General features: G+C 40.2%; 2 protein-coding genes across 2 annotated transcripts; one reads left to right on the plus strand and one right to left on the minus strand.

Moving 5' to 3' along the window:
- The first annotated feature begins 17,056 nt into the window (after positions 1-17,056).
- On the plus strand, positions 17,057-29,706 carry LOC145813331 (LEAF RUST 10 DISEASE-RESISTANCE LOCUS RECEPTOR-LIKE PROTEIN KINASE-like 2.8). Its single transcript, XM_082908612.1, has 2 exons — positions 17,057-17,852; positions 29,513-29,706. Exons 1-2 carry the CDS (start codon positions 17,057-17,059, stop codon positions 29,704-29,706), a joined length of 990 nt encoding a protein of 329 aa, XP_082764738.1.
- A 17,059-nt stretch (positions 29,707-46,765) lies between these two features.
- Positions 46,766-47,320, minus strand: LOC145813332 (uncharacterized). The gene has a single exon (XM_082908613.1). The coding sequence runs from the start codon at positions 47,318-47,320 to the stop codon at positions 46,766-46,768; it is 555 nt and encodes a 184-aa protein (XP_082764739.1).
- Between the last annotated feature and the right edge of the window lie 24,769 nt (positions 47,321-72,089).

Genomic DNA, 72,089 nt, shown 5'->3' on the forward strand with positions numbered 1-72,089 from the left:
TGAGCTCATCTACAGGCCAATCCAAGGAATGCTGAATGGCCACTTTGTTCGAGAGGGAGAAGATTTCCCATTTTATGGCTTTCCCGAGCCTTGGATGAATTCTACGAAGCAGCGTGTCCCTGGTTTTGAAATCCTCTTTGACCTGCAGCTGCAAGATAGTGATGCTGAGAAAAAGGCTGAACCAAGTACTAAAGCTGAATAGAGCATGGAAAGTGACTGAGTCAGGTGATGAGCTAGAAGCTGATTCCACTGAGTCTGTGGGGTCGGAATCAGATTTCGGTTCTTCTGAGTCTGAGTCTTGTATTCTCGAGGATGATAACCTAGATGCCAAGGTCTTGTCCAGGTCCTCTTTTTCTTTTGCTTTTGAGTCGGTTGTAACCGAAGAGCTAGAACTTATGAATGAAAGCACTGCCAATTCTGAGTATTTCTCTGTGCCGCTTGTTTATTGTATTGACCAAGATTTTCAGAATTTTAATGAAAACAAAGAGAAAGAAATTTCTCTGGTTTTGAAAAACTTCATTAATCAAGAGGACGAGAGGTTTGTAAAACCTTATGCTGATGAAATCATTGCTATTAATGTGGGTACTGAGAAGGATCCGCATATGGTCCAGATCGGGTCCACGTTGTCTTCAGAGGAGCGCGAGCCCTTAGTCGCTTTATTAAAAGATTTCAAAGATGTTTTCGCGTGGTCCTACGAAGACATGCCTAGAATCGATCCTGAGATTGTACAGCATCAGATCCTTCTTGACCCCAAGGCCTGACCCGTCAAGCAGAAGTTGCGAAGAATCCGTCCGGATTAGGCGTTGAAAATCAATGAAGAGGTCACCAAGCAGATCAAAGCAGGTTTCTTGTTGGTATATGAATATCCGACTTGGTTGGCCAATATCGTCCCAGTGCCGAAAAAGGATGGTAGAATCTGGGTGTGTGTGGACTTCCGGGACTTGAATAGAGCTAGTCCGAAGGATGACTTTCCTTTGCCGCATATTGATGAGTTAGTGGATTTCACTGCGAGCCATGCATTGTTATCCTTTATTGACGGATTTTTCGAGTATAACCAGATTCTGATGGCGCTCGAGAACAGAGAGAAAACCGCATTCACTATACCGTAGGGTACCTATTGCTATCGGGTTATGCCGTTTAGACTGAAGAATGCCAGAGCTACTATCAGAGGACTGCAACCACCATTCTATATGATATGATCCACAAAGACGTCGAGGTGTATGTGGACGACATGATTGTCAAGTCCAAAGAAAGAGAGGGCCACTACACCGCCTTGGAGAAATTCTTTCCACGGATTAGAGAATATAGGTTGAGGTTGAACCCGTAGAAATGCACCTTCGGCGTAACAACAGGGAAAATACTGGGCTTTTTTATCACACAGAGGGGCATCGAAGTAGATCCTTTCAAAATCAAGGCCATCCTAAAAATGCCACCACCAAGGATTAAAAAGGAGGTGCGGGGCTTTCTAGGTAAATTGCAATTCATAAGACGGTTTATTTTTAAATTAACCTTGACTTGTGAACCACTTTTTGGTCACCTGAAGAAAGGAAAGAAATTTCGATGGGATGATCGATGTCAATTCGCCTTTGACCAAGTTAAGCAGTACCTTCAGAATCCGCCTGTGTTATTGCCGCCAGAGCCGGAGAAGCCTTTGATTCTGTACCTGTCAGTGACAGACACGACTATGGGATGCATGATTGCTCAGGAATCTGAAGATAGGGTGGAGAAAGCCATCTATTACTTGAGTAAGAAAATGCTAGATTATGAGACCTGCTATACTCCATTGGAGAAAGCTTGCCTAGCCTTGGTATAGGCTACCAGGAAGTTGAGGCACTACTTGTTAGCTCACTCTGTAATCCTAGTTTCGAGATTAGACCCCATCAAATATCTCTTTGAGAAACCAGCTCTTACGGGTAGGCTAGCTCGTTGGTTGCTTCTTCTCTCCAAATTTGATCTCAAATATATCACCCACAAGTCGGTCAAGGGAAGAGCTGTAGCGCAGTTCCTGGCAGATCACCCAGTAGAAGGGGATGAGGTGGTGGAATACATGTTTCCAAATGAAGCCATTCTGCAAGTCGAGGAGGAGACTTGGACAATGTATTTTGACGGAGCATCCAATCAGTATGGTTATGGGATAGGTGTGTTGTTGATAACACCTGACGACTCCCATATACCTTTAGCCTTCAAACTCTGGTTCAAGGTGTCCAATAATGAAGTAGAATATGAAGCGTGTATCCTTGGTTTAGAAGCTGCCCTGGAAATAGAGGCAAAAAGGTTGGATGTTATCGGGGACTCGAACTTAGTTGTTTCTCAAGCAAATGGCGATTGGAAAGTCAAAGAAGAAAAGATAAAGGTTTATCACTAGACCCTGGACGTTTTGGTTCCTAGGTTTGAAAAGTTGACTTTCACGCATCTACTAAAAGAGAACAACAGGTTCGTTGATGCTTTAGCAACTCTATCTTCTATAGTAGACATCCTACTTGGAGTCCGGATGCGTCTGATCATCATTAAGCAGAAATACACGCCAGCCTATGAAACTATCGCTGTAATAGATGAAGCACAAGACAAAAACCCCTGGTACTACGATATTTCAAGCTTATTGGAAAAGGAGATTTATCCACCAGAGGCAAATGCCAAGGACAAAAAGGGAACACGGCGAATAGCCGTCCAATTTATCATTTGCGGAGGTCAACTGTATAAAAGAGGACAATTGGGAATGCACAAGTTGTGTCTCGAAGAAGAGGAATTAAAGCTCCTAATGGAGGCCATCCATAGAGGAGAGTGTGGAGCGCACATGAATGGAGTGATGCTAGTCCGGAAGATTCTCAGGCAACATTACTACTGGTCCACCATGGAGGAGGATTGCATTGATTTGTTAGGCGATGCCACAAATTCCAAATTCATGCCAATCGCATGAACATCCCGCCGTCAAAACTGTACAACATGAATTTGCCATGGCCTTTCTTAGTCTGGGGAATCGACGTCGTCGGCGCAGTCACGCCAAAAGGGTCGAATGGGCATGAATGCATCTTGATGATAATTGATTACTTTACAAAGTGGGTGGAAGTTCAATCCTATGCAGTGTTGAAAGCATCGCACGTGGCCAAGTTCATCAGAAAGTACGGAGTCCCAAACGAGATCATATCAGATAATGGCTCCCACTTCAAGAAATAGGTGATAGACTTGTTGAAAAAAATACAATGTGGCTTTCCATAAGTCATCTACATCCAGGCCACAAACCAATGGAGCTGTTGAAGCCGCCAACAAGAACATCAAGAATATCTTACAGAAGATGGTTGAGACCTACAAGGACTGGCCAGATAAATTGCCATTTGCACTCCGGGGCTACAGAACTTCAATCCGGACGTCTACAGGGGCAACTTCTTTTTCTCTTGTCTATAGGACGGAGGCTATTTTTCCAATTGAAATAGAAGTCCCGTCGCTGCGAGTTATAGCTAAATGTCAGATAGTACAAGCGGACTGGCAACAGAGTAGATTTGAAGAGTTAATATTGTTCGATGAGAGAAGGCTGAAAGTATTATATCACGTTCAGGGCTACTAGCGTAGAATTGCCAGGGCTTTTAATAAGAAAGTTAAGTCCCGAAATCTCAAAAAGGAAGGTACGGTGCTAAAAGACAACCGAGCTCCCTTACATGACCTTAAGGGCAAGTTCAGACCTAACTGGACTGGTTCTTATATCATCAAAGCTATCTGGTTAGGTGGAGCTGTTATTCTCATGGACCTGGATGACCTGGAATTTTCACAGCTGATCAACATAGACAAGTTAAAGAAATATTATCCCTGAGAGGCTCGCTAGGCCAAAAACCCGAAAGGGCGACCTAGGCAAAAGTTAGAGCATGAAAAAATTAGAAATAAAGAAAAATTGAGCTTGCAAGGTTGAAAACCCTAAAGGGTGACTTTGGTAAAAGTTAGAGTGCAAAAGGAGAGAGTTAATACTCGAGTGAACCTGAACCGAACTACATAAGGCCTGATTCCCATCTTTGGGATACGTAGGCAACTTCATCCTGAAGTTCGGCCGTAATCACTTCCAACTCAGCTGTCATGTCCATGTGTCTGATCAGGTCATCTTTGTTTGTTCTTTACCTGGGAGTTTGGTTGTGATCTTTACTCTGAGAAGAACAGATGGTTACAATGCAGAACAGTGTATGCAATCAAGGGGCAGTTATGATCTTTTGATTCGGGGTTGTACATCTTGAGGATTGATTCCATGCGTGTCAGGTGGTGATCCTTTTCAAAAATAGTTTTGAAAATTTCTAATAAAAGTTGATATTGTTCAAATTTTACCCTTTACAACTTAGACCATTTTTGGTCCAAAAGGAAAATTTTTAGTGCTTACAACTTTAATTTCATTGATTTCAACATAAAGTTCTCCAACTCTCTAATACAAATCAAAGTTGTTTTTATTACATCGAAAAAACTTGAAAAGAAAGGTCAAAGCAATAAACTAGGGGCATAGGTAAGTCAGGTGCTCCTGCGTCCCCTGTTCGTGCTTATGAGAGCTTTTGACACCAAAGTGGGCCCTATTTGTGCCTTATCCTCGTGCCAAGCCAAGCATTTTTCATAAAGGGTAGAATTGAAGCTAGGGGCAGGGGCCAGAAGCTCTCTCATTCTCCAAGTAGTGAGGTACCTAACCAAATGTGAACCACAGATGGGAAATAAAATCGGGTACTCTACCCCATCCTCTGGACGGGTCTGATCATGCCCGAACTAATGTTTGAACTGGAAAGGAAAATAGAACACGCAATGCGTGAGGCTAATCAATTGTACGCTAGGTTTTTGAGCCATGCTGTAACTCATCTCAGTCAAATCAAGCCAGGGGCAATGCCAAGCTATGTCAGCAGCTGACCTATTGCACATCCAGTTGCACCACATCCCTCGTTCGGGAAATCCACTAGTCAGTGGTGGAAGAAATAACCTCGAGTTGAGTACTCAGGGCAAGAGTCCACTACCTTCAGCTTATCTATAAGCCATACCTGGGAAGAGATGAAAGAAAATAGAGATTAAAGAATAGAGAGACGTATGTTGAGAGAAAAGTAAGAAAAGGGCTTTGAGAGAAAAATAGAGCATGAGTGCCGAGTGATGTGAGAAACACATATGAGAAATGGTGGGAAACAATACCTGAAGAAGTAGTGGACTCCCTGCAAATCTGGTAGTCTCTTGCCAATGAAAGGCATCCAAGCCCATCAAGGTCTCGGCCAATGCCAAACCAATGCAACACTTGTCTTCTTTCAAACCTTGGGCCACTTCGATCAACCGAATGCTGGACCCGTCGAAACTAGGGGCAAGAAGGAAATGAACAAGCATACATAAGCAGAGGGCATGATGCCGAAAACCTCGCCAGAGAAGGTCGCCTCTGTCACCGATGTCGAAAAATCGATAAATCAAGCTGGGAATGTTTAGCTCTCCGTTGTGGGCCAAAGATCAAGCCTCGTGCAGAGTGAGTCCACACATTCATCCCAAAGCTTGGGCGTGGCCAAAACGAGGCTGAGGCATGATTTCCTTATAGTGCTGGGATTCTATTAGTGCCTGAAATTCTTCAATTGTCGGGCATATTTCTTGTCCCCCACAGCGAAAGACGTATATAATTGGGTAGCAGCATCAGGCTACGGCATGGAGGAATGGAAAACAAAGTGGAGTGCAGCTTAATGAAAAAAGTGCATTTATGTCGAAACCCCAGAAATTTACCTTTTCTGTGCCATCTAACGCAGCTATCCAATCCGAAAGCCTTTCCGCAAAAAAATGGCTCAATTTATGGAAGAAATTGCAGCTGAAATGAAGTTTTGGAGAAGAAATTACGAAGCTGAACCTTTTGTAGAAGATAAGGCTGTGAGTGGAAGCCAGTTGTCAACAATCTGGAGGTTCCTTACATTGGTGGCCGCTAGGCCACCTTCTCTGGCCGACAATCTTTAACTCTGGCCAGTAGTCTTTCTTTTTGGCCTGTTGTTGTAGACCGCCTCGAACTCGCTCCGCGCGTGAAGACGCGAATTGTAGTTCTAGCTACTACAGTTCGGACTCATGTCACGGTTCTGAATCTAATCTCACAAAGTGCAATGTAAGACTGATAAATCACAAAAGAGTCCAAATCCGGCAAATCGTTTTGGAAATCGATTTTAATAAAAAAGTGCCAAACATGGACTGCTTTGCCAGATTTCAAAGTTGCCACCTAAATATTTTGTTTTGGGAAATTTAGGAAATCCTGACTCGTGCCTAAGGCCACGTGTCCATCATCACCAAAGTTGCCTCGGCTCGGGAACTTGGGTACGAGAGGGGAAGGTCATGCAATGAGCACCCTCGCTCACTTGATCAAAGATCGGCCTCTACTAACATGATATGTTGTTTTTGAAAACACATGCATTCTTATTCCGGTTTATTGGCTAACTTACTATGTAATGCGCGCAGCATACAAGTATAGACTCAATCGTAAGAATTGGAACAAAACATCTCATGTTTGTTTTTCAAAAATGGTTTGAAAGTGCTACCCTCGAGTAGGCTAAGACGTGGATTTGCCACCCTTAAGTGGGCTTAGAAAACAACATGATTTTGCCACTCCGCAAAGTGGGCTTAAAACGCACATTTTGATGAATTGTTCCAATTCAAGCAATGAAGCCTTCATCCACAAGCATTCAAGCAGTTATAGCAATTAAGCGAATAGCCTCATGGCAAGCATGCTATCATGGCAGTCACTTACACACATGCAAGGATGCTAAAGCGTAAACACTCACAGTGTACTCCGAGCCAAAACAGAAGCTAGTTAGAAATCATGCATGATCCTAGCTATGTTAAGATGCCTAATGCAACACATGCAAAAATGCAGCTAAAATAGGCTCGGCTATCTAGAATGGCATATGAATGCAACACTTGATAACATGCTTTGAAACACGTATTCAAGAAAGTGTATTGAAATACAATGCAGCTTGAATGATGCGCTGAGCCCGGTGCATGCAAGATGAATGAATGATGCATGCATGCAAAGCATAAGTATGCTAATTGAAATATGTCCTAAAACTAACCATCAAAAGCTGATAAGCAAAAGGGAGAAAGAAATGGGGTTGGAAGACATGCATTACACACATGTACAGTTATTACAGCATTTGCCCTCTCGATGGAGGGTCCGAATGAATAAGCTAAGCTAATCTAAGCTAAGCTACTTATTACAAACTAAAACTAATTAACTAATCCTAGTTAACTAATTATTACAAAACAAATCTATTAATTAAGCACATTAACTAATTAAGTACAAAACTTGTATGAATGAAATAGATAACTTATTCTAAGTTAACAAAAGCAATTAAATGGCCTCAAAGTGAGGGACATGCATGCTCGGTCGGTTTTCTCTCGAAAATCCACTACCGTGCCTCGTAATGCCTCTATTTGCACTCTTTTGGACTTTTGAAACTTGTTCCAACTTCTAAATTGTTTTTGACCCACCTTAGGAACATGTTGAGGGGTGATCGGCCAAAACTGGTGGCCATCGGCCAGAGTTGATGGCTATCGGCCACTTCTGATAGTCGATCGGTAGACTTGGTGGTCGGTCGGCAGCTTTGATAACCGGTCGGCCACTGTTTCCTGCAATTTCTCCTTTTGCTGTAGCAGAGCACAAACAGAGGCATGACAGTGTATTTGCAAGGGAATGTGTATGCAATCACACTCCTTATCATGTCTCAAACTCAAAGGAGTGTAGTGCTTGGCTCTCAAGCCACCAATCACGCATCTCAATGCATAATGGCCAAAGAGTCAAGCTTGCACAATGTTGATGAATGCACAAATAATACATAGGACTCGATGAACCTCCACCTTATCATTCATGATCAAAGGTGTCGGTGACCTAAGGAATGAGGCGCGTTTCATCACTTTGAGTATGAAACGTCCCTCGTTCCTCGTTTTTGGATCAACATCTGATCCAAACATAATGCAATGCAACACACATGCAAACAACATGCTATGCAAACCACATGCTAATCTTGACATGTTAAGGTGGTATGCATAAGACTCTTATCATGCAAACCATGCATGCATGGCATGTTTAGGAGTTAAGGCATCAAGGCAAGTGAAGTGTATCACACATGAAGCATGCACTACAATGCTCGAATGGTCAAACCAGCCCTGGATAGAGGTCATGAATGCCAAAACAGTGGCCAAAACTCAACAAAACTTAGGCACGAAGAGCAAGGAATGCATGCTCAACTCATGGCTCGCAAGCAAGGCATAAAGGCACAACTCTTAAATGTAATTAAAGAGTGATATGCATGAGAATATGGCAATGCTATATGCTCTGAAATCAAGTGTTTAATGATGCCAAATTGCACAAATAACACAAACAAAGCATGTTAGAGGGTCTAGAGCATAAGGCTAGTTAAGAGCATCATAAAAGAGGCATGAAATACATAGCACAACTAACCAAACCAACTCTGGACAGAGCTCAAACATGCCAAGTTAAGGGCCAAGAACATGCTGAAATGGAACCCAAGAGCTTAGACAAGCATGCATGCAAATTGGCTCATGATTAAGGCATAAAGCATAACCCTCAAAAGCATTGAAAGAGTGATACACATGAGGGTATGACATTGAAACATGCTTTGAAATCATATATCAAATGATGCTATATCATGTAAATAGCCCAAGCAATGCATTCTAGTAGACCCAAAACACAAACCTAGTAGAGGGGCTTTACACTATGACTATACAAAGCAAAGCATACATGATCAAGACCACCCAAATCAGACCTAAACCATGTGAAATCATGGCAAAAAGCATGCTGGAGCGTAGTCAAAATAGGCTAGAATGATGGTCCAATGCATAGAGCATGTTAGGCTAGCAAGTAGAATTACACTAGAAGTGTATGAAACATTCAAGAGACAACCAAACCAGCCAAAAATAGAGTTATATCAGGTCCAAAAACTCACAAAAACATGCTCAAACTAAGCCTTAAGAGGATAGAAATACATGCTCACTTGGTAGGCCCTCTATGCATATAAACAAGACATAAAGAGAGGGGACCGCCCCCTCTCATTTTGAGCCTCAAAACCAACTTTCTACCACTGAAATTCCTCTGAGTTTTAGTGGTAGAAAGGCCAAACAAAGGTCACAACAAAGGATAAGAATGGTGGCTCAAAAGGCTTTACAAGCCATAGAGCAAAAGAGGGGAAACATCCCCTAACCAAACAAGACTCAAACCCACATTTCAAAGCCTTAAAAATAGAGTTTTAAAGAGGCTAAAACCAGCCTTAAAGTAGCATGCAAAGGTGGTTAAGCTATTAATCAAAAGAAAGCTTAAAAGGGGTATATGCTTACCCTTGAAGACCCTTGAAGAACAACAGCAAGCTAGCAACCTCTGAGGCAAAACCAAGCCAAAATCACTCAAATGCAACCTCCAAGAACCTCAGCTCAAGAGTGAAGGTGTTTGAGTAGGTGTTTGTGTGCAAAAGTGTGAAGAAATGACACTTTTGGTTCAAATATAGTGCAAATATAAAGAGAGAGGGAGAAATATAGAGAGAGAGGGATATGTTAACCCTAATTCAAATTTTCTGAACCTCTAAAAGGGGAGAGGAGCCTCCCCTTATATAGAATCACAAGCTTCAAGCTTGTTTGACAAGCTAAGAGCTTGTTACAATCCCTCCATACACGTGTATGGAGGATGCATTCTGTGCTCACCAGCTGGCACAACTGGCAACAAAATATCTGCAAAAGCAAAGAAAAGAGCCTCGGCCAAAAGGTATGGCCAACCGGCCATTAAAGGAGCCGACCGGCCACCATTTATGGCCAATGGAAAAAAGGCATGGCCGATGGGTTGTGGGGATGGCCAACAGGCCACCTCCTTCCCTCAGAAACAAAGCTACAAGCTCTTGGTCCACAACCAAGCATAAAACAGACAAGTTGAGAGGTTCCAAGGCAAGGCACACGGCCGAGACCTTCAAGGACTCAAAACAAACACGAGCATGGATGATCATCGAGTGTTCAAATGATGACATCCAAGTCTTGAGGATGGTCAAAAGTGGGGTGTCTACAGTCGTCCACCTGTGTGCTAGGCAGTGCTGGAAGGATTATTTAACGACTTTTTACTGATCAAGCAGACAACATCATCTAGTCAGCACGTTGCATATCATGGACTTTACATCTCATGCTAACTATGATGTTTGTACCTTGCCATTTCCTCTATCTTATTACCTGACCAAACACATGTTTCTATGCAAGATAGAGTTGCAAAACATCGGTCATTTAGGCGTCTCCAGAGTTATCCGACTATGCTCTTATATAAGTAGCTAAACCACCTAGCTAGGCATTTCTCAATCCAATATTAGCTACATGTTCTCTGAATTTTTCTAGAGACAACCCTTTGATCATAGGGTTAGCCACCATCTCTTCTGAGGGTATATAGTTGATTGTAATTTCACCTCTCTCTACTATGTCCTGAATATAGTTGTAACTTACATCAATATGTTTTCCCTTAGAGCTATTCGCTCCACTTTTTATAAACGAGATGGAGGATTGACTGTCACAAAACATATTGACCGGTTTGGTAAGTATACCTCATTGTAAACTATCAACAAAACGTTTTATCTAGACTGCATTACTCACAGCTGTGCTGTAAGCTATGTATTCAGCTTCCATAGTGTATTTTGCAACACAACTTTGTTTCTTACTTAACCAAGAAACTATTGTTCCACCAAACAAGAACACATGACCACTAGTAGATTTTCTATCATCTACATCTCCTGCAAAATCTGCGTCAGTGTATCCTTTTATGTCTAAATCACACAAACCAAAACATAATTTCAAATTTTTAGTGCCTTTTAAATATCTGAATATTCTTTTAACTGCTTGCCAATGTTCCTTACCTGGATTGGATTGAAACCTACTTACCAATCCAACTGCATGACAAATGTCAAGTCTTGTACTTGTCATAGCATACATTAGGCCGCCTACTACCTGAGCACATGGGGCATTTCTCATTTCCTCAACGTTAGACTTAGTTTGAGGACTCTTACTTTTACTAAGACTTTGCCCGTTGTAAATAGGCGTGCTTAAAGAATTACAGGTATCTATATTAAATCTTTTGAGCACTTTGTCTAGATATTTCTCTTGATCTAGATATAATAATTTTGAATTTCTATCTCTTGAAATTCTAATTCCTAGAATATATGTTGCAAGACCCATGTCTTTCATTTCAAATCTAGATACTGCGAAATTTTTGGTTTTTATAATCATATCTGGACAATTTCCTACTAACAATATGTCATCCACGTACAAAGACAATAGTGCTAACTTGTCATCATTTTTCCAAATATAAACACAGTGATCTTATGGATTCATAAGATAGCCTATTTCTAAAATGGCTTGGTGGAATTTCAAGTACCATTGTCTTGAAGATTGTTTAAGTCCATATAGAGATTTCTTCAACTTGTAGACTTTATCCTCATTGCCTTGGTTCTGGAAACCATCAAGTTGCATCATATAAATTTCCTCTTTTAATTCTCCATTGAGAAAAGCTGTTTTAACATCTAGTTGATGCAATTCCAAATCCATCTTGGCTACTACCGCCATTAAAATCCTTATTGAGGCAAATTTGCAACAGGAGAATATGTATATACGAAATCTATTTCAAGTTGTTGAGTGAATCCCTTGGCTACTAACCTGGCCTTGTATTTCTCCAAACTTCCATCTACTTTGAATTTCTTTCTAAGAACCCATTTGCAACCAATGGCTTTTCTTCCATTTGGGAGATCGGTTAATTCCCAAACATCATTTTTCTTGATCGAGTCAAGTTCTTCATTCATTACCTCAAGCCATTGTGTAGCATCACTACTACTCATTTCTTCATTATAAGTAATAGGATCATCTACTAAGTTATTAAGTTCTTTAATTTGAAAATCATAATGATCTTTCAAAAAAATAGATGGACGTCTTGCTCTCTTACTCCCACTTATCTCAGGATTCGAAGCAGGGAAAACATCATCATGTAATTTGTGTTTCCTTCCATTATTATATGGTTCTGGGAAAATATGTGGATCAGGTGACAAAGAAGGAATAGAAGAATCCTGAGATACTTCGGAGAGCAATTCAATTTGTTCAATAGGAGTAACAAGATCAGTGGATTCAAGAAAAATAGCATCTTTACTTTCTATTAATCCACGTTCAGGATGGTAAAAATGATAATCACTCTCATTTTCAACATATCCAATAAACTTGCATTCTCAAGTGTTACTTTCCAATTTATCCCTTAAAGGTTTGGAAGTAAGTACATGTGCTTTACATCCCCAAACTTTGAGATTTTGAACATTAGGTTTAATGCCATGCCAGCATTCGTAAGGAGTTAGAGGTTTGGCTTTTGTTTCGATTCTATTTAATATGTACGGAGCGGTGGACAAGGCTTCCTCCCAAAAGTGAATAGGATGATCAGCATAAGCCATCATAGACCTTATCATTTCCATGAGAGTACAATTTCATCTTTCTGTAACCCCATTTTGTTGTGGTGTGTATGGCATTGTAAACAAATGTTTTATGCCATTGTCCTTGCAGAAAGAAGCCATAGCTTCATATTCGCCACCTTTATCATTATTCAAGTGTTTAATGGACCGACCAAGTTACTTTTCTACCTCTAATTTATATTCCTTAAACTTGTCAATTGCTTCTGATTTGTGTTTTTGGAAGGTAGATATGTCCATATCTTGAATAATCATCAGTGAAAGTAATAAAGTATTCCATGCCTCGATGAGTTTTAGTTCTTAAAGGGCCACAAATGTCCAAATGAATTATTTCGAGTAATTCCGATGATTTCCAATGTTTGAAAAATGGCTTGCTAGTCATTTTGCCTTTGATACATGGTTCACATATATCAAAACCGTTGGAACTTACTTTAGGCAATAAGCCACTTTTAAGCATTCGATACATTTTATTTTTATTGATGTCACCTAATCTTAAATGCCACAAATAAGAACTATTACTAGTAGAAACATGCAAATAATTATAAATACATACTTTATTATTATCAATAGGAAGAGAGTACATGTCATTCACTCTTACACCTTTCACTAATACACTTCATTTCTTAATCAATACTGAGTTAAACCTAAAATTAATCTCAAAACCTTTTTGAGTTAACACCAAAACTGAAATTAAATTTCACCGAATGCTGGGTACATAAATCACATCATGAAGCACAATAGAAGTTCCATTAATAGAGAATTGACAGTTGCCGATGCCCAAAACATCACTATAGGAGTTGTTGCCGATGTGGATTTTGTGTTCACCAACCTTCTTTTCAGTAAACTCCACGAACATGTCTTTATTTTGCACAATATGCCTAGTTACAGCAGAATCAATCCACCATGAATTTGATGAAGGTTCAAGCACCATTGCTTCAGAAACTGTCATGGCAATAGGATTATGATCCTTTTTCTACTTCTTCTGAGGACAAGTGGCTTTGATATGACCTTTTTGACCGCACTTGTAACATGGGCCAATCTGATGCTTGTGATGTTGTTGTTTTTGCCATTCTTGTTGTTTCTTCCATCCTTTCTGAAACCCCTTCTTCCATTTTCTCTTGAATGAAGTCGTCTTTTTCTTGTTGAATGGTATGTAGGAATCATTCTGTGGTTGGGACGAAGACTATGCCATCAACAAGTTAGAAGATAAACCTTCTTTACGCCTTCGCTTTATTCTTTCTTCTTCCAACACTAAGAGTACATGCAATGTCACCATTGAAATCTCTTGTCCGCTATGAGTTAAAGATGTGACAACATGATCCCAAGATAATGGAAGACTATTAAGTATGGTAGCTACTTGCATCTTGTCCTACAAAGGGTGATCAGCGTTGGATAATTCTTTAGCAATTAATTCCATTTGATTAACATGATCACCAACACTATCATTATCACTCATACGAGTGTTATTATATTTGTCCTAGAGCAATTGAATTTGTGTGTTCGATCGAACTCCACACTTACTTTCTAGTGCTTCCATTAATTGTTTTGCAGTTTCATGTTCTTCAAAAAGCGGAATAATGTTGTCTTTCATATTATGTAACATAGTGGCCTTTGCCATTGCATCATCTTCTATCCATTTATTTTGAAACCAATTAGAATCATCATCTAGCTTAGAAGTGGATAAACAGTGCAATGTTTTTTCATGTGTAAGAAGATAAGAAATGTGGCATTTCCATGCTGGGAAATTATTTCCATTAAGCATCTCAATTCTTGAAGAATCCATGGCATTTTTAGTAGTCATACTAAAAACAAATGTGTTTTAATAAAATAAAATTAAAAAAAAAGACAGATGTGGATATTACAAACAAAATAAATAAATAAACACAACAACAGATCTTTATAAGGATAAGTCCTGTTGTTGTTGAATCGGCCCCTGTGATAAAAATATCGTTGTGGAGAAGTAGAACGGTCTTCGTGCCTTGGGTAAAGAGAATGATGAAAACCCAATGGCCTATTGGACCCAAGACCCTGCTTATGAGTCTTGTGAAAATAGTTACGAGCCCAAGGTACACAATGGTGCCTATTAAAAAAAATTTCTTTGGATATTTTCCTTGGTAACACCGTTGGATAGCCACCTCCTCGAATTTTTTCTTTTGAAAATGTAATACAGGTACCCACAGAAAAATTCTTAGAAAAATTCTGGAAATTTTGACTTTTGAAAGACCGAAAACGGCTTTGAAATGAGTGAGAACGGGCCGAAAAACCCCTTGAATTGGTTCAAGGTCTGGTCTGAACCAGTTTGAATTGGCTGAACCGGCTGGGACCGAACCGGCGGGACACGCGGGTTGCGCTAAGCAGACGGATTGCGCTGGGCAAAAGGGTGCAGGTCCGAGCTGACACGCAAGTCGGGGTGTTGGGCGGACTGCGATTCTAGGCCGCTGGGCTGTTGGGCCGCGCCTGGGCTTATTGGCTCAAGAAAATTCTTTTTAATTTTTAAACGCAATGGGACAGATTTCCTTGCAGTAAATCTAATCTTTGGGCCTTTTCTTTTAATTTTTGAATGTGGCCCAATGGAATTTATAGTCAAAACAGATGCTGTAATGGCTATAATGGAATTATTCTAGTCGTCTTCTCTGGCAACTGGAGTCGGAGACCACAGACTAAAATTCGAACTTTGAGGATCAAATCTTCGCCCTTTTTCACAACGAATTTCACCATTGTGATCAAAATTCTGAGAAGAACAAGATGGTGCTAATTTGGAGACACAATTTGAACCGAAAAATATTTTATAAAATTGCTTCCAACGGTATTCGGCCTCACTTTCAGCAAGGTTCAGAACAATTGCACCACCAACAGTTATTTTCATTGGGTAGTTTTCTAGGAATACAGCACGTTGGTGATGATTGAATAAACAAACGGAATTAACTAATGCCGAAAATTGACGGTCAATTATTTTCTGAATTTTTGATAAAAAGAGTTCGAAAAGTTTTTGTTCTTCCGGACTGTATTTCGACATCTGCGATAATGTGTAAACCGGGCTCTGATACCACTGAAAGATAAACTTACAATGGCTAAGTGATCGGTGATCCCGTGAGGGTTTAATCTCGCAAGATAAAATAATTCGGAAGCAAAGTTGGGTCAAGATAAGCTAGTTTTCCAATGGTTTAGAAAATGTATGAAATGAAAGCATTCTGCCCATGTATTTATAACCACAATGGCAACCATTTGCTAAAGGTCACAGCCTTTGAAAACAATGCACCCATTGTGTTCAAATTTAGCTTACAAGATCATTCCGTTTTCTTGAAGGAAGATATACACCTGCCAATTGGAAATGATCAAGTATGGAGAGGCACACCATATTATGATGTGGTCACACTTAATCTAACATTTAAGACATAATTTCGCCCTCGCCTCTGGTGCTTGCTATTGATGGACGTCATGCTTCCAAGATACAACGATCACCCCACACCAAAATTATACAACTTTCTATGTGTACAATGAACTAATTTGTGTTATGTAGTCTCTCTTTTATAATTGAGTATGACTTATGTATGAATCCTAACACTTGCATTTTCAAATGAATGTCAAGAGAATGATATTTATAAAAATATTTGTAACCATTCATAAGAATCATAACTCTAAGGTTACACCCTTTCATATGGAAACACACCATGATTGCTTCTTATCCCCCACACCTTTTCCCCAGAGCCATTCTTATCCTCACCTATAAGATCAACAATTGCTTCATCCACTGTTCAAGTATTGGAAGAAAATGAACCCTGTGTGGTTGAATCAATGGAATGATGTTTTTCGTATTTTTTTTTTACTTTTAATGAATTTTTTAATATATCTAATTTAGATGTATTTAAAAATAATAATAAATATAAAAAAAATATATTATTTCATTATTTTATATTTAGTGAATTTAAAAAAGTTAAAAATTTTATACTTTTTAAATATATTTAGATTTCGTTTGGGAAGTAACTATTTTAATTAAAAAATCAAAATGTTACTATAAGTTCTCGTATCACTCTCTCTACTTTTCTACACATCTTTTTATAAAAAATCAAAAAATTACTAAAATAATTTATTTCTAAGCGAGACCTTAGACTAAAGTGAATCTAAGAATAAAATAAAATAAAAAATTGTTTCAAATTTAAAAAAAAAAAATTACTAGAACTTTGCATTAGTAGGATGTGATGTTTGCTTCAATATTATCACAAGATAACCTAGCAAATGTTAAAGTTGAGGCCGGGTTCACACTATATATTAATAATATATATGTCATTTTAAGTTTGGCTTAGATTAACATTGGACTTAATCAGTCATCTCAAATTTGACTCTAAAAAATTTTCAAACTACACTCAATCCACTATTATTTTTATTTTTATTTTTTAATTTTAATTATTATTTAATGTGACTCAAAAAAAAATTAAAAATTGATTTTTAACCAAATTTTTAAAATAAACAATTTATTAAAATATTTAAAACATTTCTCTCTTTTTCATATGTTCTATAATAATCAATCAAACAAAGCCTTACGTACCTTACCCGTTGGGGCCATTACGTCCATCACAGCCAAGACCAGGAGTTGTTGAATGTCTCTTCTCAGCATGCCGCCTCTTCGTGTTAATTTCATCATCACCATCTTCTTGTTCATCGTCAGTAGTCCAACATCACATGGCGCCGACAATGAAAATTACACGACTTGCCACGAAAAAAAATACGACTGCGGAGAGCAAATAAAAGGAATTGGATATCCCTTCTGGGGAGAAGATCGACCTCCGTTCTGCGGCGTTCAAGGTTTTGAGCTCACGTGCTATGGCAATGAAAGCACAACCATAGTTATCCAAAACCAGACTTTGCATGTTCTTCGTATCAATCAATCTTTCAATAACATGACCATTGCTCGAGCCGATCTGTGGGATAATCTTTGCCCTGTGGAATTCAGTGACACGACTTTGAATTTCACTCTTTTCGATTACGGTCCACATCCGCATGTTCTAAATCTTACTTTGCTCTATGGTTGCCTCCCTAATGCATCTTATGATCACATACAAGCACGGGGTCATTTTCAATGCCCCGAGGTAGCGGGGAACCAGAGTAGTAGTAATATTAATTTCTTCGTACAAGGCCTATATGACTTGTATATTCCGGAATGGGAATGTAAGAGCAGAATCAAGGTTCCAGTTCTCCAAGAGGGTCTTTATGCATTTTGGGGGGATGAACACATGACTGTGGAAGAATTGGTGAAGCAGGGATTTGAGGCTGATTATCATGAAATGGACAAATTCCTGGCCTGCGACTCGTGCAATGACTCTGGAGGGGAATGTGACACTGACACTACTACAAATCAAGCAATTTGCTTTTGCCACAATGGACCTCAATCGTACATGTGCCCAGGGCCAGGTGTGTATCTGCTTTTCTTTCCCCAACTTTTGCATATTCTTAGGCTCACTGGATTATGAATTTTTGTGCTAATTTAAAAATGAGAAAAGAAAAAGTGGGTGGATTATGAATGAAATACAATTATATTTCATCTATATTTTTCATTTATTTTTCTTAATCTCTACTCAAAAATCAATAATTTAAATAATGATAATATGAAAGCTATTGTGAATTGAACATTAGTGCTCTAATCTTATTGACTAACAAAAAAATATTAAGGGCTCATAAAAGGGGAAAATATTAGAACGTGAGTCATATGTCAAATATTGAAAAACTAATTCTAATACTCGAATCAATTCTTACGAGAAAAGAAAAATATAGAATGAAATTGTGAAATTAAATTAATTTAATTGATAAATTCCTAAATTAATTTTGATGAAAAGAATGATTGATTATAACCTAATTTAATAACGAATAAATTAAACTAAATAATTAAATTATCAATTATAACTGAAAATGGATTTACTGAATTGGGGAAAAACCTAGGGCGAAGAGTCCACCACTAGTCACGTAAATAGGGTTTTCAAATTGAAAACAATTATGTTATGGTTTGAACGGACACTACAACAAAAAGTACAATCGGCGACTAAAATATCATTTTTCGTCGCAGAAAGTACGGTTTTTGGCGACTAAAATGGAATTAGTCGCCAAAGTTGATCAGTTTTGCTGACTAAAAGAGTTTAGTCGCCGAATATAACGGTTTTGGCGACTAAAAGGCAGTTTAGTCGCCGAATGTAGGGTTTTTAGCGACTATAGGTTGTTTAGTAGCCAAAAGTGACGGTTTTTGGTGACTAAAATAATTTAGTTGCCAAAAGTGATGGTTTTGGCGACTAAAAAACAGCTTAGTCGCCGATTATAGCTGTTTTGCCGACTAAAATTTGTTTGGTCGCTGAAAGGTCAAGAATTGCGACTAAATTGCACTTTAGTCGCCCAAAGTAGAGGTTTTGGCGACTAAAATTCAGTTTAGTCGCCAAAAGTGATATCCTTAGGCGGGATTTAATTCTTTTAGCGACAGAATACAAATTAGTAGCCAAAAAATATAGAATTGGCGACTAAAATTCAGATTTAGTCGCCAAAAGTGCGATCCTAATTTTTTTAGTAAATAATTAATTTTTTACATAAAATATATTAAATAAAAATAATTATTTATATATATATATATAACTTTGTATTAATTCCGGTCAATATAGTATATAAATAATATATTTTGCATTAATATTTACAGAATGTATTAGTGGCGTAGTGGGGATAGAGTGTTGGTAAAGGTTTAGGGTTGGGAGGTTGGTGGTTCGAAACTTGGGAAAAGCAGAGGCAAATTATTTTTTTTCCTGAAAAATACTTTTGGCGACTAAAGTCTGTGGTCGCCGAAAGATAGGGAATTGGCGACGAAAAGTTTAGTCGGCAAATGTATAAATAATAAAAAAAAAATTCAGTATTGGCGACTAAAAGTTTAGTCGCTAAATGTATAATTTCCCAAAATGAAATTCACTATTGGCGACTAATTCTTTGGTCGCCGAAGACATATGTATTGCCGACTAACAAATCTTTAGTCGCCAAAGGTATTCGTGACCATGTATTGGCGACCACAGCGGCGACTAAAATATTTAGTCGGGGAAAGTGAAAATTCTACATTTGTCGACTAAAAAAGGACTTTTGGCGACTAAAAATTTAGTCGCCAAAAGTGTTTTTTCTTGTAGTGGGAATAATACTTCGTAACTACAAGTTTAAAGCATTTAACAAGAAAATCATCACATTCAATGTACGAGCACGAACCATCTCAAGTAGTACGAATCGTTCACTCTAAACTAAGGTAGTGATACGACTCGTCTCTCGTAGTACGATTCGTCTCATACCTTGAATGTGAAATAATAGAAAACCCTTGTATGGAAAACATTCAACAATCACAAAAAGCCGAATATTTGAAGAAATAATGAAAAATATATATATGAAACTTCTAAAACACCATACACGTGTTCAAACCTTTACATAACTGAAAATCAAAAAGAAAAACCTATTACATGGCTAGGGTTTTATCAAAATCCTAGAAAATGAGACTAGCCACTCATAGAGGAGTGGAATAAGGTAGATGGAGAAGAAGCCACCATAGGAGACATGCTTGAAGCTTCAAGTTCCTCTTCTTTTCAAACCCTAGCCTCCCTTTCTTGACAAAAACAACTTCCAGCCTCTATTCCAGCCTTTTCCTTGCCTTCTTATACTTCTGATCTCTTCCAAACAGGTTTAAAACGTCGGGCACATTTTCCCAGAAAAAATCAACGCACGTGCAGGAAAGTCAACTCTCTCCAAATTTTGTCTTTTTGCCCATTTTATGCTCCGACTATGTACAACCTGATTGACATTCAACACACATAAAGTATACAGTTTGACCAGCAAGTGAAATTAAGAGATTCTAATTAACGGCCTCAATGATGTACAATTTGGCCTTAATCATACACGATGTCTGATTCTATTATCACTTTGTATTTCTAGATTCATTCATTCTATAATGTTCCAAAACCCAATAAAATTCTTGTCCAAATAGTTCATAGTTAGTGAAATGTCAAATACAAGCATAGCCTCACTGAAATAAAAAAGCAAATAAAATTATAACTAAAAATAATTTTGTCAAATGAGATTGTCAATTACACAAATTTGACACATACTTATCACTTGACACTTGTCATCTTCTAAAAAATCAACAAAAATGACTAATCTTATTATTTTAACTAATAAATATTAAATTGGGACATTACATAAATTTATTCGAAAATTACTAAATAATTTTTCCACAACTATCTTATGGTCCAGATTTAATGTTGAACAAGTCAATGAAATTGGTCTGATGCAAAATAGGGTTGGCCTGATGTAAAATAGGATTGGGTCCGCATTTGGCGTTCAATATTGAAAATGTTTTGTACTATGAAAAATAAATAAATAAATAAAAGTGTAGTTTTTCTCAGTCCAGTCTTATGTGTTGTGTGTGGACGTGGTCTAGTCTAAGCCGACTACGACAAAGCCTAATTTAAATGATTCTCAGTAATGGATTAATATGATAATTTTAAAGGAGATTTACGTGTATGTCCTAATAAGTAAATTTATTATTCAATAAGTTCTATAATAATTAATAATATTTTTTATTAAATACAATTAAAATATGTCACTAATTGTTAATTTTTAGCGATAATATGAAAATTTTGTCACAAAAAATGTCATTAATTATAAGTTTGAGCGACAGTTTAAAAAAATCATCACAAAAAAATGTCATTAATTCACAACTTTTAGTGAAAATTTAAAAAATTCGTCACAAAAAAGTCACTAATTGTAAGTTTTAGCAACAATTTATAAAAATCATGACAATAAAAAGTCACTAATTGTCAATTTTTAGTGACATGTGTAAAAAATCGTTACAAAAAAATTATTTTTAGCGACGATTTTACCAAAACTTACTTTCAATAGGACTTGATAGGAATTAAGTCTAACTATTAGGATCTATTGATAGTTTACCCTAATTTTTTAATCTCATTATTTTAATATATTTAATTAAATATATATATATATATATAATATTTTTAGAATTATATTTATTATAATTTTTTTAAAAACAAATATGCTAAAATTATTTGATTATAACTATTTCATTAATTTTATTTTTTTACTGAATAATTTACACATTTAAAGATTGGAGGTTAAAAAAAAAAAAAAACTACTCGAATTATATTAATTATGTGGGCTTACTCAATTGGAGATTAGTTTATGCCAAAAATACAAATGTAAGTTGTGATAGTATTTTTTTTCTCGAATATATATTGATATAACTAATTGCTTTACTTGATAATTGGATTGAAACATGTCACCTCACCCACAGAAAAAATAAATAAAAATAATCATAAATAGAATTAGAAAGGAAGTTTCCTACCTCTTTTTTTTCGTGATTTATTAATTAAAATATGAGATAAAAAAAAATAAAATAGTTGAGAGTGACTTCGTTCATACGACAAAAAACATATCAAAAAAAAATATAGAGATCATGAGAAGTAATTTTTAACTTTTTGTATAATTTTGTAACTTTTTAATTTCTTGAATACATATGTTAGAAATTCTAAATAAATTATCAAATATTTTAAACAATACCTACATGGTGTCATGTGAATATTGCTCTTTTTTAATAACTTATTAATTTTTAATTTTTTTAATATTTTATTAATATTCTAATCATAATAATTTAGGAAGATTGACCAATAAGTCTCATATTTAGATTTGTAATCCATATAGTCCTATATTTTTTATTATGAACTATTTAGTCATTTTAGATGTGTAATAGCTCATTTACCCGCTACATTAGAATGTTACATTTGGAAAAAATATATTAAAGAGTTTTTAATTTTTTTAGAGTGTCACATCATACCCGCCACGTAAGAAATCACATGTCACCTTTGGAAAAGTACACTAAGGAGTTTTTAATTTTTTTTAGAATGTCACATCATACCCGCCACGTTGTCACTTTTGAGAAAAGTACACTAAGGAGTTTTTATTTTTTTTTGGAGTGTCACATCATACCCACTACATTGTCACGTTTGAAAAAAAATACACTAAATAATTTTTTTTTATTTTTTTAAAGTGTCACATCATACCTGCCACGTTGTCACATTTGGAAAAAGTACATTAAGGAGTTTTTATTTTTTTTAGAGTGCACACCATACCTACCACGTTATCACTTTTGAGAAAAGTACACTAAAGAGATTTTATTTTTTTTAAAATGTCACATCATATTCGCTACGTTATCACATTTGGCAAAAGTGCACTAAAGAGTCTTTATTTTTATTTTTTTTGGAGTAAAAATTTTGGAGTGTCACATTATATCTGTCACGTTGTCACATTTAGGAAAAATACATTAAAGAGTATTTAATTTTTTTAGAGTGTCATATTAATACATGTTACAGTGGAGTATCACATTATACCTGTCACATTAATAAAAAAAATGGTATAACTGTCCACCAAACCACTACCAAAATAAATAAAAAAATAAGATCATGCGAAAAGAAACCCTCCACTAATAGGACTTAAAAATTCAATTAAAAAAAAAATTAGATTGATTGGAGTATTTATCTGTGAGATGAGATTTATTGATAAATATTCTATTACTAAAGACACCACACGGCCGTATTCCAAAATTATGACTAATCTCTCCAGTTAATGTTGTGTTTGGTTCGGAGATTTGAAAATGGATTTGAAAAAAAAAATTAGAAAAGATAAGTAAAATGTGAATAAAATATACCTATACTTTATTTAATTTCATACATATTTTCTCTTTTTTTTTTTTTTAAATTTCTTTCTAAATCTCTCAATCAAACATAACGTAGACGGTCTTACCAACTCCCTCCAAATTGGGTTTTTTATAATGAGAAATAAAGAAACTAAAAACTGTCCCAAAGATTTTTTTGTAATCTTTCTTCCACTACCAGAGCTTTTCTTTTCTTTTGCTCACTCATCTTCCTTTACTATTATCTAACATTTTCCACTTTGAGCACCATATTGTTTTTTCTTAAATTTTTCTATTTCAATGTGTTTTTAGGTGCAAGATAAAATTTAAAAATTTCTCAAATCTCCAGAATTGAGATTCTCATTATATTATGTAATTAAAAATACCTTTAGATACTAGAATAAAAAAGCATGGAAACATAGAGTTAATTTCGACAATTACATCCATTAGCTGTAATACTTGCTAGTCATTCTTCAACATTTCCTATACCGTTATAATCTTTAATATAATTGTATTAATAAAAGTGACATTTTTTTTTATTCAAATAAAAGTAAGACATTATATATTATATTACCTATACCAATTGCTAAGTTTTAATAGTCCCAATACCCATGGTTGCATTAGTTTATAAAACGCTTTAATTTTTTGTTGGGATATGCTAGTCTATTTTTATTATTTGTCAATTTTAAAATTCTTGTATATAAATTATTTATAAAAACAAATAAATAAATTTGATAATTTTAGTAATATGATTTTATAATTTGATTTTGTAATAAATAAATAGTACGTATAATTTTAAAAATATAAAATAAAATAAATCTGATGTGGCTATATACTTATAATTATTTTGTTATAAATAATTAAAAGAACTTTAAAAAATAAATATATATTAAAAAAAAAAAAAAAAACCAACAACAACAACAATTGGTTGGTCCTCCAATCCTTTTGAAGACTATGGCCGGTCTGGGAAGTTAGTTATTTTTACCTAGTTAAAATAATTGTGTTTGAAAATATTGTTGAATTTTTTTATAATTAAATATGATATTTGTGAAAGAAAAAATAAAATGATTATAAGTTTGATACGATATTTTGTCTTATTAATTATTTTAATTTATTTTATCCTTTATTACTATTTTAATCTAATTTTTTTTTAAAAAAAAAACCTCTTCCAAAACACCCCCGTAAAGAGAAGCTTAAACCCCTGCTGTGCAGATTACGCATAGCACTTGTGTGTATGTGTCTCCCTCACCATTGTGTCATCCTCACATTACATTTCACTTTCAACGCAGGCGAAAGTGAAATTGGGAAAAATATTAATTACCACTTTGGCGTCTTGTTACCGCTTAATAAAAAAAATTATAAATAAAATTAAATAAAAGTTTTATTTTATAATAATCTAATAATATTATAATTTTTATTCTAAATCGAGATTGTTCTGTCACTTATGTCTCGTTTGGAAACAATATATTTTAGTTAAAATGTCGAAAAATTACTATAAGTTATAACATTACTCTTTCTATTTTTTTTATACATCTTTTCGTGAAAAATCTAAAATTATTAAAATAAAATGTTTCCAAACAAGACTTTAACCATTAGACTATCACCTATTGACAATTTTTTTATTATAAATTCTTATTGTTGAGCTTTTCAATTTTTTTAAATTTTTATTAGATAAAATCTTATTTTATTATTTAACCTGAAATTTATAAAATCTTAAATTATTATTATCACGGTGTGATATCACTATCATATCTAATATATATATATATATATATATATATTTTCTGTGAAAATGGTTTTGGAAAGTCCCTCTCTTTTCCACACGTTTTCGGTCACCATCTTTCCACTTACAACAATGATAGTGACCATTAATTTTGGAACTCTAAAAAGACCACTAATGACATGACACTCAATAAAAAAAAATACAAGCCAATAGATCAAATCACTCATGAGAAGACCCACTGCCACATCATTAGTGAAAGCACTAATTAGTGCTCTCACTCATTTTCCTTCCACTTACCAGTCATCACAGTCTCATCTCATTTTTTTATTTTCACGCCTGTCCCCGTCTCCCAATATTCTCTTGCTCAGATTTACATAAAAATTCTATTGTTTGTCTCATATATACATATAAATATTTATGACCGAATATCCCAGTCTCATCTAATCTTTGAATTCATATAAAGTATCCTTTCAAGTGAATTATATTTATGACCGAATATCCCAGTCTCATCTAATCTTTGAATTCATATAAAGTATCCTTTCAAGTGAATTGGGTAAATCTCGAGCAAAACTCATAGGTGTGGCGCCAAGTAGTGGATTGTTCCTAATGAGAATTGAATTTAAGATCTAAAGAGTACACACCCTTAAATCTTAAGTTGTACCAACTAGGCCAATTCCTTAAGATTTGTCTCATATATATATATATATATATATATACATATATAATAATTTTAAATAATTATATTAGAATATATCAATATTAGTGATACAATTAAATATTAATTTGTATCAGGCATTATTAATTGGTATGACAATATCAAAAGTTAAAAATACTAATAGATATGGACTGATATTTAAAACTTTGGATTGTTTTGAAAAGTAGTTAAAAACAAGCATTTTGATTTTTTTTGATTATTTTAAAAAATACGTAAACAAAAATAGAGTAAATGATATAACCAAAAATAAGTTAAGAAATTAACTTTTGACCTTTTAGGTACTTCCCAGAAAAGGCCTTGAATATATATCATTTTTGAAATATTGGCCACATTTTTTCAACAATGATAGAGAGCCCTAATTTCTGTGGCTCAAATGGCTCGAATTTGCCAAAACGACGTCGTTTTGGCAAATTTGAACAATTTGAGCCACAGAAATTAGGGCCCTCAAACATTTTTCACATTTTTTTTAGATTAATGATTGAGGCCTCAAATTTTTTGGCTCAAATTTGGCTCAAAATTTTTTTTTTTTGCTGGGTTGATGCTTTGCTTGTTATTATTATTATTATTTTTATTTATTTTTTTCTGTAATGTATTAACCCAAAAAAAAAAAAAAAATGCATTCGAGACAATTTCGAACCTCATTTTCGAGGCCTCAATCACAGCCGTTTTTTTTAACCCCAAATGCATTTTATGAGTTGGTATAGTACAAGAAGTTAAAGGAAAAAGTATATTACAGTTTATTTAATTAGTCGTTTGGGAACATGGTAGTATTGTTTTGACTTTTTATAAAAAAATATATAAAAAAATAAAGAGAATAATATGACAATTTATAATAACTTTTTAACTAAAATACTTAACCTCCAAATGAGGCAATTATGTTTCTATTAAGAGACCAAACAATATATAAATAAATAACTAAAAGAATTGGCTTAAATTCATGTTTTGGTGTGTTGGGCTCACAAGGATCCCATGAATAATTCATTTTATAAGTTCCTACACGTATATTATTTATGAAAAAAATCATGTCAGCTTGTTAATTGTAACATTTTTATTTAGCACGTTTGTTTAAAAAAAAATGACATGTATATTTTTGAAAACAGGCTGTCTAATACGCAATAAAATGAAAAAATTACGATTATCGGATTATTTTTATGGAAAATATATACAGAGAATCTACAAAATAAATAGTTTAAATTATTAAAACGAGACTCGTGATGGGACCAAGAGCTTGAACCTGATGATCAAGTTCAAATTTGAATTTAAGAAAAATTTAATCCATAAATAAGAAGACTGATATAAAATGACTTGATTTTTGTTTTTGTTTTCTTCTCAAAATATTCGGTTTTTTATTTTTTTATTTATTTTTTATTCATTTTTATTTATTATTATTATTATTTTTTTTGTGACTTCCATGAACTACAATGGATCATTCGAATAAAGTTACCAGAGCTTTCAAATATTCTATTTGAATTTTCCAATGATTCAAATTTTGGTCTTTTTCAATGAGAACAATGCTAGGGACTAAAAGAGTCGCTTCAAATCTTTTTTTAAATCTGTATAAGTATAAAATAATCTTCTCGTAATCTTGTTAACCAAGCTTGCGCTCCTTCAAATGTTGTTGCTTTACTGCCTAAAAATACAAGTGAGCTAACCGACGAGTGTATACCAAAAACCCCTCTGATGCCTAAGTCAGCAAGTAGACAATAGACAATAAGCTCTATGTATTTGAGAGCAAGAATTGCAATACCTGTGCATAGGTTTTGTCATGAGCTCTTATAGATTCCACGTGAAACAATCCTAGTAGACCTCTATCCCTCCTTAGCAGAGTCCTCCTAAGAATCACATTCTTAAACGATAATGCTTATCCTTAGAACACCCTTCTCTCTACCAACCAGGTGAAATGGTTCAAACTCTTTTTCTTGGCGGTCGTTGTGGTTAACCGAGCTATCTCGGATCTTTGCTCCCCTTGGTAGAGCCGTGATAACCTTAACTATAGGATGGCACCCTGCTAAGCTACACATAGCTCGGCCCTCTTTATTGACAATATCTCGGTCCACTAAAGGATTGCCTTCAGATACCTAGGTCCAGGCCCTAGCAACACATTTTTTACCGGACTAGTGTCAGCTTAACCCAAGACTGAGCTACACAAGCTCTTATTTCAGCCCATTGCACAGCCCAACTTTCAAACAGGATTTTACTTAGCTCTGCCCAATTTGTCTATTCAAATTATCCTCTCAATTGCTCCTTAATTCCATCTGCACTGCATGATTAGGATTACTTACCTCTAGCTAAGCTAAGAATGCTCAAATTAACCGAGCTAAAACATTTGTTTGGTCCCACAAATTTCTTTTCAATTGCACAACATATCCATCTACCAGCATGGTACTCGTAACACGTCTGACATACCTGACACGTCTGAAACACGTGGCAGTCCCCCATTGTGCCTGTATCCCTGTTACAGCTGTCATACACTACCCAAATATTTGAACAGTCCCGTCTTTTCAAGTAGTATGTATAAAATGCCTATACCTACGAACAACCAGTTCACTATTTACCATCTTCAACCAAACCCTAAAACCCGTGCCTCCTCCTCGCATCTCGATTCTTCCATTATTGCCGCGAACTTCTTCACCGCTGAACTCACAATTGCCTGGAGAATCGTTTTTGCTGTCTGGGACTCAATTCTGCCTTCAAATCTGTAAGTTTCTTTCACTCTCTTATGTTATTCCACTGTTATGCAAGTTGTTCTTCATTTTTGGGTGCTCTAGCGCTAATAGTTCTTCCACACAGGTTTAAAAATAACATATTCATATACTAATCCACCAAACGAGCATAATATCAACTTGAAATGGTCTTAGCAGCACTGTAAGCCCTTAAAATCTCAAGATCTAAGATGAACAACCCATGGCTGGAACTAAAACAAGTCATAAGTTAGCGAATTTGATCCGAAATCAAGCTGAAATCGAAATAAAAACCAGTTTGCACAGTTTTTCTAGGAATCACGACAGAGATAAGAATATTATGGCTAATTCTAACTGGGCTGACAAATTGCCCCTAACCAGGACCGATTTAAAACCGTACCCTTTTCCTCGGCTAAGGTAAAAATAACGCACAGGGTCATGTGGCCGAGCGAACAAACCTGATTGATTTACATTGTCGCCTTAGCTCGGCCAATACTTGGGCATAACAAAATTTATTTTCTACCTTACAGACTTGACTAGGTTGGCCAGGCACTCCCTTTCACATAGCCCCTTGGCAGTGCTGCTCAACCGAGCAACCAGATCAAAGCCAAGCTAGACAGTCGAGCTAGACAGCCAAGGAAAACTCAGTAACCCTTAATTTAAGACCATGGGCAAGTACTGTTTTATGGTAAGCTCGTCGGGTGCGATAGCCAAATTCTGAAAGGAAATATGCCATTCCATATGACATATAATTCAGTATGGCTGAGTGGGGCAAACTCGATTGTTGCCCTTTCACTGTAATATCAATAGTAGAGGGTGGACTCCACTTCCCAGTCCAACCCTTTATTTGTGAATTCCTCAGGTAGATCAGACTCTACCCCACCCAATTGTCCACTAACATATATAGGATTATAAATGGCATCGCCGAGCTCAACCATCGTCTCAGCCTTAACCTTAAACTAGCTGAGATATTCCACCAATACTGGCTCGGTCGGAATGATAACAGTTGGTTCTACTACCTTAAAGTTAAAAGAGGCTGAGAGAAAGTCGTCAAGCACACACCGGACAAAGACTTGCACGACGATGACTTTCTCTCGACCTTTGGAAATTACGAGGACCAGGAGGCCAGGATACCAAGCTATAACATAAACTGGAATAAAGGCAACGCCGGTATGAGTAACTCGGTTTTACTCTTCTTAGCTATTTAATCACTTACAACCGTGTTAACCTTTTAATTTTTTGTAGATCTGAACGTACGCAAGGAGAATTACCCATACGCTAACCAAGACGCGCTCCGCACCTCACTAAGATATTGGCATAGGGATTGGATAGAGCTACTAAGCTTTGAGCCAACTTACCGGTATAGCAGCAAGAGGAGGAGCAAAGTCACTGACTTCTTCCTCGAACCTTCACCAGAACCAGACCCAAGCCTTCCTTAAATCAATCTCGTCCTTGTCACCAAAGAGCAAGAAATGGCAAAAAGAAGAGTCGTACGTGCCCTCATTACTGAGAAGGCTCCTGCTGCCACTGCCGAGGTTAAAGCCAAGCTGCGCACAACTGAGCAACCGCGTGAAACCGTTGTCGCTCTCCCAACCACAAGGGCATCCACATCTCGGCCCAGCAAGAGGCCTCGTACTTCATCCACCGAACAACAATGGTTGGTGGATGAAGTGGAGACTGAGCAACTTAAAACCGCACAACCCTAGAGAGTCCACCGCTTTGGCCATGCTAACACGTATTTCCCCCCGATGTGGAAACCAGCCGTGTCCTTTAAGGGTCGCGTTATAACCACCACCAACTCAGTGTGCGCTGAGAAGAACCACCAACTGGCCTTCAATTTGGTGAAGAGCGCCTGTCTATTGGCAGACATGGAGCGGCATGAGCAATTGACCGAACTCAAGGCAATTCGATCGGCCACCAAATCTCTCATTTTGGTAAGTATAAATTCTACGTTTCGTCTCCAACGCTTTGTTCATTTTTGCTAATGCTTTCTCATGATTTGTAGGCTGTAAAGAAAAATCACGTTGCCCATCAACGTGTACTAGAACTGAGGAAAACTACCAAGGTGGCCATTACGAATAGCGAGGCCAAGGCGGTCGAGCTATAGAAAATCAAGGCAAAACTAGCCGAGATAGTCACCGATTGGGACCAATTGGCCGAGAAAGTTAAATCAGCTAAAGATGACAAACAAAAGGCCCTAGCTGAGAAGAAAAACCTCTATCTGCTTGAACTCACCAAGCTCGAGAAGAAAGAAGACACCAAAATAAAGGAACTAGAGAAAAAAATAGTGGATGCTGAGGACAGAGGTTACAAGAAAGACGAAGAAGCCTACGTCCAGCAATGCGAAACGGCCAAGGATATCTTTTTGAAGTGTGGCTAGAAAGCGACAGCAGAGAAGCTCGATCAGCTTGCAGACTCTGAGATCTTCCTCAACCCTCTTCCCCATTTTATTCCAAGTTACATGGCGGCTTATGCCAACGTCATACAACAAAAGTTCCTTGCTGTGGAAGAGGAAGAGAGCCTTACGTCGAATTTTGTGACTTTCTTGGCTACTGTTAACCCCATTTGTCAACCCCCTTGGCTAGCTCAGTTGGAAGTACCCAATCAGATCTACCCGAATATCAATCTGACCATTGATGAAGATGTTGAGGCTGAGCTGGTAGCAACGAAAATCGATAAGGATGTCGATGCCAAGCTAGATGATCTGTTTGTATGACCATGATGAGACTTGCTCTTATTCTCCATTTTTGAAGTAGTTTTTGTTTTAATTTGTTTTGTTTTGTTTGTTTGTTTTCTTCTTCTTCTTTTTTTTTTTTTTAATGTAACTGGGCTACATGCCCCTCCTTATAATCATTCCTCAAATCAATGAAAAACTTCAAACTTTTTGCTCACCAATTGTATCTCTCTTATGTTACTTTCTGAATGTGCTCCCCCATTGTGAAGGCATACTTTGCCGCGCTTATCTGTTCAGCTACACATGATAATTCCAATATTCTTTGGCTGAGATAACCATCTCGGTTAAGGAGTCCAAAAATCTGTTGGTCAAACCTGTCAATCCTCTTTAGCCGAGATAACCATCTCAGCTAAAGAGTGCAAAGAATTATGTTGGTCAATCCTGTCAATCTTTTTTAGCCGAGATAACCATCTTGACTGAAGAGTGCAAAAATTGTGTTGATCAAGCTTGCCAACCTTCTTTAGCCGAGATAATCTTATCTTAGCTAAATATTGCAAAAATTGTGTTGGTTAATCCTGTTAACCTTCTTTAGCCAAGATAACCATCTTGGCTAAACAGTGTAAAAATTGTGTTAGTCAATCCTGCCAACCTTCTTTAGCCGAGATAACCATCTTGGCTAAACAGTGTAAAAATTGTGTTAGTCAATCCTGCCATCTCGGCTAAAGAGTGTAAAAATTGTGTTGGTCAATATTGCCAACCTTTTTTGGCCGAAATAATCATCTCAGCTAAAGAGTGCAAAAATAGTATTGGTTAAACCTACCAACCTTCTTTGCCCCCCAGTCGGGCAAAGATTTACACACAGATCGAAATAAATACAAGTATAGAAAAATTTACCCAAAAAAATTGTCTACTTATTTTATTTGAATGTTAGACCAAAATGTAAAAGAAAATTACAAGTGTAAAGAGCTAAAATAGAATATCTTGAGATTGGCCGTGTGCCATGGACTTGGGATAACTCGGCCGTCTACTTCTTTTAAGTGGTAGGCTCATTTTCCTACTAATCCCACCACTTTGTACAGCCCTTCCCAGTTGGGTCCTAATTTGCCATCCCCAGGTACCAAAGTATTTCTCATTACTTTGCGTAGCACCCAATCTCTAATCTTGAATTGTCTTGGATACACTGCCTTGTTATATTTTCTAGACAGTTCCTGCTGATATGAGGCGATGTGGATCAATGCCCTTTCTCTTCGTTCTTCGGCTAGATCAAGTTCCAAGGATATGGCTTCTCCATTCAAACTCAGATCAAAATTTTTGTTTCTAATGGTGGGGAGGCCAACTTCCAGGGAGATTACTACTTTCATGCCATAGGCCAAGGCAAAAAGCATTTCGCCGGTCAATCGCTTAGGTGTAGTTTGGTAAGCCCATAAGAAGTGGGGAAGTTTCTTAGCCCATTTTCTTTTTGCTTTTTCTAGCCTTTTCTTCAGACCATCTAAGACTACGCTGTTGGAGGCTTCGGCCTGGCCGTTAGCTTAAGGGTATGCCAACATGGAGTTGTAAAATTCGATCTTGTGCTCTTTGTAAAAATCGACCATCTAAGACTACTTTGTTGGAGGCTTCAGCCTAGACGTTGGCTTAAGGGTATGCCAACATGGAGTTGTAAAATTTGATCTTGTGCTCTTTGCAAAAACCCCTAAAGATTCTTCCATCAAATTGGGTGCCGTTGTCAAATATCAAGGCCTTGGGGATTCCAAACCAGGTTATGATGTTCTGCCAAACAAACTTCTTGATGTCTTTTTCTTTGATGGATGCAAGCGCCTCTGCCTCCACCTTTTTTGTGAAGTAGTCTGTCGCCGCAATGAAGAACTTTCTGTTGCCCGACGCGGTTAGGATTGGTCCCAATATGTATAAGTCCCACATTACAAAAGGCCAAGGACTGGTCAGAGGTAGGAGCTCTCTGGCTGGTTGAAGGATTTGATGCATAAACTTCTGACATTTTTTACATTTCTTGACATATTTTTCTGCGTTTGCTTACATATATAGCCACCAATACCCTTATGAAATAGCTCGGTAGGCCATAGATCTCCCCCCTTGGTGGCTTCCACAAATGCCCTCGTGAATTTTGAACAAGAATGCCTTAACTTTGCTAGGATGGACGCATTTCAAGTACGGTCCTGCAAAGGACTTTTTGTATAGTGCTAGAGATGGGAAAATCCAAAACCGTTGTGACTTTGCACGAATCTTATTGGCCTTCTTCTTATCTTCTGGAAAAATGTCATTTTTTAAGAACACCACGATGGGGTCCATCCATGAGGGACCTAGCTTGCAGTAGCATACCTCGGCCGCTTTAGGTTCCTCGATGCTCAGTCTTGGCAGGAAGTCAACTAGAAAAAAGTGTGGGATAGAAGTGTCTGCCATCGACTCCAAACCAGCCAATTCATTTGCCTTGTTATTTTCTTCTCAGTTGATTTGCTCTATCCTCACGACTTCGAATTTCATGATTTCATTCCTAACCAACTCTTGATACTTGGTCATTCTGTCATCTTTCGCTTCATACTCGCAGGATATCTGGTTAACTACTAGTTGGGAGTCGCTGTACACTATTAGCTCGGTGGCCTTCATCCAATAGGCTGACTTTAAACCGGCTAACAATGCTTCATACTCGGTGTAATAACCCTCACCACTGATTACTGACAACTCCACTGATTACTGCTAAACTGAGATTGATTATGAAAAGTAATTGAATCGACTGAAATACTGAACTGACTGATTGATTGTACTAGTTTAAATGCATGTCTATCTGTTTGACTGTTTAATTATCTGTCCATGTTTATGTCGTAAATTGCGAATTGAAGGCCTTATCGGAAGCCGAATCCAGAATCGATTGATGTTTTATGATCATTAGAATTTATAAGATTTTATGGTGTATTTATCTGAAATGTGAATTGGTATGATTTAATTAGATTAAACTAAGCTTAACCCCACAAGTTGCCTTATCTACAACTTTGCCATTATAGTGGGCCATTATCTACACATTGTTTAGAGCCTTATCACACTTAGCCAAAACATTTTCATCAGCCATTTTGGGTTCTTGACCGGCTAGAGTGACAGAAACAGGAGGCTTGTAGAATCAACTAGGAGATTGCCTTGAATTATGGGACAATTGAAGTATAGATTGCAAATTGAGCTCTCCTATCTTGCATTGGAGACCTAAGGTAGTATAATTACCCTCTTGTTTATGATTTGATCTTGTTCTTGCATGATTCATGTCTAAATTAAGGGATTGAGTCTAGAACTAGCTTAAGTTGTTGAATTGAAGCTTAATCTTTGCATGCATGGCATACTCTTGCATTTTTGAGGTTGTTCTTCATAAATTTGCCACATGCATGTTCATATTTTTGCATTGGACCATGATTTCATCTTGGTTTTGAAGGAATTGGCTCATTTGAGCAAGTAAATAAAGCTTTGAATTGATTTAAACTCATGCATGTCATGTTTGAGTTATGTTCTTGAGTTTTGGTTTGAGATTGGATTTATTTGAACTATCTTTGGGCTTTGATTTTTACAATTGAGCTTTGAATCATGTTAAACTATGAGTTTTGAAGTGTTTTCCAGGAAATGGGCCTAAAGGAATCGAATTTGATACATTTGTAGTTGAATTTGAGCTTGAGGTTCAAATCTGGGAATTCCAGATTTTGAACTCACGCTCGAGCGGGGTGACTGGTGCTCGAGCGTGGAAATCGTACTTCCAGCATTTTGTTCTATTTTTAAGTCAGCTCGAGCGGGTTAATTTACGCTCGAACGGGACTTTGTGTCTTACGCTCGAGTGGGTGTCGAGCGCCCAATCGAGCGTGAATTTCACCTATCCAGCACTTTTGATTGTTTTGCAGTACGCTCGAGCGGATGAGTCTACGCTCGAGTGGAAACCTTTGTCTGCATGTCCGCTCGAGCGGAGTAACATACATTCGAGCGGGACCCCTGTTTTCTGAAAATGCTTTTAAAGTGCACCTTTGCATCCTCATTTCATCCTAGGCATTCTTAGGCCTAGTTTAAGACATCTTAATGAGGATATAGATGTGGAACCACACCGAGTCTAAGTAGGGACTAAGCCTTTGTTTCTTGAATGTGAACTTAGTGTGTGTTCATCCTGTAAACTGTGTAGGGTTGGCATCTGAGGACGCGCTCTAGCTTAACTGTAGCCCAGAACTCTGTGAGTAACAACTGTGTAAAGATATGTTCAAAGATGAATATTTTCTGACTGTTAACTGAACTACTTTCTGAACTGTTACTATTGACTAAATGAATGTATGTCATCTATTCTGAACTGTATTGTGGCATCCTTAGCAACTACTGTTACTGTTACTACTACTGTTACAGAGATCTCTGTCGGTTCCCACGTTTGGAACCATTACTGATGGCCATCATCGACTGCTCGGTCTTTTAAGACCTACTGTTTACTGTACTGCTATGCTAATGGATGTACCACATATGACTGTTATGACTGAATGATTGAAATACTGATTTAATGAATTGTTTTCATTACTGTAAGGACATTCATTCTTAACCTCTTTATGCATTATGTTATTCACTGGGTTTTAGCTCACTGTTTATATATATATATATATAGGTGTACAGGCACCAGACCGGAGCTAGGAGTGTGGGTTAGACCCCCTTTTTGTCAAGCCAACCACTGTGTCTCACTGCGAGGTTCCGAGCCTGCCAAGCTATGGCTTAGGGGTGTTTTAATTTCCCTCGTCTGTCTCTGTATCTATTTTGTAATAACTGCATAGACTGATAGCACTGTACTATACTGTTTAACAGGGATTAGGTCCCTGTTTTGATCAACTATAAATGTTGTACATACTGTTCTGTACTGTTAATGTATATACGTATGAAAAATCTTTTGCATACAGACTCACAGCTCATTGGACATTGTTTATTTACTGTTTTGGCTTCCGTCATGCCCCTGTACTCTGTATTACTGTCTTACTGTTAAATAGGGCTTCGGTAATCTCGGATTACTGGCCGGTTACGGTGCTAAACCCATAAGGGCAGGTTTGGGTCATGACAGAGTGGTATCAGAGCGACACTTAACCACAAGTTATACCACACACACGTGTCCAAATGAGCTATAGGGTGTCCTAGAAGAGCAATTAGGGCATCACATGAGCATGAAAAGTGTGTGTGGATATGACATGAATATGTGTTAATGTGCTGAAACATATAACTGCTTATGTTTAAATGTTTAAAGTATGCAACTTCCTATGTTTATTATTATAATGTTGCATATAGTGAAGTGGATAATGCAAGCACTACTAATGAAACTGAATCCCCTGAGGCAAGAATGGCGAGGTTGGAAAGAATGGTAGAACTATTAATTGCAAGACTAGAACAACAACAGAACCAACAGCCCCCACCCCTACTCCGGTACAGCCGGAGCCGAATGTTAATGATGGGGATATAATTGCTCTCACCCAGAAGTTCAGCAAAATGAAATCGCCATCCTTTCAGGGAGGCCTCGAACCGCTAAAGGCTGAAGCTTAGGTCCTTGAGACAGAAAAATTGTTCGAAGTTTTTCCATGTTTTGAAGCACACAAAGTGCTATTGGCCATCTTTACACTACAGAAGAGGCCAGAAGGTGGTGGATGTTAGTTCGCAACACCAACACTGTTGTGACTTGGGCTCAATTGAAGGAGTCCTTCTTCAAAAAGTATTTCCAGCAGTGTGTCAGGGACAGAAAAGTGACTGAGTTTGAACAGCTGAGACAGGGTACTATGTCCATTGCTGAATATGAAACAAAGTTCACCAAACTTGCTAGATATGCACCACATATGGTGGACACTAACTACAAGAAAGCCAGAAAGTTTGAGGGCGGCCTTAATGTTGCAATACTGGACCGAATAAAAGTTTCAAAGCTACCGAACTATGTAAATGTTCTTGACCGAGCATTAATAGCTGAGTCGAACATCGAGGCACTGAAACAAACTGAAGCACCAGCGTCTGAATGGCGTGGTAAAAGGAAGGCTTTTAAGTTCAAGAAAGGCAAAAATAACCCATTGAACAAGAAACAGAATACGGGGTCAACAATTAGCCCCCGCCAAGGGAGTGGTTCCATACCACCCTGTTCTGAGTGTAGCAAGAAGCACAAAGGGGTTTGTTACAAAATATCTGGAGCTTGTTACAGGTGTGGCAAAGTGGGCCACATGGTTAAAGACTGCCCCTCTGCTCTGCAGGCCAATAGTAAAGCTGCACCTAGTGCAGCAGTATCGACTGCTACACCAAAGCCTAACCCTAAAATTACTAGGAAAGAGCCTATGAGGCAAGGCCGAGTGTTCGCACTCGTACCGAGAGACGTACAAAATACCGAGACCGTCGTGTCAGGTATCCTCTCTATTTGTACCCAAAATGCTTATGTACTGATTGATTCGGGGTCTACACATTCATACGTGTCGCATGCTTTTTTACGAAAATTGAATAAACCATTAGAACCCATGAATTATCTGTTAGTTGTATCTTCAACTGTTGGGGGATCTATGACTTGTGCTTATATGTACCCTGCATGTGAAATTATTATTGGGGATATGCATCTGTATATTGACTTACTGCCATTGAATATTGACCATTTCGACGTAATATTGGGAATGGATTGGTTACAAAAATATCATGCTACTATTGACTGTGTAACTAAACAAGTGATTTTCCGTCCACCTGGTTTACCCGAATTTGTGTTTAATGGGGTTGGAGTAGTACCTCTCCCGTATCTGATTTCATCCATGAAAGCCTGTAAATTGATTAAGAATGGATGTAAAAGGTATCTGTGTTATGTATTGATTGTACCTACTGATGATAATGCTAATGTGAACAGTATTCCTATAGTCAGAGAATTCCCAGATGTTTTCCCAGATAGTCTACCAGGGGATTTGATTGATAGGGAGATTGAGTTTACTATTGATGTAATTCCGGGTACACAGCCAGTATCTAAAGCTCCATACCGAATGGCATCTACCGAATTGAAAGAACTAAAAGTTCAGCTGCAAGAACTGTTAGACAAAAAGTTCATCAGGCCTAGTACTTCACAGTGGGGCACACCTGTCTTGTTTGTGAGAAAGAAAGACGGCTCTCTGAGGCTTTGTATCGATTACCGTGAATTGAACAAGGTAACTATGAAAAATAAATATCCATTGCCGCGTATTGATGACTTATTTGATCAGTTACAGGGTGCTCAAGTTTTCTCTAAGATTGATCTCAGATCCAGATATCATCAGCTGAAAGTTAAACCAGAAAACATTGATAAAACTGCTTTTCGAACGAGGTATGGACATTACGAATTTTTAGTTATGCCTTTTGGAGTTACCAATGCACCTGCTGTATTTATGGACCTCATGAACAGAATCTTTAAACCATTCCTCGATGACTTTATTGTTGTATTCATTGATGACATTCTAATTTATTCTAAAAGTAGAGAAGAACATGAACATCATCTGAGACTTGCCCTACAGACCCTAAGGGAACAGAAACTTTTTGCTAAACTGTCTAAATGTGAATTTTGGCTTGATCATGTTATGTTTTTGGGACATGTTATTAGTAAGGATGGAATTTCAGTTGATCCACAGAAGGTTGAAGCAGTAGTGAACTGGCCTAGACCAACAAATGTTACAGAAGTCCGAAGCTTTTTGGGATTAGCTGGATATTACAGAAGATTTGTCAAAGATTTCTCCAAAATTGCCTTACCGTTGACTCAGTTAATTCAGAAGGGGATATTATTCGACTGGACTGACTAAAGGAAATCAGCTTTCCAAGAGTTGAAAACTCGACTTGGGACTGCACCGGTTCTTACCCTACCTTCAGGTACGGATGGTTTTACCGTTTTTAGTGATGCTTCTCATAAGGGTTTAGGATGTGTTTTAATGCAGAATGGGAGAGTTATTGTCTATGCTTCCCGACAACTGAGACCGCATGAAAAGAACTACCCGACCTATGACTTGGAACTTGCTGCAGAGGTGTTTGCCTTAAAAATCTGGCGTCATTACCTTTATGGGGCTACATGTGAAGTATATACCGACCACAAGAGTTTAAAGTATTTCTTCACATAGAAAGAACTGAACATGAGACAGCGGAGATGGCTAGAATTGATTAAAGACTATGACTTACAGATTTTGTACCATCCGGGAAAAGCCAACACCGTTGCCGATGCATTGAGTCAAAAATCGATTGGAAACTTAGCCTGTTTACTCACCGGACCGAAAGAGTTGCTTTGTGACCTTGAAAAATCTAAAATTAAAATTGTTTTGTGAGAACAAGGTGGAACAATAGCTGCTATTTCTGCTCAACCAGCACTGATTGAAGAGATTAAAAAGAAACAGCAACAGGATGACTTCTTGAAGAAGATCATCGAAGAACGGGAATCTAAACCGGGACCGGGTTTCAAATTTGAGAATAATGTATTGAAATTTCAGGGAAGACTGTGTGTACCGAATAATACTGAACTGAAAAGAAGAGTTCTGCAAGAGGGCCACAATTCGAAACTGTCTATCCATCCAAGGAATACAAAAATGTACCAAGATTTGAAACTTAATTTCTGGTGGCCGGGAATGAAGAAAGAAATTACTGATTTTGTATCGAAATGTCTTCATTGCCAACAAGTCAAAGCCAAACATCAACGACCGGCAGGCTTACTGCAGCCCTTATTTATACCGGAGTGGAAATAGAAACATATCACTATAGATTTTATCGTTGGTTTGCCTCGCTCCAGTAAAGGTATGGACTCAATTTGGGTTATAGTTGATAGACTGACTAAATCTGCTTACTTTTTACCTGTCAAAACAATTTAGAATGCGGACAAATTGGCTATACTCTACATTGATGAAATTGTTAGACTACATGGAGTGCCTATGTCCATTGTTTCTGATAGGGACTCGAAGTTTACATCGAGATTCTAGCAAAGCTTACAGACTGCATTGGGTACTGAACTGAGACTGAGTAGTGCTTATCATCCTCAGACAGATAGCCAGTCAGAAAGAACCATCCAGACTCTGGAGGATTTACTGAGAATGTGTGTCCTTGATTTTCAGGGAAATTGGGAAAGCCATTTGCCATTGGCTGAATTCGCCTACAACAACATCTTCCATTCAAGTATTGGTATGGCGCCTTTCGAGGCATTGTATGGTAGAAAATGTCGATCTTCGATTTGTTGGGCAGAAATTGGAGATGGGCCTTTGCTTGGGCCCGAGATTGTATATGAAACGACTGAAAAAGTAAAACTGATACAACAGAGACTGAAAACTGCACAGAGCCGACAGAAAAATTATGCGGATGTCAGAAAATATGACAGAGACTATGAAGTGGGTGATCACATTTTTGTGAAAGTGACACCGATGAAAGGCCAGACTCGTTTTGGAGTCAAGGGCAAGTTGGCACCGAGATACGTCGGACCGTATGAAATTATTGGCAAAATCAATCCAGTGGCGTATCAAGTTGCGCTTCCTCTTGAAATGGAGCATATGCATAATGTCTTCCACGTTTCTATGTTGAGGGACTACCTCCGGGATCCTTTCCATGTGATAGAGCCTACTCGTGTAGTGCTGAGTGATGACTACACTTACGAAGAACGGCCTATTCAGATTATAAACAGACAGATCAAGAAGTTGAGAAAAAAAGAGATCCCGTTAGTGAAAGTTGACTGGCAAAACCATAGTGGCGTGCATGCCACCTGGGAAAGGGAAGATAACATGGCGAAAAGATATCCTGAACTGTTTCCACTGAATCCCGTTTTCTTCCAAAATGAAGGTAACTCGAGTTTAGAGGACTAAACTCTTTTTAAGGAGGGGAGACTGTAATAACCCTCACCACTGATTACTGACAACCCCACAGATTACTGCTAAACTGAGATTGATTATGAAAAGTAATTGAATCAACTGAAATATTGAACTAACTGATTGATTGTACTAGTTTAAATGCATGTCTATCTGTTTGACTGTTTAATTATCTATCCACGTTTATGTCGTAAATTGCGAATTGAAAGCCTTATCGGCGGCCGAATCCGGAATCGATTGATGTTTTATGATCATTAGAATTTATAAGATTTTATGGTGTATTTATCTGAAATATGAATTGGTATGATTTAATTAGATTAAACTAAGCTTAACCCCACAAGTTGCCTTATCTACAACTTTGCCATTATAGTGGGCCATTACCTACACATTGTTTGGAGCCTTATCACACTTAGCCAAAACATTTTCATCAGCCATTTTGGGTTCTTGACCGGCTAAAGTGAGAGAAATAGGAGGCTTGTAGAATCAACTAGGAGATTGCCTTGAATTGTGGGAGAATTGAAGTATAGATTGCAAATTGAGCTCCCTTATCTTGCATTGGAGACCTAAGGTAGTATAATTACCCTCTTGTTTATGATTTGAGCTTGTTCTTGCATGTTTCATGTCTAAATTAAGGGATTGAGTCTAGAACTAGCTTAAGTTGTTGAATTGAAGCTTAATCTTTGCATGCATGGCATACTCTTGCATTTTTGAGGTTGTTCTTCATAAATTTGCCACATGCATGTTCATATTTTTGCATTGGACCATGATTTCATCTTGGTTTTGAAGGAATTGGCTCATTTGAGCAAGTAATTAAAGCTTTGAATTGGTTTAAACTCATGCATGTCATGTTTGAGTTATGTTCTTGAGTTTTGGTTTGAAATTGGATTTATTTGAACTACCTTTGGGCTTTGATTTTTACAATTGAGCTTTGAATCTTGTTAAACTATGAGTTTTGAAGTGTTTTCCAGGAAATGGGCCCAAAGGAATCGAATTTGATACATTTGTAGTTGAATTTGAGCTTGAGGTTCAAATCTGGGAATTCCAGATTTTGAACTCACGCTTGAGCGGGGTGATTGGCGCTCGAGCGTGGAAATCGTACTTCCAGCATTTTGTTCTGTTTTTAAGTCAGCTCGAGCGGGGTAATTTATGCTCGAGCGGGACCTTGTGTCTTACGCTCGAGCGGGTGTTGAGCCTATCCAGCACTTTTGACTATTTTACAGTACGCTCGAGCGGATGAGTCTACGCTAGAGCGGAAACCTTTGTCTGCATGTCCGCTCGAGCGGAGTAACATACGCTCGAGCGAGACCCCTGTTTTCTGAAAATGCTTTTAAAGTGCACCTTTGCATCCTCATTTCATCCTAGGCATTCTTAGGCCTAGTTTAAGGCATCTTAATGAGGATATAGATGTAGAACCACATCGAGTCTAAGTAGGGACAAAGCCTTTGTTTCCTGAATGTGAACTTAGTGTGTTCATCCTGTAAACTGTGTAGGGTTGGCATCTGAGGACGCGCTCTAGCTTAACTGTAGCCCAGAACTCTGTGAGTAACAACTGTGTAAAGATATGTTCAAAGATGAATATTTTCTGAATGTTAACTGAATTGCTTTCTGAACTGTTACTATTAACTGAATGAATGTATGTCCTCTATTCTGAACTGTATTGTGGCATCCTTAACAATTAATGTTACTGTTACTGTTACTGCTACTGTTACAGAGATCTCTGTCGGTTCCCACGTTTGGAACCATTACTGATGGCCATCATCGACTGCTCGGTCTTTTAAGACCTACTGTTTACTGTACTGTTATGCTAATGGATGTACCACATATGACTGTTATGACTGAATGATTGAAATACTGATTTAATGAATTGTTTTCATTACTGCAAGGACATTCATTCTTAACCTCTTTACGCATTATGTTATTCACTGGGTTTTTGCTCACTGTTTATATATATATGTAGGTGTACAGGCACTAGATCGGAGCTAGGAGCGTGGGTTAGACCCCCTTTTTGTCAAGCCAACCACTGTGCCTCACTACGAGGTTCCGAGCCTGCCAAGCTATGGCTTAGGGGTGTTTTAATTTCCCTCGTCTGTCTCTATATCTGTTTTGTAATAACTGCATAGATTGATAACACTGTACTATACTATTTAACAGGGATTAGGTCTCTGTTCTGATCGACTGTAAATGTTGTATATACTGTTCTGTACTGTTCATGTATATACGTATGAAAAATCTTTTGCATACAGACTCACAGCTCATAGGACATTGTTTATTTACTATTTTGGCTTCCGCTATGCCCCTGTACTCTGTATTGCTGTCTTACTGTTAAACAGGCCTTCGGTAATCTCGGATTATTGGCCGGTTACGGTGCTAAACCCATTGGGGCGGGTTTGGGTCGTGACACTCGGCCTCGTTATTGGATGCTGAAAATCCAAGTGTGATTGTTTGTTCAATGGTCAAGTCATCTGGCAAGAGGAGGACTATCCCAAGTCCTGCTCCATGTCTCTTAGACACACCATCCACAAAGAACTTCTACATCTCTCCCACAAATAACTTCCAATAGATGGATGCATTTGAAGAGGTTATAATTTCCAAGTGTTTGTCCAATGTTTTAGATTTCAAGTGTTTATCCCCTTCTGGCAATACATTACTGGCCTCAATGGAGGCTACAAAGATTGTTTTAACTTGCAAGGGTTGCGCTATACTGGGGGCACTCCCTCCCCTTTGCCCGGTTTTCTTGATCATAATGACTTCTTGGATCAAACTCTACCACGAAGTCTGCCAAAACTTGGGCTTTTATCACGGTTCTTGGCTAGAACTTGATGTCGAACTGCTTTAACTCCACAGCCCACTTCAATATTTGCTCAGAAAAGTATGCCCTTTCAAACAAGGCCTTAAGGAAAATACAGTTAAAACTATCACAGTGTGCGCATAGAAGTAGTGCGACAATTTTATTAAAGCTATCATCAAAGCCAAGGAAGGCTTTTCTAACGGTAAGTACCTCGTTTCGGTCCAACAATGTTTTGCTTACATAAAAGATAAGAAAGTGCTGTATTCTGTTGGCTCGTACCAATGTTGCACTAACTATGTGCTGGGAAATTGCCAAGTACAAGAAAAGTGCCTCTCCTGGTACCGGGGTTGCCGACAGTGGCAGAGAGGTCATGTATTCTTTTAGGCTCTCCAAAGCTCGATCGCATTCGTCATCCCACTCAAACTTGGCCTTAAGTTCCTGGAAGAACGGTTGACACTTGTCGGATGATCGACTTATGAATCGGTTTAATGCGGCAGCTAGGCCCGTAAGGTGCTGCAGTTCTTTGACTATGTGGGGCCTCTTTAGTTCCTAAATGGCCTTGATCTAAGAGGGATCGGCTTTTACACCACGGTTGGTTACTAGAAAGTCAAGAAATTTACCTGACCATATATCAAATGCGCATTTGGATGCGTTCAGTCATAGCTTGTGGGTCATGAAAATTTGAAACATCTTAGCTAGGTCGTTGAGATGGTCTCCTTCGTTCTTACTCTTGACCACCATGTCGTCTATGTAAGCTTCTATTGTTTTGCCTAACAATGGCTCAAACATTTTGGTGATCATTCGTTGAAACTAGGGGTGTGCACTTACTCGATTCAACCAACGAATCCGACCAATTCAGGCCGAAAATAGATGATACAGTCGATTTCGAAAGACCTCACGGTCGGCCACAAGTAGAATTTTTGTGAAAATTTTCATTCTCGGTCGGCTATGGTTTGACTCTAAAGACATCCAAATAATCTGAACCAACCGAACATTTTGTCATTTTAGATTTTTATGTACATGTGGCCTCCTGTAACTGGCCCTTCAAATTAGATCTTATCTTATAGGTACAAGTCTTTGACCTTTGGTTTTTTAATCACACATGTCTCTTACTATTGTAGTAGTGGGATATGATTGTGATGTGATTTGTGAGAACTGATTTGCTCTCTCTCTTTCTCGGCGAAAAGTTTGTTTTCAAATAAAAATTAAGATGAATTGTTTTCTTTGTGCAAAGAACTCATATCTCTTTCTCTCTCTCTCTCTCTCTCTCTCTCTCTCTCTCGATCACGATGGCCTTCGAAAATCTCTCTTTATTTTCCTATTTCGGTGGTTGATTACTGAATTTCTTTAATAGGTGTCGGATCTTCGAGAGTGTGACTGAAATAAATAAATAAATCAACAAAAAGAACCCTAGGCAAGTGTACCTAACTGTCTTTGTATGTGTAATGTGCACATAAACTGATAAGTTTTTTGGATTTTGGAAGTTAGTTTGACTTTTAAGTTTTGATTCTCTTGGGTTATAAGAAATCTTGTTTTAATAAATGAAAATGAGCGGTTTTTGTTCTTTTCTTTTGTTGAATCTGTGATTGCGAGTTGGGCATATGAATTTTTTGATGTTGTAATTTTGTATTTTCGAAGCTGACCGAGTCCAACCAACAAACCGCATAAAACAAACAGTAGATTTCGAACCTACGTTCGGTCGAGAGTGGTTGGCTACACCTCTAACCCGAATAGATTCAGTTGAATGATGGGTTAAGGTCAAACCCAACCCGACTCGACCCATGCACATCTCTAGTTGAAACGTTGCCCCTGCATTCTTTAGGCCAAAGGGCATGATCTTGTTGCAATACAACCCTAGGCGTTGTAAAGGATGTAACCTCCTGGTCCGGTTCATACATAACAATCTGATGGTATCCACAATATGCATCAAGAAAGCTAAGTCAGCTGTGACCTACAATATGGTCCACCAGTTAGTCTATCTATGGTAGAGGAAAACTATTTTTTGGGCATGCTTTGTTGACTGTCTTATAGTCCACACAAATGCGCCATTTACCGTTCTTTTTTGGCATCACCATAGTGTTGGAGATCTACGTGGGACAATGAACCTCTCTAATTGCCCCCTACTTCCAGCAGGTTTCCCACTTCTTCAGGAACTATCTCGACGTGGTGAAGTGCCAATCAGTGAGTTCGTTGTATAATCGATCTAGCAGTTGGGTTGACATTAAGTTGATAGCAGATGAAGTTTGGATTGATGTCAGGCATGTTGTACAGCGTCCAGGAAAACACTTCGATGTTAGAGATCAAAAATTCCATGATCTCTGTTCTCTCAGTGTTGGACAAAGATGAGCCAAGCAAAAAGAACTTCTCAAGGACGTTTTGGTCTATTCTCACCTCCAACAGATCTTTCACTGTCTTCTGTTCGGATGCCTTACCGACATCTACAAATAACTCATTGCTTTCTGGTTCCTCTACCATTTTCACGAACCTTTTGACAGCTCGGCTGCCGTTCACGATAATGAAGCATTGCTTGGACATGATTTGGTCTCCTAAGACCTCTTCAATCACTCCAACTTTGTTAGGGAATCACATCACCTGATAGTAGGTTGATGTTATAGCTCGCATGGCTTGCAACCATGCTCTCTCCAAAATAATGTTGTAAGTGGAAGGGACTTTCAGCACCAAGAATTCCACTTGTTTTGTCATTGTCCCAGCTTTGACTGGTAAAATTATCTTGCAATCAGTTATTCTGGCATTGTGTTGAAATCGATCAAGGGAGATGTTGCGGGTACTAAGTCTTTGTCCTCCAATTTGAGTTGCTTGAAGGTCTCATAGTACATTATCTTGCACAAACTCCCTTAGTCTATCAAGATTCGCTTGATATCAAAGTTCATGACGCGCAAAGTCACCGCTAGCGCATCGTTGTGAGGGCTTTGTAACCTTAGTAGGTCCCTGTCAAAGAAAGTGATAATGTTCTTTGCTTCCATCTTTCTTTTTTTCACTGTTGGTTATATACTCAGTACTTCCCTCATGTGCTCCGCCTTTTTGACCATCCCTCTAAGCTCGCAGACTCACTCAGGCTCAATGATCCCATCTGTCACATTGATCATGCCTTGAGGCGAACCTTCAACTAGTATCCCATCTAGCCCGTTGTGGTCTGGGGGGGCTGATCGAGCTCTCCCTTCAATATATTGGTCCAAGTGGCCTACAGCCACCAACTCTTCCAAATGCTACCTCAGAGGCATGAAATTCTCAATTCGGTGCCCCACTTTATCATAGAAGGTGCACCTATATCTCTTGTCGTAGCCCTTTTGCGCTTGTCCCAGCTTAGCAGGCCGCCGAATGAAGGGTTCGTCGCATATTTCACTTAGAATTCGGTAGATAGGCTTCTTAAACACCGTGATGATGGCGGTGTGGACTCTCAATCTTCTTGTCTTGGGATCTTCACTGTTGGGCCATTTGTCGTGACTATTCTTGTTGGGTCGGTCCGCCCTGCCGACCGTGTTAACTTTCACCGCAGGCTTCTTGTCCGACATCACTATTGTGTCGGACTTTGCCTTAGCGCAAGCGCCATCTTCTTCTACCCGGATGTGCTGCTGCACTCTCTTCATTAGGGCTTCCATTGTAAGGGATGGCGTCATCGTCATTGAATTCCTCAACTTATGGCCCATCGAGAAACCCTGCTTATACTGTGTGATAGCTAGGTTAGTGGGACAGTCGCCTATTTGGTTGAAGGTATCCCAATACCTGTTATTGTAAGATTTCAACATTTTTTTCTCACCCATGTCAATGGTAAGCAACTAGTTTATCTCTACCGGGGTCTTGGTGTTCGTCTTAAATTTGGTGACGAATGCCTTCGCAAGTTGTGCCCATGAAATGATACTATGGACTCAACTTTCTTCGCGCACCCCCCTTTCAGAGAGGCGCGAATTGGTCTCCTACAGTTTGGACTCCTATCACGGTTCTGAATCTAAGATTACAAAGTACAATTTAAGACTGATAAACAGCAAAGAGTCCAACCGGCAAATCATTTTGAAAAATCAAATTTTAAATCAAATAATGCCAAAACTGGACTGCTTTGCCAGATTACAGAGTCGCCACCTAAATATTTTCTTTTGAAAAAATTTAGGAAACCCTGACTCGTGCCAAAGGCCACGTGTCCGTCATCACCAAAGTTGCCTCGGCTCGAGAACTTGGGTACGAGAGGGGAAGGTCTTGAAATAAGCACCCCCGCTCGCCCAATCAAAGGATCGGCCTCTACTAAGTATGATATATTGTTTTATAAATCTCATTTGTTCGTATTCTGATTATTAGCTAACTTTACTATGTGGCGCACACATACAAGTATAGACTAAAATTGCGCAAATTGGAACAAAACAACTCATGTTTGTTTTCGAAAATGGTTTGAAAGTGCCACTCGCAAGTGGGCTAAAGCGGGGATTTGCCACCCTCAAGTAGGCTTAAAACATGATTTGCCACTTTGCAAAATAGGCTTAAAACTCACAATTATCGAATTGTCCCAATTCAGGCAACCAAGCCTTCATCCACAGGCATTCATGCAGTTTTAACAAACATGCACATAGCCTCATGGCAAGCATGCTATCATGGCAACACTCACACTCATGCAAGTATGCTAATGCGTAAAAATTTACAGTGTACTCCGAGCCAAAACAAAAGCTAATTAGAAATATGCATGATCCTAACTATACAAGATGCCTAATGCAACACATGCAATAATGCAACTAAATAGGCTTGGCTACTAATATGGCATTTGCAACACTTTGATAGCATGCTTTGAAACATGTATTCAAAGAAATGTATTGAAATTGCAATGTAGGTTAATTGATGCGCCGAGCCTCAGTGCATGCAAGACAAATGAATGATGCAAACATGCAAGCATAAGGTATGCTAATCAAAACATGTCCCTAATCTAACCATCGAAAGCGGGTAAATAAAAGGAAGAAAGAAGTGGGGTTGGAAGACATGCACACGCACGCTTATTACAACAATACGCCCTCGTGAATGAGGGTCCGAATGAATAACAGCTAAGCTACTCTAAACTAAGCTAATTAATCTAATTAAACTAATTATTACACAACAAAATAAAGAAATAGCTAAGCTAAGCTACTTAATTATTACAACACTTAACTAATTAGCAAACTAATTAATTAAATTACAATACAAATGCTAACTAAACATGTAAAGCATTAAACCACACTGCCTCAGCTCTGCTTTGGAAAGTAGACATACATGCATTCGGTTTTCGCACCGAAATGCCTTCCGATTTGCTCTTGAGAGGCTCTGTTTGTAGGTTTGCTCCAAGAACTTTTTGCTCCACCTTACTAATTCACTGCTGAGGAATGCACTAGTGGCCTACCGGCCATGAGGGCTTGCTGCCGGCCAAAGATGAAGCCTTGCCAGCCACTGATGGGGCACTGCCGGCCACTGGTGTGCTGGATCACCACACTGCAACAAAGCACAAACAGAGGAAAATTGAGGGTTTCCCAAGGACATGTTTGTACTATACCCCTCCTTATCATCTCAAAACATCAAAGGAGTAGCATTCTTGGATCCAAAACCACCAATCAAGTATTTTCAATGCATGATGGCCTAAGATCCAAGTTGTACACTTTCAATAAATGCACAAAACAAGACTCTTGACCACTACCTTATCATGGATGATCAAAAGCAATGGAGACAAAGGAGATTTGCTCATTTCATCACTTTAAGTATGAAATGAACCAATTTTCCTTGCGTACAATATAACGTCTGATTGAACACAATACAATGCAAACACAACATGCTTATCTTGGTCATGTTTTACTTGTCCAATTCTTGTTTACACAATTTACATTACCAAGCCATTCTTTAACCGGTTAGGTCTAATGTGAAAGTCCTCTAATTGAAAAGATGGCGTAAGCCACAAGAACCTTGAGCATGAAAAAGGTCTCATGCTGTTGGTTAATAGAAACTCTCAAGAGAGAATTAAAACCATTAGGCATAAGAGGCTCAAGTTCACACTCAAGCCAACAAGGGGCTGTAGACGCGCCTGGGTGGGCGTCGCTATAGTTCGGACTCGATTTGTGTCACGGTTCTTAATCTTGAACCAAAGAGTCCAAATCCGGCAAATCGTTTTGAGAAAACAGATTTTTAGAAAAGAAGTGCCAAACATGGACTGCTTTGCCAAATACAGAGTCGCCACCTAAATATTTTTTATAGGGGAATTTAGGAAACCCTGACTCGGTGCCGAAGGCCACATGTCCGTCATCACCGGAGTTGTCTCGGCTCGGGAGCTAGGGTACGATTGGGAAAGGTCAGCTATGAGCACCCCCTCTCTCCCGATCCGAAGATCGACCTCTACTAACCATGATATCCTTTTTTGAAAACGTTATGTATTCTTATTCGGTTATTAGCCTAGAATTACTATGTTACGCGCGCAGCAAACAAGTATAGACTAGATTGCCTAATTTGGAAACAAGCATTGTATATCCGTTTGTTTTGAAAAGCGCTTTGGAATTTGCTACTCGCAAGTAGGCTAAAACACAGATTTCAACGAGTTTTTCCAACTCAAACAATCCAACCTTCACCCACAGGCATTCAAACAATTTATAACACATAAGCATCTAGCCACATGGTAAGCATACTATCATGTTAACATTCACACGCATGCGAGATGCTAAAGCATAAATACTTACATCGTACTCCGTGCCAAAACAAAAAAAACTAGTTAGCAAACATGCATGATCCTAGTTCATGTCAAGTTGACTATTGCAACACATGCAAGATGCAATTAGAGTAGGCTTAGCTAACCTAAACATGGCATGTGAAATGCAACCAATTGATGCACGTATTCAATTTGGAATTGAAATACAAATGCGGTTAGCATGATGTACCGAGCCCGGTGCATACAGGACAAATGAATGAATGCACACATGCATTGCATAAGGTATGCTAATCTAAACATGCCCTAATCTACCATCATAAGCTGGTAAATAAAAGGGAAGAAAGAAATGGGGGTTGGAAGACATTCACACACTCACCCACACTTATTACAGATTTGCCCTCGCTCGGAGGGATCAAATAAATAATACAAATTAATTAACTATGCAAGCTAATTAAATATTACAAATTGCCTAATCGGTTAACAAACTAACTAAGCTAGGAAAAACAGTAAACTGCCTCGGGAGGAGAGTCAGATGCAGCGCATGCTCGGGTCCTGCTCGGAAGTGCATGGCCATGCATAGTCTGCCTTTGTTTTCCCTGCTCTGCCTCTCTGAAGACTGCCAAAGTCTCAAGGATGCTTCTCTGGATACTGGGAATCACCACCGGCTGAGTAGAATTACCGCCGGCAGTGAATTGTGGTCACCGGCACAAAATGAATCCATCGGCTAGTGATTTACTGCCGGTCGGCAATGAATACTGCCAATCGGCAAAGAATGCCTGCAGAACCTGCAACTCACAGCAGCAGAGGACAGAACTTGCATGGCAATACAATTCAAGCAATGTATGCACCAATCATGTCCCCTATCATGTTTGTGACTCAAAGGGACATGCTCCTTGGTTCTCGGACCATCAATTGCGCATTTCGATGCGTGATGGCCCAAGGGACCAAGTGTGTACACTTTGATGTCACATGAAATGCAAACCAAGCAAACGAACCAAGGCCCAATTCCTATCACCAAGTCAAGGAACAAGGCATGCATGCAAGATGCAGTGCAACCTAAGCATGCAAGCTAAGGATGCAACATGGCATGGCAAGACACTTATGCAAGCATGCAAGCAAACATGAGGCAATGCAAACTGATGAAAATGTGGACTTATACATGATTTGGGCAGCTCTAAATAGGCCCAAAACAGTAGCCATAGTGCTATAAAATGAGGGCTAAATGACATGCAAACATGCATGCATACAAGGACCAACACTTAAGCATAAAAAGACAATTCCCAAGCACACTTGAAAGAGGCATAACATGGACTAACGGCATGCAAGGTAAGCATTGAAAATCATGTTACAAAGGGTATTAAGCCAATTAAACAAGACAAACAAGGCATGCAAACGAAACCAAAAACCCAAGGCAAGCCAAGAGGCTTAAACCAAGACCAAATCAACCAAGCCTTACAAGGCCAAGAGGACTTAAAATAGGTCTAGTGCAGACCTAAACAACACCCAAGGGACACCTAGATGGTATCTAAATGGCTCAAAATCAAAAGCATGCACGAAGACCAAAACATGGAGCATGCACGTAAAGCTTCCAAAGTTTCAAAGAGGTGTCCAAAGCAAGAATACAAGCATGTCAAAGGGACTGAAATTATGCTATACATGATGCCGAATCATTAGAATAAAGCAAGTAGTGCATGCTACATACTCACACACTTGAGGCCAACAAGCCAAAATGCAAAGGGGGCATATAATGCATGCCATGGCCGACCCAAACAACTATGGACAGACCTCTAGCATGGCAAAATAAGCACACAAGCTTCACAAAACTAGACCTAAAACATGCTCGAACAACGGTTTACAACCTAAGGCATGTTAAGGCCTAAACATGGCATTACAAGGTAGGTATGCTAAGCATGCATGGTGTACCAAAACCAACACACAATAAGGTTATATCATGGCATAATAAGCATGGAAAACAGCCAAGACATGATCAATACACACTCTAACACGATGCTCCCTCAAGAGGCCAAAAAGGGTCCCTTTCAAGGACAACAAGGAGAGGGGGTGGCCCTCCCCTTTTGGAGACTTCAAGGCACCATCTCCGCCACTGAAATCCCTCAAGATTTCAGTGGTGAAGAGGCCCAAACACCAAAGTCTCGAAACTCACTCAAAATAGCACAAAATGGGGGCCTTTCAAGGCCTAAGAGGGGTCAAATACCTCCAAACCACAAAACACTCTAAACCAACTATTTAGAGGGCCTAAAAACAGAACGTTTTTGTATTATACACTAAGCACAAAAACAGTTCTAAGATAGGTAAAAAAATAATGCAAAAATGGGGAATATAAAGTCAAGTTTCTTACCCTTGAAGACTTTCTTCACAAATGGTGGACCAGCTGGTTCTTCAAGCTCAAAACCACTCAAGAACACCAAGAACAACCTCTTAGAACCTCAGTAGCTAAAGGAAGGTGAAACACTATGTGTTTGTGTGCAATAGTAAGACACAAACACACTTTAACACACACAAAGGTAAAAAGAGAGAGGTATAGAGATAGAATTTGTATGGATTCTAACCCTAGAACTCAAAACCCTAATATGGCTGTCTAAACTCTCCAAAGTGTCTAACCTTAAAGCCAAGAGAGAAGACCCTCTCTTATAGAGTTTCTTGTCTTGTAAAGCTTACAAGACAAGCTTCTAAAGAGGGAGATCCCTCCATACACGTGTATGGAGGGGAGCCAAATGCAAGACAGCTGTAATAAAATATCTGCAAAAGCAGATGAACAGTAGTCGGCTGCCTAAAAATGCCATTTTGGCAAAAGGGAGTGCCGACCGGCAACAAATGGTGCCGACCGGCAATATATATTGCCGATGGTAGCAAAAACCAGCCGGTGGCCTCTGGCCATGGCCGGTGGTGTGTGGGGATGCTTCACAAGGCATTCCCTGCCCCTCCAAGGCAAAACACAAGTGTTTGGTGCAAAACCAGACACTAAACAGTCAAGTTTGGAGATCCTGAGGCAAGGTGCGTAGCCGAGACCTCCGGGAACTCCAAACGAACACAAACAAGGGTAATCACCAAGTGTTCCAATGGTGACGTCCAAGTCTTGAGGATGGTCAAAAATGGGGTGTCTACAGTTGCCCCTCTTTGACAGAACTTGAAAGTCATAACATTGACGGGAGTGAATGTCAAAGCCCAGAGATGACCCATTTTTTACAAGGCCGAAGACTTAGACAAACATGCAAAACAAACAAGATATGCGCCCGAAGGCAGGGGCAAAATGCAAGACAATGCACAGGGCCGGACATAACTTATGATCATGCAATATATACAAAACAATGTATAAATGATGCAAATGAAAATGAAAGTGCAATGTAATTGAAACAATGCAAACTATATGCAAAGCGATTGAATCACGATCCAATCACGAGTGGTTCGAAACCACACCCATGTCAAATAGATTGATGGAGGTAACAAGTCTGTCTACCATAGAACGGTCAACTGAACTATGAGTAACGTAGACAGACACAAGAACAAGTATTGGGGGGGGGGGAATTGACACAAGTGGGGAAACGACCCGCTGGGGAAAGGACAATGATCCTAATGCCGGATGCGATAATTACACTACAATGTAATATATATATGAATATGCTGGGGAGGTGGCAATGGACATGGCACGCGGGCCAAACCAAATCTTGCCTAGGCAAGGCATGTACACATACAAGCCATGTCTAACATAGAACGGTCCACTAAACTATGCTTCGACACGAGAAGTACGCGCACATACCAGACCAAGCTCAACATGGAAAGGCGCAAGCCATGGACGGGGAGGCGATGCAATGAATGCATGCGATCTACAATGCAATATCTACAAATATGCAATGGAAATGGATACAATGGATATGGCACGCGGGCCAAACAAAATCTTGCCTAGGAAGGGCATGTACGCATGCAAGCCGCGTCTAACATAGAACGGTCCACTGAACTATGCTTCGATACGAGAAGTATGGGCACATACCAGACCAAGCTCAACATGGAAAGGCGCAAGCCATAGATGGAAGGGATGCAGTGAATGCATGCAATCTACAATGCAATAGAAATGGATACAATGGATGTTTACGAACATGCATGACAATGCAGTATGCACTATGTTCTAATGATGCATAACAATGCAACTATTTATAATGATGCGTGGCAACGCATGTGTGTTTGTGTTTTTTTTTTTGAAATGCAAATGATGTATAAAATGCATGTTGCATGGAATGCGCGACAACACGCGGCTGTAAGATACACGACAATGCAATTTATCAAAAGTCGTTTGGGCACGACAAACACCGAAGGACTTGCACCTTCAGAGAATTTAGGGTCTCCTAGACCGTCGAAGGTCTTGCACCGTCCAAGGATTTAAGGTCTACTAGACCGGCGAAATACCTGTGCGGTTCGTCTGGTTGCTCCAGCCTCAAATGAACCGTACCTACAATATCGTGCCTGAAAAGAAAACAAACTTAACAGGTACAATGTTATTAGCAACATGCATGACAATGAAAATGAAAGCAAGACAACGCTGGTCGCAAGGAATGTAAGACAATGCAAATGAGGCACGCATGCTAATGCCAATGATGACACACATGCCAATGGGAATGAGGCACACGTGCCAATGGGAATGAGGCACGCGTGCCGATGCAAATGAGGCACGCGCGCCGATGCAAATGAGGCACACGTACAAGTGAGACACGCGTGCAAGTGAGACACGCATGCCTTATAAGATGCAAAATGATGCAAATGAGACACGCATGCCTCAAAAGATGCAAAAAGATGCAAATGAGACACGCATGCCTCACAAGATGCAAAATGATGCAAATGAGACACGCATGCCTCATAAGATGCAAAAAGATGCAAACGAGACACGCATGCCTCATAAGATGCAAAATGATACAAATGAGACACGCATGCCTCATAAGATGCAAAAAGATGCAAATGAGACACGCATGCCTCATAGAAATGCAAAATGATGCAAATGAGACACGCATGCCTCATAGAAATGCAAAATGATGCAAGTGTGACACGCATGCTACACGGAATGTAAAATGATGCAAATGAGACACGCATGCCTCATAGAAATGCAAAATGATGCAAGTGTGACACGCATGCCACACGGAATGTAAAATGATGCAAATGAGCTTAAATGCGTAACAACGCACGTGTTTCGGAATGCATGACAATGCATGGTAAGGGAATGCACGGCAACGCAAACGATGCACGAGGCGACGTATGTATTGAAATACATGACAATGCTTGTAATAAAAATGCAATGACAATGCATGAGAGATGTCAATGACAATGCAAGGGGTGCGTGTTACAACGCATGTAGCATGTGCATAACAATGCAACTGTGAGGCGCATGATAGCGCGACGTAATGCACCGAAATAGTGTGATGAACGCGTGCAATGCACACAGGGTAACTTTTGGATCTTGTAAAAGGCAAAAAGGATACCAAAGGATACAACATTGTATGAGTTACAGTGCTACGCGCAGAAGACGCGGTCCGAGGTCAAAACGGAGGCCGGTTGAGCGTCGGAGATGCACTTTCTTGCACTTTCTTGAGCTATGAAGACCAAAAACTACTCATATGGCCTAAACAAGATTGTGGGAACACCACCGGCCGGGAGGGGAAGCCACCGACTGTCCACCGGCTGCAAAATACTTTCATCGGCACAATATTCTGCCGACCGGCAAAAAGTTCCTGAGTCGAGGCAGATTCGACATTTCACCATGGGTGTTTTAAAATAGGGTTTCTAAACCCTATTTCTCACTTCCTCCTTCGCCGAAATTCCGCACCCTCTCTCTCTAGAGTGTTTTCTTCTCCTCTTTTCTCCGTTTCTTCGCGTTCTACGCCCGTTTCGTCGTCGGATTCGCGATTTTCTTCGCGTTTCAGACATTTTCAACCGAACAAATCTTTGTTTTGGTGCCTCTTTTGCCGTTCCCACCTTTTTGTGGTTTGTTCCCCTTGCTTTCCTCTTGATTTCCGTACCCTTTTCACATCCCGGCCTTTTCGGCCATTTTCGACCTTCTCGGGAGTTGACTTTTCGGTTGACTTTCCATATTCTAGGCCGGTTTTCCTTCCTCCGGCTATTTTCTCATCATTCTTGACATGGCAGATGACATTCCACGCGGTGGGACTCCTCTGGATCACGAGATGGATCCCAGGGTCGGAGCTCCTACCTTTGAGCGAGCGCCCCGTTCGACCCGGTGACCTACCGGCCGGCGATTCATGTTCTGCCCCCTGACGGACTGCGCCAGTTTCGGAGTTTCGAGAGGCACGTGCCACCCGAGCTATTACTGCGTGAGCCTACCTCCCACCTATCCTTCGGCACTTCCGAGGTAACTCTCTTTTCTCTGCTTTACTTTCTGCAATGTAGAATACAAAACTGTCGTAGCTGGTTGTACTCTTTAATTGCTTTAGCTCAGATACCCTGTATACTGTAGTTGATTGTAAACATTCGTACAACTGATACCTGCTTGAGACTGACACATGCACACACACTGCACTAGCCCTGAATCACCCAAACACACGGCGCACACTGTATTTCACTGCATACACACTGGTACCCAGTATTTGCTTTGAGTCTGAAAATATGCACACATACTATACTGTATTGAACCACCCGAACATGCTGACGCATCACACGTTGTAGTTCACTGTAAGTACACCGGCACCCGGTATTTTGTTCAAATCTGTCGAACTTGCACCCATGCTACATCTGCTCTGAACCACCCAAACATGCTGACGCATCACACGCTGTAGTTCACTGTAAGCACACCGGTACCCGGTATTTGTTTAAATCTGTCAAACTTGCGCACATGCTACATCTGTTCTGAACCACCCAAACACGCTGACGCATCACACGCTGTAGTTCACTGTAAGCACACCGGTACCCGGTATTTGTTTAAATCTGTCAAACTTGCACACATGCTACATCTGTTCTGAACCACCCGAACACGCTGACACATCACACGTTGTAGTTCACTGTAAGCTTCTTAAAACTGCATTTTGAATATTGCCTTGCAATTGTTGCTTTTGATTACAGGGGGATTCCCATACCATCCGCGGGTATGGGAACACCGGTGCCCGAGACTGGTATACCGAGCTTCCCGATGCGGTCCGTCGCATAGTGGACCAGGCGGGCTTCGGCGCATTCTGCAGAGGACTCTCCAGGCTCACTACATGCAGACCTCTCCTCGCCGCTCTGGTGGAGAAGTGGTGGGACACCACCGATTCATTCCATTTCTCCGCGGCAGGGGACATGACGATGACCTCTTACGATTTCTCGATGCTCACAGGCATCGGGGTAGGGGGTGATCCGATCCCCTTTGACATTGACATGGACGAGTGGACTGCCACTCAGATCTATCTGCTTGGTGAGGTGCCACCTCTCGCTCGTCCAGGCTACGTCCGATATTCCTGGTTCGAGGTACAGTTCAGGGTCCAGCCCACCCTTGTTGATGCAGCCCCGATGACTCCGGAGGCCGTGGAGAGGTACGCACGCGGCTTTCTCATGTTCTTGTTTGGGACGACCATCTTCGCCGACCGGGCGAATACCGTGCCTCTCTGCCTGCTCAGCGCACCGGTGGACATCCGGGACATCTTGCATTACGACTGGGGTGGCGCCGCTCTGGCCACCCTCTACGGATTTATGAGCTCAGCTTCCCACGGCAGCGGACAGTTGCTCGGGGGCTATTGGCGTGTTTGGGAGGTACGTTTCTTTCCCGCTTTTCATTTCTGTCCTATATTTTCTGTACTCTGTACACTACACACACTGTAGTCTTCTTTATACTTGCTGTATACTGTACACACGGCACACACATATTCTGCTTTACACTGACTGCACACTGCTCACACTGCACACTGTACACAATACACTACACGACACATGGGCCTGCCATTTCTGCTTTATCTTGCATTCCACTCTTTATCTGATAATCGTATTGATGTTTTCTCTGCAGTTGTGGGTCTACGCCTACTTTCCCAGGCTTGCACCCGTGCCAGTCACGGAGACCCCTCTGGTCGTTCCTTTTTCACGTCGTTTTGACAGGAGATGCACCCGGAGGCTGCGAGAGACATTCAGCTTCTTCCGCCGCTTCTTCGACACCATCACCCCCGTAGAGGTATGTTTTACTTGCAGTTCATTTAAGCTTCGCCTTTCCACTGCATATTTCAATAACAGTAGATAACAAAATGTATTGCATTTTCAGATCACCTGGCAGCCTTGGGCTCCTTTGCCAGCCATGATACGGGATCGGTTTGCCGGTGCCGATGAGACCTCGCGTTTCCGGATCTTATTGGAGGGCCCGGTCTGTCGGGCTTGGTACCTGGGTGAGCGTTTCCTACGCCAGACCCTGGGGTTACCGGAGCAGATAGTCCCGGTTCACCCTCCTGAGGATATGAGGGAGACCGAGAGGCTCACTACTGAGCAGATGGCCGATTATACTATCGGTTGGGAGGCGACCCGCTTTAGAGGCATCGGCGACTACCGAGAGTACGTGCAAACATACATTATGCGGTCTCTGAGCAGCGGCCGTTGAGCTGAGGGAGCCAGGCCCGCGGCACCAGCAGCTAGGACAGGAGCGGGAGCCGGAGCAGGAGCTTCGAGGAGGGCTCGGATCCGTGGCAGGGGCGGAGTTCAGGGAGGACGGGGGACCAGTTGGCCTGTTCTGCCCACTTCATTGACTTTCCGAGGGTAGGGTGGGGCGACCTATCAGGTCCCCTTCGCCCCTCCGCCCGCTGATCACGAGTTTGTCGGTGTCCCTGACTTGTCTCCGGTATGTGTTACTGCATTTTTGTACAGTCATTTCATTTCAGTTTATTTGATATTCCACAGAATATTGATGCATCTGATACTTTTGCAGGCTTCTTCTGAGTACACCCGGCAGTCATTGGAGATGAATGCCTCCATGATGGGGATGCTACAGCGGACTTTTGATCTCCTGGCCCTCTATAGCATTCCGGTATGTTCTTCTGATCACGGCCTCAAATCACTCACAAGCTGATTCACGTAATCTGATGCACAACACAACACCTGATACACTGATCTCACAGCGTCTGATACACTGCATACACTGCATTCTGCACTGTACTCCGCACTGATAAACTGCTCACGGCATTCATACACTGTACTCATACACTGCATTCTGCTGCACTGATAAACTGTCCACAGTATACTGATGCATTTGCCTTTTATGTACTTTTTCAGCCTCCCTTCCAGATTCCTGTGGTAAGAGGTGCTCCAGCCGGACCTCCCGTCCCCGCTCGAGGGAGAGATGAGGAGGGCAGAGTGTTCCCCCGCACCAAGGCGGGGCGCACTCATGCCGGGAGTAGTTCGCGGGCTCCCGTCCCTAATGATGACGATGATGATGATGACGAGTCGGAGGCGGAGGCAGAGTCGGAGGCGGAGGCATCGAAGGAGGAGACCGGAGGCGGCACTAGCTCGGGCTCTGACGACGACGCTGATGATGCTCCTGGACCTTCGTCCAGGAAGAGGACTAGGACAGACCGATAGCCCCCGGAGTCGCTTGACATGGATATAGATTTTTGTTGTTTTTCTTCTTTCTTGTACTTTTCTATTTTTTGGTAGTCAAGATACTTTGTACTGCCGTAGGTAGATTTTTGTTTTCTCCAAAACTTTGTACTTAAAAAAAGATTATGAAATGAACAAATTTTTTGCTTAAAAAGTGTTACATTTACATATCTTATGTATTGCATCGCATCACATCATGTTACACCTCAATGTAAATGGAATTGATTGGTTGTCTGAAAATTGAACACTTGCACTGTAATAATCAGATAATTAACAGCTAACAGCCAAATAAACCCAGCAGCCCACTGCCTGATTCTGGACACACAGCCCTTACTCCGCTGGGCATTAATCTGTATATAGCCCAAAACACAGCATTTGGTTCATTCGGCACTCAGAAAACTTTAAACAAAACAGCCTTCAAAGGTGAAACCGGCTAGGGTTGAAACATGCTGGAATATAGAGAATGGCACAGCATTCTGAGTATAAACGATTTTTGAAATTAAATAAGGGTTTTTCAAACCGAGGTATCGAGCCTACAACTGAACACAGCGAGGAAAGACTCAACAAAGGTACACGACCTAAACACAACGAGACACGCCCAGAAAAAACAAAAGACGAGATCGACAAATCAAAAAGACACGACGCACAGACGCGTCAGTGAAGACAGGGACCTCAGATCACGAGGAGCCAGTTTTTTTTCGAGTATCGTTTCCCACCCTTTTCTCATTTGTGATTCTCACATCACTCTGGCACTCAAGCTCGGTTTTTCTCTCAAAACCCTTTGGCTCGCTTTTTCTCTCAACTTACACCTCTCTATTCTTTATTCTCTCATTTTTCGTCTCTCCCCAAGGTGATTAATGAATGAATAGGAAGTTGCGGGTTCATGCCCAATGCCGTTAGCTCACGGCTATTTCTCCTGGTGGGTAGAGTGCCCTTCTGGCAAGTATGTTGACGACGGGAGGGGGGGGGAGACAGAACACCTGGCTCAATTGTGCTCCTAGTTCATCATTTTGACCATTTTTTTGTTTTGGTTTTCTACTAAAACTGTTTTGATCAAGATGAGAGTCGGATTAACGTATATGTTCGATTTTTGATCTGAAGACCACGCAAGTTAGGCTGTAAGCACTGAAAATTTTCCCTTTTTTTTTTGGGTCCAAGAAAATGGTCCAGTTTTGGAAAATGGAATAGTTTTCGAGAAAATAGTCAACCTTAGTAAAAATTTTCAAAAACTATTTTGCAAACAGTCAATGCTCAACGAGCATGGAACTTACTCTTTGAGATGCGCAGCCTCGGATCGGAGGCAATGGAAAATTGCCCCTGGTTTAAAAGGGGGTGGATGGCAACGGAAAGTTGCCCCTGGTTTGAATGGCAACTCCCGGCGACTCGTGGCAACGGAAAGTTGCCCCTTGTTTGGATGGTGCCGCAGCAGTCCGCAAACAGTCTTCATTGGTGGTGGTCGAACTCTTGGACACAGAGATGACGAAGACGGTTATGACAAATATATGGACACAGTCACCTTGGAAGCGTTGGCGACTGGACTTTGGGATGAAATCGAAACCATTGCATGGACTGAGACGCTATGAAAGCATTGGGGGCTGGACTTCATGACGAAGTTGCCTACGTATCCCAAACATGGGAATCAAGCCTCACGTAGTTCCGGTTAAGGTACACTCGGGTATTTTAACCTTCACTTTTCAGGCTCTAACTTTTGCCAAGGCGCCCGATGCGGGTTTTCGACCTTGCGAGCTCCTTTTCATTTCTCTTTTTTTTTTTGATTTTTTTGGTATCTTTTTTGTATCTTTTCATTCTCTTTTCTTTTTCACATTTTTCTTTTCTTTTCTTTTCATTTTTGTATTTTTGCTTTTTGCTCTTTTTCTTTTGCTTTTCTCTTGCTCTAACTTTTGCCTGGGTCGCCCTTCCGGGTTTTCGGCCCAGCGAGCCTCTCAAAGGGTAAAAGTGTAACAAGTCCATGCCAACTGGTTTTTGAAGTTGAAGCCTCTCTGTATCTGGGAGAACGGCTGTTGCAATGATTTGCGGAAGAATCCATCATGGTTGCTCCACGAGCTTCTTCTAGTGAGATCTGATCCTTTTGACTCGCCTTCGGCGCCTCTTGCTCGAGAGCTGCTTCGAAACTGGCCACACGGGCCTCCTCTGACTGTTGACTGTTGAATGTTCCGAATGAATTCGAGGTTCAAGACAACAGGTCGAATCTTGAGGCTGAGAGCGATCCTAGGCTGCACAATCTCAAGAGCGATCCCACACAGGTCTTCGCAGGGCCGCGTAAAACATTTGTTTTTGAAAGTTTTTAAGAAAGCGATAAATTGCTCGCGCCGAAGATAGTGTGGGACCAATCTGGATCAAGCCAAGGTCCTTCCTAGTACTCACGCTGACAAGCATGATTTCATTCATTAAAAGCTTAGCACGTCTCTCTTTCTCTTAAAATGATCAAAATTTTGCAAAACCCGAGAAATTCCTTCCTCTTCATTTTTATCACCGCAGTGTTCAAAAGGGGTTTTTGAAAAACTTAGGTTAATGCAATGAGCTTGGCACGCAGGAGAGCGGGCGAGATGTACTGTCAGCCCATTCAAATCCTCTGACACAAATAACTCATACTGAAAGCAAGCATGAAAGTGAGATAACCACAGCTGTTTCATTTAGATCTGTTGGTGTAACTGGCCCCTCGGCAGAAACAGACTCAAAAATAAAAATAGGTAATTACAAGACAAAACGGTGTTCGGGACAACAATCCCAGAATCACCTGGTATTCTATACAAAGGGGACTGACTCGCTACAACAAGACGGACCCTTTAAGCAAAAAGACTGACTCAAGACAAAGGGACAGACTCAAAACAAAAGACTGACTCGATACCCGAACCAGAATTTACAAAGATAGCGTTCACAGATGCTCAAAAATGCGTGCCAGACGCCACATTCAAAACATACCGGATGCCGCCCGCCGGTGGTTCACTTTCTGATTGCATACTTGCAGTATCTGTGTCCTCAAAATCCAATAACTGGGTGGTAACGGACTTGGCTGAGGTGGGCGGGAGGACAACCTCGTTGTCAATCAAATCTTGGACCTCATGACGGAGGCGGAAGCAATTGTCGGTAGCATGGCCTGTCTGCTGGTGGTACGCGCAGTACTGAGCAGCATCATGCGTAGCGGGAAGATTCTTCGGGAGAGGCCGAGGCTCCAAAGGTTTAAGGTGTCCCCTCTCGGCAAGGATCTAAAGTGCCTTGGACAGAGGCATGTAGAGAGCATGAAAGGTCCTGCGCCCCCGGGGCAGGTACTTTGGAGTCTGAGCGCTCTTACTAGCCGCACAAGCAAAGGGTCGACAGGCGCCACCTTAGCTTTCTGATCTTTCCCAGGTGCGGAGGCGGGAATAGGAGAAACTGTTCTGGCATGACGGGGCCTATCCCGATTTTCTGACTGGCTTGAACTACCCTCAGGTGGAGTGGGGAAAGTATCCTCCACAGTTTTTACCACAACTGCGGATGTCTGTTGCTTGTTCATCCCCCCGGCTTTCAAAGCCTCGACTGCCCACAGCAGTTGTTCAATGGGATCGGCATCTGCCTTCATTTTGTCTTTTACTCTGGCCTCAGTCTGATCAAGGGTTTGGGTTGATGTTGATATGTCATTGCCGTAGCTGGAGGCCATCTCCGGTTGGCTAAGTTCGATCACAATTCGCCCCAACAGCGGGGGCTCCTGGGGTACAAAACTCCCGGCATATGGTGCGGCTGGAGGTGAAGCTGACATTTCGTAGGCGAGATCCGCCACAGACCTTTGGAGATCACCTATCATCCCCATTAGTTCAAATGTAGTAGGCTCGCGAGCCTGGTATAGCTAGGGGGCCCAGATCGGGTGCGCAACAGGCGACCTGGGTGGATGTGGCAAATCAGTATTGGTCTCACTTTGCAGAGTGATCCCTTGCTTTAATGCAGCTGTCATAATCACGATCTCTTCCGAATTCTGCGTCATAATAAGTCCTGCCTCAGCAAGGGGGAGCACTAGCTTTTCTATACCAGCTGTCCGAACTGAAAGAGACAACAAACGGTATTTCAGCCCAAACAGATCAAACACGGGTGTAGCTGAACAACTGTACTCTACTGCTGATCACTGTTCCCCAGAAATCACTGTCCCCAAAAATTGAGCCTGATGCCCGCAGATAACTGATTCTCATAACTGACACTGATACTGGTGTCCTCGGGTCTGATACTCACACTTGCAAACTGATATGTACTTTCCCTGTAGAGATACACTCTAAAAGCACATAGCAAGTAAAGAGAGCCAAAACACCCCTATGTTGGGGTAGGGTTTCCCTGTCCTATTTTGTCAGGAGCTAGGGTTTCACTATGCACGCAGCAATTTTCAAACAACCTAACATCGGGTAAGCAGCCTATCCTAACTTGGAATGGTCACTATGGATCTGAATATGCACTAGGTCGAATGGTCGAAAAGGGTGCCCCGGTAAAACCGGGGTTTGTGTTCCCATACTATCAGAGCCCATAACCGGTCAGCCTTATGGTCATGCCTTGACAAGACAAGCCTCCGGCAAACCGTTCAGGAATGGCAGACGGCAAACACTGTGTTCCTAGGCGCACCAATGCAAATGCAATGCAAAGAGACACATAAATGAAATCAAAAATAGGATATCACGAGTTCGAGTCAAGCTCTCTAACTCCCCAGCAGAGTCGCCAGAAACTATAGACGCGCCCGGGTGGGCCTCGCTACAGTTCGGACTCGATTTGTGTCACGGTTCTTAATCTTGAACCAAAGAGTCCAAATCCGGCAAATTGCTTTGAGAAAACAGATTTTTAGAAAAGAAGTGCCAAACATGGACTGCTTTGCCAGATACAGAGTCGCCACCTAAATATTTTTTATAGGGGAATTTAGGAAACCCTGACTCGGTGCCGAAGGCCACATGTCCGTCATCGCCGGAGTTGTCTCGGCTCGGGAGCTAGGGTATGATTGGGAAAGGTCAGCTATGAGCACCCCCTCTCGCCCGATCCGAAGATCAGCCTCTACTAACCATGATATCCTTTTTTGAAAACGTTATGTGTTCTTATTCCGGTTATTAGCCTAGAATTACTATGTTACGCGCCCAGCAAACAAGTATAGACTAGATTGCCTAATTTGGAAACAAGCATTGCATATCCGTTTGTTTTGAAAAGCGCTTTGGAATTTGCTACTCGCAAGTAGGCTAAAACACGGATTTCAACGATTTTTTCAACTCAAACAATCCAACCTTCACCCACAGGCATTCAAACAATTTATAACACATAAGCATCTAGCCACATGGTAAGCATACTATCATGTTAACATTCACACGCATACGAGATGCTAAAGCATAAATACTTACATCGTACTCCGTGCCAAAACAAAAAAAAACTAGTTAGCAAACATGCATGATCCTAGTTCATGTCAAGTTGACTATTGCAACACATGCAAGATGCAATTAGAGTAGGCTCGGCTAACCTAAACATGGCATGTGAAATGCAACCAATTGATGCACGTATTCAATTTGGAATTGAAATACAAATGCGGTTAGCATGATGTACCGAGCCCGGTGCATGCAGGACAAATGAATGAATGCACGCATGCATTGCATAAGGTATGCTAATCTAAACATGCCCTAATCTACCATCATAAGCTAGTAAATAAAAGGGAAGAAAGAAATGGGGGTTGGAAGACATTCACACACTCACCCACAGTTATTACAGATTTGCCCTCGCTCGGAGGGACCAAATAAATAATACAAATTAATTAACTATACAAGCTAATTAACTATGCAAGCTAATTAATTAACTATGCAAGCTAATTAATTAAATATTAGAGCATGCTAGACTAGTAAGCACAATTGCACTACAAGTACAAAAAGCAAGTAATAGGTGCACCAACCAACCAAAAACAGAGTTTAAACATGCCAAAATAGAGCCTAAATCATGCTTGAAATAAGCTAACACAAACCACAAAAACATCCTACTATGCAATGCTAACTAGGCATGGAAGAGAGACACAAGGAGGGGGGGCCAACCCTTCCATTTTTGGACCTCAAAACAAAGTTTTTATCATTGAAAAACCTCTGAGTTTCAGTGGTTAAAAGGCCAAAAGAGGTGGTTTAAAAGGCGATGAAAAATGGCACAAAAAGCTACACAAGCCAAAGAGCCAAAAAGGGGGGCAAACCCCCAACTCACAAAGGCTCAAACCACCATTTTTAGGACTGAAAAACAGAGGTTTTTTACAGTTGAAAACCAGCTCAACAATAGTTTGCAAAGGTGGCAAAACAAGTGTGCAAAACAAGTTTAAAGGGTGATAGTTATACCTCTTGAAGCACAACACACTTTAGGCACAAATTTGAACTTAAAACACCTTCTAAAGCTCAAAGAAGGCTCCAAGAGAACTTCAAGCAACCTCAGCCCAAAGATGAGCCACTTTGGTCAAGGATGTATAGGCTAAAGTTTGATGTATACAAGCTTCTAAGCACAAAAGCTCAAGAGAGAGAGAAATCTAGAGAGAGGGGATTGTAGAGAGAGAGGTTCTAAAGAGAGAGGCTCCAAAGAGAGAGGCTCCCAAACTTTTTCTAACCCCTCAAACCATAGAGAATGGCCTCCATATATAGCAATATATGAGCTTTAGGTCGAAATATCTGAATACAGGACAGCTGGAGCAATGTGAAAACAGTTTGAGGTAAATATCTGCAAAAAATCTGAGTTTTGACATCGTTGATGGCCGGCATATGTTCATTTGTGGCCGGCACTGATCATCAATGACCGACACTGCATCATCCATGGCTGGCAGAAAAACCTACCTGCCAGGCCCAATCTTAAACGGGCATTAACTCTTTCATATGGACTCATTTTCAGATCATTCTTGTGCCTAAATTGAAACCCCGGAAGTCTTCTTTCCAATGGTGGCAACCTCATACCAAAATTCTAAGTATGCTAAGAGATATCCTTCTTTTAGTGAAGACTGCTCAATTTCGGTTCAACCGGATTCATGCCTAACTTCTCCTCAGCTAGTTTTCTTCCCTCCTCTCCTCTTTTTTTCAACCCCAAACCCCTAAATAAGGTGTTTTGAAATATTGTTTTAGAGATTTCACCTCTCTTTCATTCATTTCCACTTTGTCCTTGCTTGGTTTACCGAAAAGCGCAACATTTAACGAAATGCGAGCGTCGAAACATCGTAGAATCATTTTTCAAAAACATTTGAATGAGAGGGATTTAAGGTCTAAAAATCATTTTGGTCAAAAGGCTTTGGTCCAAAGAGAGGTGTGAAGTTGGGATTTGAAGATCCTCTTGCCGAAGAAATCAAATCTTTGCACTACACATCTTTCATCACCAAGTAAACAATCAGTAGCGCCCAAGTCTTAAGGGCGGTCAAAAATGGGTTGTCTACAGATACTACCTTCTAGAAACCTTTCAAACCAAGTCAAGCCCAGATCGCCTAAGCTTGATGGAAACAAGTTTCACATTAGGGCTTCATTTTGCCGATGTATAACCATAACCTGGTGAAAATGGCTCAAGTACATGTAGGGGTCTGACTTCCCCTCGTAGATTATGAAGCTAGGCTGGTGGAAAGCTAAGGGCAGTGGTGCATTATTTATCACCGGAATGAACATTGAGCTTTGCAACCTTGCTAACGCTTTGTTTACTGGTTCGTAAGCGAAGCGCATCATTGGCATCCCAACCTTGACACTTCCATGTGTCCTAGGAGCCAGCCACTACAAAGCAAAGACCCTTTAGGGATCTTATGCCTGGGCGTCTTCCTTCCTTTGAGCCCTTTCTTCTAGCACGGTCCATAGGTCTGATGATCTAGGTAACTCAATATGCCCAGAGGTGGTTTGGTGTGTATGTGAGGGTCGATAGATACTTCCCTCAGTGCAAGAACTTTCAGTCCTCGTTCTCTCAGACTTAGGGTAACGAGTCCTAGAAGTTCTCGATTGTATGTCGCCTGTTCTAAGGCTTCTGCTATAATCTCCTGAGTGGTGAGAACGCGTTCTGCCTTCGCGGATTTCCACCCTTACCACACTTTTGCCCTTAATCTGGCATTTCATGGTCTCTATGTCAGCCACCATTCTCTTTATCAACTTGTCTTGCTCTTTTACGCAATCCTCTAGAACTTGTGAATCCATCATCTACCTCTGTCTATCTGGGCTTTGAGAGTGACGAGGACTTGAGCCCCATTTTTCTCGTTCGCCCCTTCGTGGGTTCCGTCACTGGGAATCAAAGTCTGTCACGGGCGAGACAAAAGGATAATCCTCACGCCTCTTGTCCCTTTTTGGAGTTTGTCTATTGACAACAGACTGAGGCAAGTCTTTATTGTGCACCATTGAAATTAGTTGAAGAAAAACTTCAATTAAAAGGTTTGTTCTCTGTGACACTTCCCACAGACAACGCCAATTATACGAGAACGAAATAATCTTCTCGTATAATCTTGTTGACTAAGTTTGCACTCCTCTAAACATCGTTGCTTTGCTGCCTGAAAACACATGTGAGCTAGTCGGCAAGTGTGTGCTAGAAACCCCTCTCATGCCTAAGGCAGCAAGTAGACAATAAATAATAAGCTCTGTGTATCTGAGAGTGAGAATTGCAATACATATGCATAGGTTCTGTCATGAGCTCTTATAGATTCTGTATGGAACAATCCTAGTACAACTCTATCTCTCTTTAGCAGAGTCCTCCTAGGAATCACATTCCTAAAGGATAATGCTTTTCCTTATAACACCCTTCTCTCTACCAACCAAGTGAAATGGTTCAAACTCTTTTACTCGGTGGTTGTTGCGGTCAACCAAGCTATCTCAGCTCTATGCTCCCCTTGGCAAAGCCATGATAACCCTAGCTATAAGATGGCACCTTGCCGAGCTACACGTAGCTTGACCCTCTTTATTGACAACATCTCGGTCCACTAAAAAAATGCTTTCAGATACCTAGGTCTAGGCCCTAGCAACACATCTCTGACAGGCCTACTGTCTGCTTAGCCGAAGACTGAGGTACACAAGCTCTTATTTCGACCCATTGCGCAACCCAACTTTCAAAGAGGATTTTACCTAGCTCGGTCCAATTTGTCTACACAAATTACCCTCTCAAAATTCATGAATTAAACACAACCTAAAATGACATGTTCTAAAATTTTAGAGTAAAGAAGCTACTTTGATACAAATTGAACATCGAATAAAAATTTCACAACAAAATAACACATAATAAATAAATAAAATTAATATTAAAATAATTATAATACTAACTCAAAAATAACACGGCACCATTGTAGACACCCCATTTTTGACCGACCTTAAGACTCAGACATCACGGATTGTGCGCTCGGTGATGGTGCATGTTGTGCTTGTTTTGAGGTATCAGAGTCTCGGCTGCGAGCCCTGCCTCCAGACTTCGGGGCTCTTTTGTGCTTTGCCTCGGTTTGGGAACCAGATCCTGTTTTCACCGTTTTCTTCTCCCGAAGGGAGGGAGAGGTCTTGTAGACCATCTCTCAGTGGCCGTAGGCTATGTTTCGTGTTCGTAGGACATTTGTCCCGTTTGGAGACCAGTTTTCGATTTTTGGAGCCGTCAGCGTATGCCTCGGTTCGGGACCGCTTAACCACCTCCGTTTGCTCCGGTTTTTGGCACACACCTTGTTTCCTCTCTATAGAGGGACACTGTGGCCCGAGAGACCACCTTCGTGGTCATACGCCACCTCCGGTGCCTAACAGCCTGTTTTCGGGACCCCGGGCCGCGCGTTTTGGCCCCCGAACTCCCGTTTTGCATCGGTTAGGGTTCATTTTTGGCATGGACCCTATTTTCATTGTTTGGAAGGTGGTAGTATAGTGGGAGACCAAAAATTCTTTTAAAAAATATTTTCTCTCTCCTCCAGCCGATTTTCTTGACAGAAAGCTGGTTTTTCCCACTTTTGGATCACAATTTCTAGTCTCCCATACCAACATTTATGTTGTACTCATCTGGGAGGCCACCAATATGGGTAGGACGACCAGCTTTTCTGCCTGACCCTTTTGAACCTTGCTAGAAAGCTGGTTTTTCCCTCTCCTGGGTTACTTTTTCTGTTTTTTCACCCTGCAGCTGTATTCTACTCATCTGTGAGGCCACCTTTCTGGTATGGCCGACCAAAAATTCACCTTGACCCTTTTGAACCCTGGTCAGCCACCTTCCTCCTTTTTGGCCTTCTCAAGTGCTTCACAGCTGTGCCAGCCGTGAAGCATTTGACCCACTGTCTGAGATTTTGACCCTCTTTTTGATCCTTTTTAGTTGGTTTTGACGCCCTTACTTAGCTTCTTAGAGAAGCTTGACTGTTGAGAAGCTTTGAACCCCTCTTGAGGCTTCTCCAAGAAGCCTTATCCCTTCTCCTCTATAAAACCAAGCCTCCATCTCCATTTGTAAAGGTTAGAAAAAACCAGCTAAGGCATATACATATAACTCTCCATATCTCTCTCATTCAAGCTCAAAACACCCTTGTTCTTGGTCATTTACACTACACCTCATAGCCTACCACCTCCACCATCCATTCCAGCACTTTGGGACTGATTTTCAGGGGTTGAAGGTTCACCAACTTGGTCCAGAAGTTGCTGCATTGCTATGCTACAAGGGTAAGTCTCCATTTCCCCATTTCTTGCATTATTTTGTGCCATAGCTTAGCCCTATTTGCAAGCATTTCTGGGTTTTGTTTGTTATAAACTATAAAGTGTCTTATTTTTAGCTCCTCTTGAAGTTTGATTAAGGATACTTTTCTGTTTGAGGTCTCCTACATCCTTGTATGCTTCATCTCTCTTTTAGGGCTTATTTTGCATGATATCTTAGCCTTACTTGCAAACATTTTCGATATTTTCTATGAACTAAAAAAAGTCTTATTTTGAGCCCCGCTTGAAGTTTGATTAAGGGAATTTTTCTGTTTGGGGTCATCTTCCTCTTGGCATGCTTCATTTCCTCATGATTAGGGCTATGCATTAGAGCATTCACATTGGCCTTGGTTTGGCCTCTTAGCCACTGAAATCCAGTGAATTTTCAGTGGCTTAGATGTGTTTTGAGAGCTAAAATCAGAGGGGGGTGACCCCCTCTCTCCTTGTCTTGTTTGTTGGCCCTTTTGGCCTTCCAAAGGGCCCCTTACTTGCATGTTGTGAAGTCACTTTTTAGGCCCAATTTGGTGAGTTTCAAGGTCTGCCTTAGCTCTGTCCGGAGCCTCTTTGACCATATTTTGTGTCCCTCATGCATGTGTGGAACAGTCCTCCTCAAGGACTTTCAAGAGGACCTTTCATTGCATACTTCCTTGACCCATTTCAGGGCCTTTTTGGTGAGTTTTAGGGCTGTCATAATTGATTTCCAAGTTGGTTTTGCCATGTTAAGTGTTCTTGTTATATGTGTTGAGTAACCCCTTGCATGGCCCTCCAAAGGAGCTCATAATTTTTGCATGCATTGGATGCATTTCAGTGGTTATTTGGGGTTTATTTGACATGCGATGTTACTATTTTGGGCTAGTTTGGTGAGATGGCCTTGTCCAACCCTGAGGTCAGAGGGTCTTCCATGCCCTCTATATGCCTTTGTCCGAAGCTCTTCAAATCCTTGTTGGACAAGGCCATCTCAAACCCCTTGAGCCTCGGCCTCTCCCGAATCCTCTTCCGGCTACGCATGATGCTACCCAGTACTGTGCCTTCCATCAACAAATCGATCATGGCACCGACAATTGCTTTCATCTTCACCACGAAGTGCAAGATTTGATTGACAACGGGGTCATTTCCGTGCCAAGCTCGACAAAGTCTATCGGCATGGGATCGATGAACTTAGGGGATAATGCAAATATGTGATCAAGGGATGAACCACCTGTGGGCGGCACTCAGTTTACTCCAAATGTGACGTATGGCACGCACTATTTTAAGCATTTGTGAATGCTTGTTTTTGTACTTTCTGACTAGGGTATTGAGTCAGTTTTGTTATGTCGTTTAGAGTCTGTCCCGTTGTGTAGAGTCAGTCTTTTCATACTGAGTCAGTTGGGTCTGTCTTGTTATATCCAGTTAGTCCTGTTTTGTTAGAGTCGGGTGATTCTGGGGATGTTACCTCGGATATCACTATTTTGTGTTGTGTTTGTCTTTTCACTTTCTTTTGAGTCTGTTTCTGCCTTGGAGCCAGTAATGCCAACAGATTTGAATGAACAGCAATGATTTTCACATTCTTGTGTTCTCTTCTGCCTTGTGCCAGTTGTGCCAGAAGTTTGAATAAAACGACAGTGCTTTTCACTTGCTTTTCTGTGCTTTGAAAATCATTGCATTGACCTAAGTTTTTTAAAACTTTTTTAATATTGTGATGAAAACAAAGAGAGAGGAATT

This window comes from Camellia sinensis, chromosome 15 (genome assembly GCF_055761805.1).
Source record: "Camellia sinensis isolate YWXY chromosome 15, ASM5576180v1, whole genome shotgun sequence".
NCBI classification, from domain to species: domain Eukaryota; kingdom Viridiplantae; phylum Streptophyta; class Magnoliopsida; order Ericales; family Theaceae; genus Camellia; species Camellia sinensis.

Bases quoted from the DNA above. Each gene is read 5' to 3' on its own strand.
- LOC145813331 (XM_082908612.1), top strand. From the start codon at position 17,057: ATGCCGCCTCTTCGTGTTAATTTCATCATCACCATCTTCTTGTTCATC. The intron at 17,853-29,512 runs GTGTGTATCTGC...AATTTTTTGTAG, and splicing joins GTACATGTGCCCAGGGCCAG to ATCTGAACGTACGCAAGGAG.
- LOC145813332 (XM_082908613.1), bottom strand. From the start codon at position 47,320: ATGGGTGAGAAAAAAATGTTGAAATCTTACAATAACAGGTATTGGGAT.